The sequence below is a fragment of the Syzygium oleosum genome, unplaced genomic scaffold (assembly GCF_021117445.2).
Source record: "Syzygium oleosum isolate NSW1041296 unplaced genomic scaffold, Sole_v2.1 Sole_v2.07, whole genome shotgun sequence".
In the NCBI taxonomy this organism is placed as follows: domain Eukaryota; kingdom Viridiplantae; phylum Streptophyta; class Magnoliopsida; order Myrtales; family Myrtaceae; genus Syzygium; species Syzygium oleosum.
Window position 1 is genome coordinate 206,534 of NW_026607491.1, and position 71,457 is coordinate 277,990.

The window sequence follows — 71,457 nt, forward strand, 5'->3', positions numbered from 1 at the left end:
AGCTTGACAGAGCCAGTTTTGACATAGTATGTGTCAAAAGATGTAGATGCCTTCAAATCTTGGGATGATGTCGCTTATGCATTTGCTAAGCAGTACTAATTCAACCTCGACGTCACATTTTCTCGTGATGACCTTAAACGTGCTGAGAAAAAGAAGATTGAATTGTTCAAAAAATCTAAAAGAAAAATGTATGTCGTATTCCTTAACAAATTTTAGAAATGACACTCTATCCCTTTTCTTTTGCAGATGACAAACTGAGGAGCATACTAGACTCTGACGTGCTAGCGAGCCGGATAGAACACAAATGTTGAGACTTCTCGAACAAAACACAATGGAATACTAAAAGGATGTATCTCGTTCCTTGTCTTAGCCCAAATCCGTGCAAACAACTAATATGTTTCTTTCTTAATGTACAGAATGCACTTAATTTGGAAAGTAGACCAAGGGGCATGGAATGACGGAATTCCCCAATCCAGCAAAAAGGATGTATTCCATTCCAAAAGTTCATCCACTTTAGCATGAAAATGACATGTCCTTTTCTTTTGTATAGGGCGAAAGGTCCAGCACAAGTGTGTAGGGGCAACATGCATCAAAATCATTCGACTAAACGCAAAGTGCATTTGGTTTAGGCAACACTTAGCCAAGAAAGCACATGAGGACCAAGTCATCAAATTCACCGTGAAAGGGTGTATACCGTTCCTAAGTTGAGTCCAATTGAAATTAGGAATAAAATGTTTCATCTCCTTTCCGCAGATGAGGAGCGATGTAGGTCACCAAAGGAAGAGTGACCATCACCTATAAAATATGATGATGCGTAATCTCACGATTTGCGAGAGAGTTAGTACGGTCTAGCAAATGCCGTAGAAGCCGACAACAACAATTCTGACAATTCCAGTAACGATTCTACTGAAATCTGAACAAATTAGGTAGCAAACATCATTGCAGAAATTAGTAAAAGGCCAAGTGATTGCTGATATACTAGCTAAATGCCCTAGGGAAACACATGAAAATAATCTCCTAGACGATCGCATTTCATCAGTAGAAGAACACACGTGGACCATGTTCTTCGATGGAGTAGTAAACTTGTCTGGCTCTGGCACAGGGGCAGTCTTGATATCTCTAGATGGATAGCATTATCCTATAGCCGCGAAATTGGTATTTCTCTGTGCCAACAATATAGCCAAGCATGAAGTGTGTATTCTCGGTCTGCAAGTAGCCATCGACATGAAAATCACCAAACTAAAAGTGTTTGGTGATTCTGCCCCGATCATTCTCCATACTGTGAGCGAATGGAAGACTGGGAATGCTAAGCTAGTACCCTATCATGACTATCTGAAAGAATTGGTTACAGAATTCAACGAGATCTCATTTGACTACTTACCTAGATCTCATAACCAATTCGCCGATGCACTGGCAACACTATCATATATGTTCCAAGTCACCAATGGATTGTAAATAGAACCTCTGAAGATCGAAGTCTGACAAGACCAGCCCATTGCATAGCCGTGATCGAGGAACCCGATGGTAAACCATGATATTACATTATCATTAATCACATCAAGAATCAGCAGTTCCCTGAAGGGAGTACCCCTATAAATAGGAGGTACCTAATGAAGATGGCGATAAAGTTTTTCATTAGTGGTAGGGACCTGTACAAGAGGTCCTATGATTCTATCCTACTGAGATGCGTTGACACGATTGAAGCAACCCAAATTATGTAAGAATTGCATGAAGGAGTATGTGATCCATATATGAATGGACATATGTTGGCCAGGAAAATAACAAGATTGAGTTATTACTGGCTTCCCCTAGAAAGCGATTACATTCGACACGTTCAAAATTGTCACCGTTGTCAGATCTATGGAGACAGGATAAATGTTCCTCCAACTGAATTACATCAGTTGTCTAAGCCATAGCCGTTTTCAATGTGGAGCATTGATGTGATCGGCCTGATTAATCCGAAGGCATCAAATGGGCATCGGTTTATCTTGATTGCGATTGATTATTTCTCCAAGTGGATCGAAATCACATCATATACCAATGTCACCGCTCGGAATGTAGTGAAATTCATCAGGCGTGACATAATCGCCAGCTATGGCGTCCCCGAGGCCATTGTTATAGATAACGAGATGAATTTGTTGACGATTTATTTAATAAATTCAAGATCCGTCATCTGAATTCGCCTCCTTACCATCCCCAAATGAACGGAACCGTCGAGGCGGCCAACAAAAACATCAAGAAGATCTTAGCCAAAACTGTTGAGAGCTACCGAGATTGACACGAAAGATTGGTTTTCGCGTTGATGGCATATCGAACATCAATTCGGACTTCTATTGGGGCAAACCCTTTTTCCTTGGTGTACAACATAGAAGCAGTCCTCCCTATTGAGATAGAAATCCCCTCGTTGCGAGTTTTGTCCCAAGTAAAACTGTCTGATGTAGAGTGGAAGCAGCAAAGACTAGAGTAGTTGAGTATGATCAACGAACAACGGCTGAATGTTCTTTGTCGTGATCAATGCTATCAACATAGGATAGCGAGGTCATTCGATCGAAAAGTACGCCAAAGACACTTCGAAGCAGGCGATCTTGTCCTGAGGAAGGCACTACCACTATTCCCCGAGCTTGGAGGTAAGTTCGCTCCAAATTACAAGGGTCTCTATGTCGTGAAAAAGACACTCCTCAGAGGGGGTTTGATTCTGACCGAGATGGATGTACATCAATTCTCCAACCCAGTCAACTCTGATGTCGTGAAGAAGTATTACCCTTAAAATAACTTTTATATCCCCGTTGATAACAAAGGAATTAGCAGAAAAGTTATTAATAAGGGTACCCCCGGTAGCAAGTTTTACTGGAAAGGACTTTGCATATGACAAAATGGCGTCAAGTCCGATCCTGACAACCATGGAAGCCTCAATGGTAGTCACGCTCATATCCGTCAAAGACATTTAAAGTAGAAATTAGCTTTGCTGTGAAGATCCTTATGCAAGTAATTGCACATGCCCTGTGCAGTTAGGAATTAGAGAGTTCCTAAGAAGCTCCTCAACGTGTCGAGACCGCATTGACACAGCATGTACCAAGAATAGGACCGTCTAGTTAGGAGCACCCTTAATTATAGAGGATTTCATTCAAGCTTCAAGGCCAACCATGAAAGGAGTTTTGAAAGAAAAGACTTTACTAACTTTGAATGCAAAATGGAAAAAAATGGTAATTTGTATCGTTTTCAATTTATCCTCAGTCATCTTATTACTAACATGAGCTCATGTTATTCTCAATAGAAATTGTTGACATTCAAGAAAGCTTAAGAAATTACCAGATTAAACTCAAGTAAAGGGAGACATGAAGGGTAATGTTGTATCGTTCCCAATTTCTGTCCCTTAAAGAACCGTTCATTAACATGATCTCTTATTGCTTTGCAGGTTTGCCTCACCATTGCTATAGCATAGGTAAGTATCTTTTTCCCTAAAACTCTTTTCATAAGAATAGAAAGAAAAAAAGAAAGAGGAGTAATTTAAAGCAAATAGATGCTTAATCCTTCTCCAAATGCGTCGCATGTCTTTTGGAAATGGATTTTTGGCACGGTAATTTTTACTTGTTTAATTCACCAGCTCTATGTGAAAATTTTAATAATTCAACGAATGGTGTTGAACTGCTCGGGTATGCTGAACGAGATGTGTTAGGATGACGAAAGGCAATTCTTAGTCCATATACATCCCTAGCGAGACGAGTGAAAAAATTTCATGTTTGCAAGTTAAAGGAATTTCTCGCATAATGTACGATAGCCAAAATGACGAAAAGCAGTTCATTTCTCTGCCTCGTACACTATCGGCGATCCTTTGCTTAACCATGTGGAGCTCATACACTTGGAGGTTCCTTTTAAATTACCCCTATCAAGAACCACCCCACATTTGAGCAACTAGAGGTAAGTCAGCATCGCAAGGTGAGAAAAATGAATGGAAATTTTCTTGCTCTCACTTGCATCAATTTTTGAGTGTTATTATTACAATTAAACTCTCACGATAATTTAAGTACCTTAGGATGACGAAGTGCAGTTTTTCTTCTATCCCATACACTTATATCCTTTGCTGACCCAATTGAATCGGCGATTTCATTTCGTATGAACCCAGTTGGTGGTCATCCTCCACACTAGGGCAAGGTGAAGGTCATCACAGTTCGAACATCATGTTTCGGAGTGTCAATTGAAGTTGAAGCCCCCAAGAGCCTAATAATATTGTTTTGTTCAAAACTTGTCTAGGTTAGTTCCTAACAGCGCCAAAAGAATAGAAAAAAAATAATGAAATCAATTAATGAAAATTAAGGGCATGAAACAAAGAAGTGTGCCTGGTAAAAGCAAGACTAATGCCCATAGACAAAATCGAAAAAATGAATTCCGACTGTAAAGGAATTTGTATCTCCAAGCGAATTTGTAATTGTTAGACAAAAGTACAAGAAGCCAAAGAACCAAATCACCCTAGGGAATTTTCCAAGAGGATTTTGACGGTGGAGAAGAAGACTGGTGATAATACCAAGATAATCGCCAACTCTCACCCCCTATACACACATTTTTGAGTCTAATGATCCTTTCGTTTCTTAACCTGTGAACCGAGCCTACATTATGTCCTTCATAAAGTCTCTTTTAACTAAGGCGCTCGAATTAACGTAGAGTTTCAAATGTTTATGAACATCGCTCGAGAAAGTGCGAGAAAGACTACTTCTGTCTCATTTTGCAGAGTTCTTGACTTGTAAACCCGGAGATGATTATAGAGTATTTTTTTTCATGGCCTTGACTCGGACAGTCTCCTTTGATGAGCCATTGACCAAGCATGCATTACGATCCTGATAAAGACCTCTCATATTGATACGATCGTACCGCTTGCAAGAAAACTTAGACCCTTGTTAAAATGACGACGGTCAGATTGAGTGTTTTCAATATTCCCGCATTAATGGTCGGGACCAAACAACCCTTTTCAATGAGAGCGAGTGGAAAGTCCTTTCCGACTGAAAATCCCTCGTTCGGCATCCTAAGAAGTTCACATTGCAAGCGAAAATCATCTCAATTGATAATTACCCTCAGTGGATATTTGGTGATGCAAATATGGAAAAATCATCATGCATGAGCTTTCAAAATGCACATTCTGGAATAGCTTAGTTTGTCTGTATCCTTGATGAATGCATGCATATTTGCGCTAATTGTCTTTGACAGATAAAATGTCCTCAAAGACTCAAAGAGTGCCTGACCTTTGGAGTGTCTCCAAAGATGTCCCAAAAACTCTTAAATGTTCTCCCCAGCAGAACGAACAAGGCATGCCCTGGCAACTTGGAGTCCCCTTTTCCTGGACAACAAGGCTTGCCCCTATAGCCTGTAGTCCCCCTTTTCATGGACACTGCTTCTGCAACTTAAAGTCCCCTCAACAAGATCGACACAACGTCTTTCCGTAGCCGAAGTCCCCTCATTGATCCGACATCCTTTAATGACTCAAAGTCCCTTCTTATTCTCCAGCGGTGTAACAAAAAAAGAAGTTCAGATACCAAACTGATACACCTGTTCCTCCAGTGAAGCTGACATGACATGCTTTTGCATACCGGAGTCCCTTTCAAGACCTATCGGCGAGGACCCACCAGACAAACCATCAAATCCTCGGGCGAGGACCCTCAGGTGCTCATTGTTTGAGTTTTTTCAAGACCTGCTGGTGAGGACCCATCAGGCAAACCATCAAATCCTCGGGTGAAGACCCCCAGGTGTTTATTATTTGAGTCTCTTCAAGACCTGCTAGGGAGAACCCACTAGGCAAAGCATCAAACCTTTGGATAAGAAACACTAGGAGACATGCCCTTAAGAGGTTGGAACATGCCCAGGAAAGTATTTTATACCCATGCCCGTTTCCAAAAATCCAGGTACATACGATTATTATGGTACCCCCGAACATTGGACTGACTTTTTATTCACCAGGTACCTATAATTGTTATGGTACTCCCGAACATTGGACCGACTCTCTGTTCTTCAATTGAACATTGGATCGACCCTCTGTTCATCAGATACCTACAATTATTATGGTACCCCTCGAATATTAGACCGACTCTCTATTCACCAATCGAACATTGGACCGACCCTCTGTTCACCAATCAAACATTGGACCAATCCTCTGTTCACCAGGTACCTATGATTGTTATGGTACCCTCGAATATTGGATTAACCTCCTCTGTTCACCAAGTACCTATGATTGTTATGGTACTCCTCGAATATAGGATTGACCTCTTCTGTTCACATCAAGCCTTTTCAGGTACCTCTGACAAGATGCAGGTACTTTGACAAAGCAAAACCTCGTCAAGGCGATCGAAGATAGGTTCGGATTCTAGACAAACAAAATCCCGTTGAGACAACCGAAGATAGATTGGGGTCCTGGACAAATAATTTCCCCCGTCAAGATGACCGAAGATAGGTTCGGGTCTTAGACATACAATATCAACTATTTGAAATTACTCTATACTCCTAGCAAGGTAAGTAACCTCAGGTATGTTATTATTTGCTTTTGCATGCATCGTCTTATATCTCATCATTAAAAAATGGGATCCATGGTCTTGCCAAAATTGCATCCATCGTACATGCATGGGTCAAAATCAGGTGCCATTTTATCTTTGAATACAACCTCTACGAGCTTACCTTCAAAAAAGGGTAGTTGTTGACACCTATTTTTAATTGCCAAAAATTAATTATACAAAATTTAGGAGTTAATGTCCTTAATTCCTCAATAAAAAATAATTATTTAGTTTCAATTGTATTGCATATAGACATAGGTGCATTTTGCATTATTAGAATATATTTTTCTTTTCCTCTCTCAATTTTTTTTAAAAAGTTAGTTAAAAAAAATCCGAGTCGGGTCGGGTCGACCTGGCCCTTTCCTTTTTCCCCCTGCGTGGGCCTTGCCCGCTTCCCTTTCTTGTCCTTTTCCTCCGCACGAGCTGGGCCTAGCCCAGCTCGCTTTCTTTCGCCTCCACTAGCCAAGCTTCTCTCCTTCTCTCCTCCTTCTCCCCTGCCCCGAGCCGACCACCACTAGATAATGCGGAGTACCCGCTTGATCACGCAACCACGGCTACCAAAGTTGTAGAGCGGGTAGGCCGGTGTAGAGCACTTAATGAAGAGGACTTTTGTGGCAGAGCAGGTGGTCGTTGGCCACTATAAAAGGCGGAGAGTGAGGAGAGAGAGGGGTTGGCCAAAACAGAGTAAAAGGAGAGACCGAGAGATTAGGAGAGATTCGAAGAGAAATTGAGAGCATGAGGGAGAGTTTTGGTTTTTGCAGGTTCTGAAGAGAAGCTAGCCAGCCTCGCCGTCGCCAGCAAGCCGATTGGCGACCCCTCCAAAGCGGCCCCGACCGGTAAGCTCTCATGGGGTTCTGTTTTCCCTGTTTTTACTCGTTGGTCGGCTGGGACTCGCGCCGGCCATATGACGCGAATCTCAGCCCATACCATTCTTATTTCCGATCCATATTCACCATTGGAGACGAGCTGTGGCCGTCGAAACCAATCGAAAGCTTGGAACAGGTCTAAATCCCCTGTTTTCCACCATGAACATCAAGTGTTGGACGTAATGCCTTAGAGAGGCCGAATGGTTTTTGGTCGCCAGCCGGCGAGCAGGGGGAGCTGGACGGCGAGCTAGGTGGCTGAGGAGGTTCGATGTTGGTCCCTAGTGGTGGTTGTAGACCGGAGCCAATCTGGGTCGGCCGGCGAGAGGCCAAATCCCGCTTGGCCGACGTCCCCGACCCGGTTCCCAACCCGGGTCAACGCTTTGGGTTGGATCCATTGACCCGGGTCGAATTTGACTCAACCCGGGTCCGCCGATCCGACCCGATTTATTATTATATTAATATTTTATTATTTTTAATTAAATATATTATTTTAAAAAAATAAAAAAAAAATCTTTTTATATTTTTCTTTTAAAATTAGGGAAATAATTTAGAAATTAGTATTTTTCATTATTTTTCTAAATTATGTGAATTATTTGATTAATAATCATGTTTAAATTGGATTAGCTTATAGGGCTATACGGTAGTATTTTGCATGTTATTTTTTACATATTGTTGTATTATTATTATGCATGTTTTTAATTATGATATTATTGCATAAATTGTCGTGTTTTAAATGTTGTCGCCTTAGTTAGGGTTAGAACCCCAGGCTGCATATCTAGTTTGACTGCTAATTGTTAATAATTATGTACTCGCTTGATCACCTTACATGTTAGGAGAAAGGTTCTAAAATCAATCCAAACTGCCTGATGAAATATTTTCTGGAATGAACAGGGTAAAAAGATATCAAAAGGGCACTAGTCACCCAACTAGTGTAACTAAGTCCCCGAACTCATTTAATCTTTGATTCGTAGGAGTAGGGTGATTCTGTTTCTAATCGACCCACCCCAAACCGATTAATGACGACTTCTAGATAAAAATCACTTACAGGTTAAAAACCTAAACTCTAAGTCGCGATATGGTATGAGCTTGGGAGAGTCTAAGTTAAGTCCCGTTCCTAGACTTAGCGCGTACCAGGCGAGACCCATTTTTTACGATAAAAAAATCGGAAGTCGGTCGCGACACTTTTGATGAGTCACTGAAAAGCCCCAGCTCAGCTAGATATTTCAGGATCTCGTTAGTATTTGACATCCCTCGAATGACATTCTTAGGGTTTGATGAACCCACTTCCATCGCCCGGTTCCTGACAAAACATGTGCCTTTAGTGTCCGCTTTACAGATTAAAGTCCTCACCTAACTATGTATATTATAGTTTGAGGATAATATTGCTGTATAGTTTAACTAATACCGATCTATGAATCGATATATTAAATCATACGGTAGACTGCAAATGGGCTCTTAAACAGATGAGCCATACTCGATATACTCAACAATAATCAAGTGTGGAGTCCATGTTTGAAATTCAGCATTCGATGCTCCTTGACAAAATAATGAGCATACCGTCCATGTTGAAGAACACGAATGGTAACCTAAAGGGACAAAGGCCATTAATGGTTACTATTTGCCATCAGAACCTTGGAGAAGAAAAGTGAGAGTTGGTCTTCAACTTTTGTTCAAGGATTTCATCTGCACATGTTGCTTGTGTAGCCGTAGGAGGAGCAGTGTTTGGTCACCGCTTGAGCAGTAGATGTTAGCCTATAACAAATAAGGCATTTAGTGAAGCATTCGAGTGCAACCCACAAAGCCAAAGCGGGAGCTTCTCTTGAAAGCCAGCGAGATTCCGAGTATGAGTTAGTTTTCTCTGAGTGTTTTGTGTGCGGTGTGAGAAAATAAATTGTCATAGTGAGGTGCGGTCTTTTGCTATTCACATGTGTGTAATAAATTATTAGTTAAGAGTTATACTCATGCCGTGTTTTGGTATAAGCGTATTTCTAGTTGCCTATCACAATTTTCTTGTAATACCACCACCACACTTCTTCATCCAATAAGTGGTACCAGAGCCACACATCTGTACTCAACGGTCCATATGACTTAGCATCTCGATTTTGCGAATGAATTTTTTAGTACCCAGCATTATTCATGCTTACACTTGTATCGGTAATAATGTCGAGAAAATATGTCCCATGGTAATAATCTTTGAGTACCCAGCACTTATACGAACACTTCACCACCCAGGCGTCGCACTTCACCAACAATGCAGCACACGTACACCACTTTTTTAAACGGTGTCCAATTTTTTCTATATAAAAAAGAAAAAAAAGTCGCTGGCCATTTTACTATATAGTCTAGAAGATTGTATCTTGAGCTACATTTTTGTTTTAAGATAAATTCAATTATTATTGTTCGACTTAATTCAATCCGGAATTGGAGTTTCATTTACCGGCAGTGGATAAAATATATAACAAAGAATGATTGTTATTTCGATGTGCGTCATTAAATACATTAAATGGTTAATTAGTTATTTCATGATGTAAGTGTGGACACCTCGCTGGAGACGATAGTTTGAGCTCATATTGTGCTCGATCTCCAGCTCGAAACTGATGGGGTTATATTCGAAATTGAATTAGAACAATCACACAGATAATAGAAAAGATTGACACACAAGTTTACCCACATTCACCCCAGAATAGGGCTACGTTCTGCAAAGGAATTTCACTATAATATTTAGGTTTTCAACCACAGCGACTCGTTACAATGATCTCTCATACGAGTATAATATATATATGACTTAAAATAGGCCCAAAGCCCAAGCCTATCCAAATCCCTTTGATCCCACAATAAACGGGTCAGCAAATCCGATATTATTTCGGGGGCGCTGCCCCCGAGCTCCCGCTCGCTCACCGGCGAGCGGGGCCGCCGTCCGCTCACTGGGGAGCGGAACCCCCGCCCGCTGTCTGGTCAGTGGGACCCCCGTGTCGGGGGCGCTGCACCTGAACCCCCGCATTCCGTGCGTAGAAGTCACATATCGTTGGATCATACTTCGATTTTCTTAAGCTCATATGGGCGTACCCGATATGAAAAATAAGAGTCCCCGAAGTATTCGCCAACTCCAACAGAAACTGCATATAGAGTTTGCGACACACGAGAAAAATGAAGACCTTGTGGGATTATGTATGTTTGCTATGCTTGCCAACCAATTAATTGCAAAAAACATGATTGCTTTGTTGGGCTGGCAAATCACTTGGATCATGGTAGTTCACAAGTTCGAGCTATTCAAATTTGAGTTTGGCTCGATTCAACCATAACCACAATAACCCCACACCACCCCCCCCCCCTTCTTTATTTGTCCAAAGGTGAAATTTATCAACTGACGTGTAAGATGGAGTTGACCAGAATTTGGAGATTTGAATGACGTGTAGAGAACTTCATTTCGTCGACAAAAAACTTTGGGCGGTCGACAAGCGAATTCGTGGTTTGGTTTGTGTGCACTGTCATGCCCCAGCTATAGCCAGTGCTGGCTTATGAACTAATGTGCATTAGAAGAAATGGAAAATAATAAAAAAAGGGCAGGGAGACAAGACAAGATAAAAGAAGCACGCACACACGCATATTGGAATCATCATAGGACAATGGGTACCAAGTCGATTATATGACTGAAGAGTACAAATTCATCATTTTTCTTTTTCTTGCGAATGAGAAAAATGAAAAGCATTGCGCATGCCGAGGTGCATGTGATGATAAGAAATATTAATATCGATCGTGTTGGCATCGTGGCTTCCATACGAAAGTGGAACCCTCTTTTCTATTGTCGTTAAAGCTAATGCATTTTGATAAATTTGCATTCTTCTTTGGTTATGATGTGATGTTGGAGCTCATCTTCGTCGTCCCACTCGGTTCTTCAGTGCTCAATCTAAGGCGCCCACCGTAGCACACCAATTACGGTTCCACCAACCCTCCCAATTCGAGAAGGTTTTGATACTTTTTTATTGTTGATATTTAGAGTGAGAGAGAAAATAACGACAAAATATTTATGGTGACTCAATCTCATTTGGGGTATTATATATATTTATATGAGTGACCAATTACAATTAGGATACAGATAGAAACATATTTAAAGAAAGACTTATAATACATATAAATTATACATTAATACTCCCCATCAATCCAAAGTAGGTGTAACAACTGAAAGATTGTATCTCAATAGCAGGTGACGTGGACTTAATGGTCCCTTGGTGAAGATGTTTGGCAGCTAATTTACTATAGGCACATAGCGAACATGTATATCGCTCTAAAAAAAAAGTGAAAAGCCAACTCAATATGTTTGGCGAGAGCATGAAATATGGGGTTGAGAGTAAGATATATGACAGAGATGTTGTCACAATAAATGGTAAGAAAATTAAAAAGAGGGACTCCGACCTCACAAAGTAAATGACGATTCCAAATAGTCTCAGTAACACAGTGAGCGACGACGCGATACTCAGCCTCTGTACTAGAACGGGTTATGGTGGGTTGTTTCTTGGCACTCCATGAAACAAGATTGGCGCCTAGAAAAATTCAAAACTAGGGGTGGAATGTCGAGTATCGAAACACCTAGCCCAGTCTGCATCTGCATAAGCAGTCAATGAAGTGAAAGAACACCGCTCAATGAGAAATCCGTGGGTGCATGTGGATACTAAATACTGATATATAAATTTGACGGCTGGGAGATGAAGTAATTTGGGTTGATGCATGAATTGGCTAACCAAGTTCACAACAAAACTAATATTAGGTCTAGTCATGGACATATACCTTATAGCACCAACCATCCGTCGATACAATGTCAGAGAAGCGAGAAGCACACCATGGTTAGTAGATAACAAAGTCTTCGAGGCCAAAGGAGTACATACAGGCTTAACCTTAACAAGGTCAAACTTGCGCTAAAGGCCATCAACATACTTAGCTTGAGTTAAAGAGAATTGTTAGAGTGGTGATTAGCTTGAATGCCAAGGAAATAGTGAAGTGGTCCAAGATCCTTCATAGCAAATTTCAATGTGAGTCGAGTAATTAGAAATTGTAATAAATGAGGAGTATCATCAGATACAAACGATTCCGAGAGGAAGCACAGACGAATAACGATAGGTCAGTTGTACTTGCCATGAAGCCCAAAGATAATAAAAAATTGCTGAAGTGAAGAAACCATGCACGTGAAGCTTGCTTTAAACCATAAACGGCTTTCTGGAGACAATACATGTGATTCGGGAACTCAATATGAGAGAAACTGGGAGGTTGGTGCACGTAAACTTTTTTACTAAGGATACCATGTAAGAAAGCATTCTTAACATGAAGTTGACGTATGGCTTATACCAATGAAATCACAATAGAAAGAACAACCTGAATTGCATTGGGTTTAACGACCGGGCTAAAGTCTTGTCATAGTCTAGTCCATCTTGTTGCTTAAATCACGGTGCAATGAGGCGAGCTTTGAAGCATTCGATAGTTCCATCGGATTTTTCCTTAATCTTAAAAACCCAATTATAGCCAATTAAATTCTTAGAAGGATCATGTGGTACAAGATCCCACGTGTGATTAGTGACCAATCCATTAAATTCATCTGCCATAACCGCTTTCCAACATGGGTCAAGAATGGCCTTGAAGTTGCAAATCGATGTCTCTTTGTGAAAAGAGTGAGAAAGATTAAAAAAAATATGGGTTTAGAAATTCTAGATTTGGTACCAGTATGCATAGAATGAATGGGAAGAGAAGAAATAGAAGCGGAGGAGCTGGATAGAGATGTAGAAAGGATTTGCGGGTTTGTCGTGGAAGGAATTTGGTCGGGAGAGGAGTCAGGTTTGGACACAGTGAATTGGTTAGGAGGGAGTGCCGGTAGAGGCGAAAAAGAATTGGAAGCAGGTTGGGTAGGTCCGAGAGGTGGGTTCGGAGGTTAGTCAAGAGAAGTGGGGAGAGACTGATGAAAGGCTTGAGGGCCAAAGGAGGTACAAGGAAAAATAGATTGACCAGAGGAAACAAAAAGTGAAGGGGTTGAACTGGAACGGTGGGTTACGGGACAAAGAGTTGAAAAAAAAATTAAAAATGGAAAATTATCCTCATCAAATAATGATTAACAAAAACACAACCACTTGATTGGTCAAGGCAACAAGCCTTTGTGATTCGATGAATACCCAAGAAATACACATGGCAAATAATGAGGTGCCAGCTAATGGGAGACACGAGATGGAAGAAAATGACAACAAGTAGACCCAAAAATCAAAAGAAAGAGTAATCAAATCGGAACCCAAATAAATGGTGAAAAGGAGAAATATTAGACACAACAGGAATAAAAGCCAATTAATAGTGTAAACACTAGCAAGAAGAGCATCAACCGATATGAACGAGGCATATAAGCATGGATTAACAAGGTTCAAGACATTTCGACTAAATGTTTGATTTTGCGTTATGACAAATCCTTTTGAGATGGGGTGTCTAGACAAGTGAAGCGTTGAATGATACCATTTTCACGTTAGTATAGTCGGAATGAATTACTGGTATATTCACCACCCTCATTAGTTTGTAAAAATTTAATTTTGGCATTACATACTTCATATTTATTTTTATGGGAAAAACCCAAGTGAACTGAGAATACTCATCATAGAATAATACAGAATTTTTGAAACTAGGACTAGATAAATTTGATCTTGTCCATACATCAAAATGAATTACGACTAAATGAAAAGATGCACAATGACTAACAGACTCAAAAGGCAATCGATGAGATTTGCCCACAAAATAGGACTCACAAGCGACCGACTTAGAACTAGAATTGCAAACACAACTCAAAACTTATTTATTAGGATGGCCAAGTCGAGCATGCCAACGAGTGAGTGAAGAAAAAGAAGCCACGATAGGATGTAAGTGAGATGACACCAATAAGTTGGAAATCGGATTAGGATCATGAGAAGAATTGGGTCGGAGGAGAGCTTTATTGATTCACTGGTCCTTTAAAGAAAAGGATGAACCATTAAAATCAAGGGTTAATGCCACGAAAAATCCTAACTTGTATACATGTGACAAATTTAGCCTCAATTAATTTGCTAACAAAGAAAAACCCCAAACTGGTACACATGTGACAAATTTACCCAAAACTAATTTTTTGACGACAAAAAAACCCAAATTGATATACTTGTGATAAATTTACCCTTCATTAAATTGGATTAATATAATGAAAAACTATAAATTGGTAAATCTGTGACAAACAGAGGGGTAAAATGCTAAACTGGCACACCTATCAACTGCCACATATCACTCAACTCAGCAATTAGATGGTAAAATTTAACGGAAATTAATGGAGGGTAAATTTGTTACAGGTGTACCAGTTTGGGATTTTCGGTGGTCAAAAAATTAGTTTTAGATAAATTTATCATAAGTGTACTAGTCTGAGATTTTTTATAGTATTAACTAGGGGTGAGCAAGATGGACTGCCTGAACTGGGACCGGATCGGACTGATTGGTTTGGTCCTGTTATCGGGAATATCGATCTGGTTCTCAGTTCCTAAAAGTGGAACCGGTTTTTGGGCAGCCCGGTTCTTGGTTCTAAGGTGGGAAAAGGACTGGACTGAACCAGACCAATAAATATATATTTTTTCTAATTTTTTCATATAATATATATATGAAAAATATTTAATATTGGTCCTATTGGAACCGATTGTTCAATTTTTTCATATATTATATATATTTTTCTAATTTTTTCCATGGCCTTATGGGATCACATTAGAACTACAAAGGAAATAACAGGACAATCGATTCCCAATTCACAAATAATAGTTAATATTGGTCCCATTGGAACTAGACTGGACTGATGGTCCGATCCACGGTCCCAAGACTAGCTGGTTTGATCCCCAATCCTAGAAATTGGGAATCGGTCTTCCCGGTCATGTTCTTGATTCTTGGGTTGGATCGGGCCGGACTGGGAACCGCTCACCCCTAGTATTAACCCTAAAATCAATAGCACAAGAATTTGTACAACAAAATTGAGTAATTGAGAGGAGATTGCGAGCAAGGTTAGGGACATGATAGACAAGAGATAACACTAAAGATTGAGAACCAGTATGTAAAAAGGTGTTAGCAACTTGCTTAATAGGCAATAAACAACCATCACCAACCGAAACTTTTGTCAAAATGTAAATGGGTCTAGGATTTAGGATTTTATCAATGTCACTAGTCATGTGTGCCAACACTCCATTGTCAAGTATCACATTGGATTAAAGGTTTCATCAATTGAGAGAGCTGAGAAGAAGTACAATAGATTAGTGGTAGTGAAGGCATGGTTGAATCGTTGTCGACATTGTAGCACGATGTGCCTAGCTCCATTACAGATCTGACAAGTAAGATGATGTTGGGAAGAGCAAGAGAGAGTGAGGTTGAGAGCACGACCATAATTTGAGTAGCAGCATAGAAAATGGAAGAGGAGGTGAAAGTGGGCGCAGTGTTGTCGAGAGGTGATGACAAATTGCTATTAACAAAAAGAGAAGATAATGGGTTAAAAGTAGTAGAGAAGAAGAAAAGTTTGGAGATGCATTGGACATTGTTGAGATAATAATTGGAGCAAAGGAAGTGTTGATTTAGGGTAAAGATGTTGAAGAATTTGATACGCTTTTCTACTATGATATCATGTTAATATTTACGGTCAGATTAAAAGTAATGACAAAGAATTTATGGTGGCGCAACCCCAATTAGGGTTGTGTGATATATCTTTGTAGGAGTGATGAATTATAGTAAGTATACAGATAAAAACATAAATGCAGAAAGACCCATAATACATATAAAGTACACATTAATATCTATGTACTCGTGGTACCTCCGTATACCCCCAAGTTTCTGTCTTAATGTCAGCACAATGGCAATTCTAATCTTTGATAAGCAAGATGTTCCTTAATTTACATGTAAATCCAATAGAACTTCGGGGCCCGCAGCCTCGAACACACATTTAGAAACATGGAAATGGAATGAAGGTGGATATGTGGTCCCACTAATTAATTCGTCATGGAAAAATTTCATTCAGGATTTCTTAATTGTTAACGAAGATCTAGGGATTTTACACAGGAAACAAACCCTGTAGAGGTTAATGCTATTACTTTACAATAACTTAAGTTATCTCCGAATGCGAGCATCAACATCCATCTTTTAGGTCCGTCCACCTTCTCTATTAGCTCTTGTTGCAGATGCACTAATTTCTGAATATGTTTTATAATTTTGATAACCTGATTCACAAACCAAACAAAAGACAAAAAGAATGTGTCGTGATATCTTCTAGTGGCTATCACCCACTACTGTTGTCCTTGCTCTATTTTGTTTTTTATTCCATTCTACTTTAGATTTCAAAACTGAATATGCCTCTTGTGGACTTCCAAGCAGTTAATAATTTATCAGCATCTCTGACGCCAGGAGAAAATATGAAACGGAGTTTTGTTTAGTCGTATTCTTGCGTTTCCATTTTGCGACCGTACTATTTTATCATCACTAAAGCCAAAGACACTCGTAGCTTTTACCAATTAAGTGATGGAGTAATGCTAGACATACTAAAAAAATCTTACGAAAACTCTCTTACTAAATCGCGTGGCAATCTCTATTGGGTGCTGTCACATCACTAGTAAGAGACTTTAAGCTTCTTATACTAAGTGTAATATTTTCCTAAGTGGTGTGGCCTAACCTCATTAGATCCATGAACAAATCAACTGCCCTTTATGCAGGTAACACCATCGAACAATCATTATCGAGACATTTCCACCGAGAAGTTATTGCATGGTCTATAAATCATGTGAACCGTACCATTTCAATTATTAATCGTGCAGGTCCCATCTTGGGATACATCCAAAATATTTATAGTAATACAACCCCAGGTGATGCTTATCAAATGAAAACACTCAAGCCGGGTGCAATGAAAGTGTGGACTGATTATCCATGTTTGCCTCTTGGTTAAGTTCCTTCGGCCTTGAAACCCAAAAGGTCAAAGTTCATCAAATAAAACTATACAACGTGCATATATAGAGATTTTTTTTTTGGTTAATTCCACTTTAACTTTTAACTCACTTTCAGACTTTTGCCCTGCCTCTTACAGGGCATGGGATTCGAAACCTACATCTGAAATTACACATTCCCACCCCTAGCCTCTCATGAGAAAGTGGGGATTCGAACTCCCTACCTCCCTCTTTCTAAATAAGAAGGGTGGCCACTGGGGCAAATCCCAATAGTTACATAGATAGAGATTACTTGCAAAAGTTAGGTCATGAAGACAAGCATACATTGATAGGGTATTGGGTTTCCAACGTGGTCTCCAATTTGGAAAGTTGCAAGCAACACACCAAAGCACTTGAACTAATGCATGGGATAAAAGTGGATGACCACACTATGAGTTTCATAACTTAATTGCATTGCACGTGGGGTCGTGCTGACGCATCCAAATTTTCATGCATTCAAATATTGGAAGTAGGATCATTTTTTCGATGCATTTTTTTATATTGTTGGAGGTCGAGAATCTCTTCTTGCCCTTTTCCTTTCACATTTTTTAGAATTCTTACATTGACAGAAGTAAAAATTGATATTAAATTAGTGCAATAGTTGATGCTTTAGTGTCAATTTAGTAAAGAGAGAAATACTAAACGTTCTTAGAAAATTTATTGAATTAATATTGAAAACCAATGCTGCGCAAAGTCTTTAACAATAAGCGCGAGTCGATATGGCCAGCATAAGATGGCATGTATAACCACTATGTTGACATGTTAATAGTCTGCTTGCGGCTCCATAACAAGAATGAAAAAATAGTTAGGCAAGTAAAGTGCGAATTAGAGAGGGTAGAGGATGAGCAATTACACACTTTTGGTCTTCCCATTGCATATATCAATTTGGATTTATATTACATGTACCGTCAGTGTAAATGCCTTTTTCACACAAATAATCTCGGAATGGAAATAGTGACCTATTTTGTGGAATAAAGCTACATGCTAAAAATAAGAACCGTATGTGTACCATTCTCTAAAACCCACTTACGTGAAAGAAACTTCTAATGCCGCTAGTGTGCAGAATAAAAGTAGTATAATGGGATAATGACACAAATAGTCCATGAACTTTGGCTCAATATGCAATTTGGTCCCTGAACTTTTAATTTGTTCAATGTAATCCCTCGACTTTAGCTCAATGTTCAATGTGATCCCTGAACTTCTAATTTATTCAATGTGGTCTTTAAACTTTTGATACATATTCAATTTAGTCCCTGAACTTGAATTAATGAAAAGACTACATTGAATATTTTTACAAAGTTCATGGACTATATTGAACATGTACCAAAAGTTCAGAACCATATTGCACAAATTGAAAGTTCATGGACCACATTGAACATTGAGTTAAAGTTCAGGGACCACATTAAACAAATTAAAAGTTCGGGGATCAAATTGCATATTGAGTCAAACTTCAGGGACTGTTTGTGTCATTTTCCCTATTATAATTTATAATTTGTTTCAAGCAGTGAGGATGATGGACACACTTTAAAAGGGGAAGAGCAGGCAAAGGGTTTCTGCATGTGAGCCCGAAAGGAGTCGGTGGAAAGAACCTTATGTTCTCTCAACATCTCACACACACTCAAGAAAGATAATCAAAAAGGTTTGCGGGTTCTCTTTTTTTTTTTTTTTTTGGTTCACTTGCATATGTCAAGTGAAGAGTGTGTTTTCTTCAAAATGATTAGCTCGCTTCACTAACTTCAAGTACATGGCAGATGCACATTTCATTTTTCTAAGCTTCCAAGGTTGCATTCTCTGCTTCTGAGAGGATTAATCCTAACCCAGATCCTCCACTTCGTACCTTTAGTTCATCCTGTTTATTTTGCATGTTGTTTGTACATGTGCACTCTTTGCACTGAGCTGTGAGATCCGATGTTGCACTTAGTTCATATATGAAACAAAGACAAGGGACGGTTAATTAATCTGAGTGTTTATAATAACTCGAAGGAGACGGCAATGCTCAATTGAATCGTGTCTAATGGGTGTGTATGGTGTTGGTATTGTATGAAGCCAAGGAGAATGATGTTGGTGCATTTGGATTTCTTTGCTTTATTTTTTTTTCTGTTGTTTGTACAGAGGAGGGACTGAGCAGTGAGGTCCTCCAGATGTCTAGTTTCTTTTGCCGCATTTGTTTACGAGACCCAACATAATTTCCCCTCCGATTAGCTTGAGCAATGGGCACGAGGATGACCAGAGCAGTTATCTTGGGCATGTTATGGAGGAGCTCTGTTTCCGATGGAAGCATCTCTGTCTGTCCCTGTCTCAGTCTCTCTGCATGTTAGGTTGTTATCAGGGGAAGTTGGAACTAGGGAAGGTCCCATGTCCTGTCTTAGTAACACAAGTCTTAGGCCCCGACATCCGCCGTCTCAGCTACTCCCCCTAGTATGTTCATTTGGACACGTTGACATGCAAATGTGTTCACATGGTATTTCATTACTCAATTAATCATTGTTCTTCCAATGCTATATTTTGGTCTACATCATCCCGAGTTGTTAAATCTCAGTTGCAACTTAAAGGCGCAGCTAGTTGTATAGACACTGAATACGGTCAATCACCGTGCCCGAATTTTGATGCATGCTTTATGCAAGCCTTTACAATATATAAGTTTGATAGCCACATTATATGCAACACCCAGTATGTGGCAATTGTTTCATTGGTCACATCCATGAAAGCAGCTTTTTATGTACTTCTTTTTTGGTGCCTTTTTCAGCCGAACGGAACTAGAATTCTAGATGCACTGGATGTTTCCATACGAGGGTTGGCAATACTTAAAGGCATCTTGAAGATAGAATAAATATATTTCCTTTCATCCGCCATCATTTTGGAGGAGTGAGGATGTTTACACTCTAATAAATAAGGCTCAAGTTTTATTGCCTTTGATTCCATTGTGCATGCTATCCAGCTCTTCTTGTTTCTTCCTTCATTACACATTCCACTGCAATATCCTACCAGAGAGGTTGGTATCAAGTGCTGTTTATTTTCTTCTACATGTGACTCTAAAGTTCTATGGTGGTTCCTCAGCCATTGCTGTTTAACTTACTATCCTTTGCTCCATCTAGTTGGACTATTTTTTCTTAGAAAACTTCCATACTTCGTATGCTTCGTCAATCTTCATATTGATCCGATGGCTGTAGCATGGTCATCATGAACTTTGCATATGATGCAGAGCAATGTTGGTGAAAACTTGATGATAATTGATTTTCTGCAGTTGCCAAAAGGCTGTTAGGTCCCCTGCTTTAGGACCGGCCAAGGACAAATTGCTTCTCATTTTGCATTTACTGTAATATGTCTGGGCCAAGTGACTTGAATTCACTGGAAAAGATGCCAGAAGACAGTGCTCAGCATTTATCTAAGAGCAAGTGGAACATGCCCTTCATTGTTTTCTTCAGAGATATAAGGTACAGTATGATGCCTCTCCACATTCTTTTGGTTCCAACAATTCACTTCTGGTGTTGAACCTTTGGAGGCAGTTCTGACGTTCATCATCATTACCAAATACATATCTTGCTTACTATATGATCATCTCCTTTTGCTCCTTCGAGCTGCAGCCTATTCTTTTTATGGAGCACATGCTATAGCAAATATGGATAGTGGAAAAGCATTATCTGTTTCATTTGGAAAACTAATGCTCATAGCAAATTTAATTTCAGGCTTGTTTTCAAGATGGATGCGCTTGGCTTAGAGATACTAAGGATTGCATTTCCCGCAGCCTTGGCTTTAGCTGCCGATCCTGTTGCTTCCCTAATTGACACTGCATTTATTGGCCGCTTAGGTCTGATTATTGAACTCTATCTTCACGGTTGAAGCAAATCTGTAGGATTCCATCACAGATAGTCCTTTTCTTTTCTCAATAAATGAATGATTGTGACAATCACTTGTGATACATAACAGACCATGCACCAAAAACCACTTTTGCATTTTTGTATATTGAAATAGTGTGTTGCTTAATGTATTGCAATATATCAAAAAGATGCATAAACCACACCAGCAACAGTTTGTTGGTCTCGATTAGATTTGTTTACAAAAGAAAGATAAATTTCGTTGATGAATCCTTAAATTTATTCCAGTAAAGCAAAAGCTAGCTGCCTTTACTCCTATCATTGCATTATGTGATCCTATTTTGCACTACCGATAGGACTACATGAGATCGAATGGATCCGCTCTTTTCTGATTCAGACCGGAAAAAGGTTATTGATGAACATGAGTATGGATATGCATTCCAATGATTTTTTATATCGCTTATGAACATTTTTCCAAATTCACTATAGGGTAAAGGACTTCGACATGTTTCATAGGATGGGTCTGTTATAATTTAGTACTTACTTACTGGCCGAATTGCTTGTTGGTTACATGCGACATTCTTACTAGTCATTCGTAGCACTTGCTCAGGAATGTTTTTTCACCAGTTTGTATACTATGCTGGATGCTTGTGATATTTCCCAGAAGGTAAATTGTGATTTTTCTGGCAGGTAGTTAAGGAGGGAAACATTGTAAACCTACAAAAAAGACAGCTCATTGCGAATTGATTTTTTTATATTATGAATGAATTGCTTTTCTGATTAACATGGATTTCATGCTGAGACCATGTTGTACGTAGGTCCGGTGGAAATTGCTGCTGTTGGAGTTTCAATCGCTATTTTTAATCAAGCTTCACGGATTACTATATTTCCCCTGGTCAGTATAACAACATCTTTTGTTGCCGAGGAGGAAACTGTTGGAAGAGTTAATAATGAATCCGCAACAAGCGAGAAACCAGAAAAAGGTTCTATCAAAAACAGTGAAATGAAAGAAGTGATTGCAGACGATGTTGCGCTTGAGAACCTTGAAAAAGGTTCAGCAACAAAGATTGAAAATAAAGAGCTTATGCAAGATAATGGTACTCTCTCTCTCTCTCTCTCTCTCTCTCTCTCTCTCTCATATTTTTAGGGGAAAATCAAACTTCACATCAGTTAGGCTCTAGATGTCAAGTGAAAGTGTAGATTCTGTTCTGTTTGAGTCGTGGTCAGTTGGCATTGCCTTAAGTCATATATGAGCGGATTCATCCATCACACTGCTTTCAAAAGTTTGTTAGTTACTATTTTGCAATATATTTATTGAAAATTTCGTTGTTGGTCGCCAGATATGATCCCAAGTACTTGTAACTCTCCATCTGGCACTGACAGCAATGCGGACACATTCAAATCGTGCAAGGAGAGGAGAAATATTCCTTCTGCTTCAACAGCATTAGTTATTGGTGGTATTCTCGGTCTTTTGCAAACTTTGTTCCTTGTATTGGGAGCAAAAACTCTCCTGAATATCATGGGTGTCAAATCTGTAAGTTCCTTTGCAGTCTAAAAATGAACAATAATAGCATTTTGCTAACTGCTGTGCTATGTGCATAATTCCGGTCAATTCGATTGCTTGATCATATGAATGCCTGACATTTCTTTTTTAATAAAGACTATCAATCTTTAAGATTTATATTGGTGACATTAATCATGAGATAACAAAATGCTCCTTCCTAGTAAAGGAGCTGTCTTAGTTACTTGTGTCTTTGAGATGAATCCGGGTTTGGAGATTTTCATTTTCAGCTCGTCCCCTTTCTTAACTGGTTTCGTGATTTCAAAAAGGCAAAGCTGAAGCCAATTCTCACAAACTTGTAGCTAAGAGGATGAAGAAAAGGTTATCGGCTTTGGGTTTTTTACAAGTTCCTCATAGCATGAAACTTGAAGTGAAATACTATCTCTACACTGAAAGCACTCAATTAGAAAATTGTTGGTGGAATTGCATCTTTCTTTCACTTATTTTTGTTTACTAACATCAACAAATGCACAAAAAATGAGTTAAAATTGATATTTCTGTCCTGTTTGTCCATGTTGTCTCATTGCTCAACTTAAGAAAATTTGAGTCTGGTCTAAATATTGCTTTGGGCATCACCTGACTAGAGTTCGCTGATTCAAGATCATTGCTGTTGTTTGTAAGATCACATTGCATGTCCAATACAAATGATAATTTTGAATAACTTACATGAGATTCATCATCTTCACATGTTCGACAATAAGGCGATTCTCTTTGTCGGTCTAAAGAACTTCTATCTAGCACTAGCAAATATATCTCCTGCATATGTAAATAGTCTCTTATTGTACCTTTCTTCCAGAATTCTCCCATGATGGCTCCCGCACAAAAGTACCTGACATTAAGATCACTTGGTGCTCCAGCAGTTCTTCTCTCTTTGGCCATGCAAGGGGTCTTTCGAGGATTTAAGGATACTAAAACTCCTCTTTATGCCACAGGTCAGAAAGATGTTCTCTATTCTTCTTGTTCTTCTTGTTTTTGTTTTTTTTTTTTTTTTTGCAATGCTATTCCTTTGGAGTGGCATGACTGCATAGGTTCTGGGTAAAATGTTCTAAATTTATGTTCTTTTTATGGTTGAGACCACGAATATTTCTGTTAAGGTACAGAAGCACATTAGAAAGCCTGGAAGATGACTTCCAGATGTAATTGCATGCTAGAACAGACATTAGTAAAGCATGCAAAGCGGCCAAAGGGTGTTGGGTGAGATGGATGTCTTTCAAGCCGTATGACCCTCCAACCACTCACCTAAGACTGATTCTTAATGACTTCTTTATTACTTGGTTTACAGAAGCATCATAGCTGTCTAGCCTGTCTCTCAGTCATAGTTTTGCTCCTCAAGTGCTTAAATAAGTTTGGCATTCACGAGAAGAGCCACAACTAGTTAATTGAAGGACATGGACAGCAAAGCCAATAATTGTTAGAAAGTCTCACTATCTAATATCTTTTGTGTACAGCTTTGGTTAATGGTTACGAATCAAACGAAAGAAGCAAATTTTATATCTTTTAAAAAGACATTGCGTTGACTTAAGGTCTTGGTAAAATCCTTGAAATAGTAAATTCTGTAAGTGCTTCAATCTAAATTGTTGCCTCTGATTGCCTTGAGAGGAAGATGATACTTGTTATTCCTGATGAATTGCAATAACTGCATCTACATACAGTTTGCATCTGTAAACCGCGCTTCTTGATTTTGTGGAGTGGGATTAACTCCCTTGTCAATGTATCAAGGAAGAAAAAGAAATTTATTTCTTGAGATTCATAGACCTTCCACTTGATTTCATTGTTTATTGGTTCAAAACAGTTTTAGGAGATGCTGCAAATATCATTTTGGATCCCATACTTATCTTTGCCTGCCACTTGGGAGTTAGTGGTGCAGCCATAGCACATGTTCTTTCTCAGTGAGTAAAATTTTCCACCTTTTACTTCTCTACTTGTTTGGACCATTTGGATTGATGCATTATGGCAAGTGATCCTTTCAGGTACTTGATATCACTGATTCTCTTGTTGAGGCTTATGAAACAAGTTGATCTCTTACCTCCCAGCATCAAAGAGTTGCAATTTCGTCGATTCTTGAAAAATGGTAGGTGGTTGATTTCTAACATCGATATATTGCTTGTGATTACGTTTTCCAAATCAAGAAGTTTCAGTTCAGACTGTTTGTCCACCCGACAAAAAGTTGAGATGTGGAAAAATGGTATCGGTAATGCACTTCCAGTAACAAACTTTGCAAGACATGCTGACCATTCTGCAAATGTAGTGTTTATGCCATTAAAACCTGGAACATTAACCTGGATTTTGCTTCCTCTGTAGTTCTAGATTAATCTGAAATATCTACTTGTACCTTTTATCCATATCGGTTTATGTTTACTTTCTGCTCGCTGGTGCCTGTAGGTGTTCTATTGTTGGCTAGAGTGATAGCTGTTACATTCTGTGTTACATTAGCCGCATCATTGGCGGCAAGGCTCGGTTCAACACCCATGGCTGCATTCCAGATATGTCTTCAGGTGTGGATGACATCATCACTCCTGGCTGATGGTTTGGCTGTTGCTGGACAGGTAAATGCTTCTTTTTCTTTCTTAAACTTGAGGCAGTGAGTTTTTGTACAGTTATATACCTGTCACAAAAGATTGAAACCTCGTATCAAAGAGTATACAGAGGCAGCACAAAAGTTGGCATTTGCCAATTCTAGATAAAACGTACTTTTCTAGAATTGAATGTTCATCAACTTCTGGTCTAATCTCTTGAAAGAATAGCCCATATTTTCACTTCATAAAAACCCAGTCAAACCTCAGCAGAACCTACAAACATGAACTGGAAAATAGGGGTAATTAGAGTATACTCTAGATCCATTTTCCTTTGGTCATGCGTTGGTCTACAAGGAATGTTTATAATGTTGCTGATGTCAATGGGGAATTTTCCATTCGGATTTATCTAATCAGTGCTTATGTTTTTTGACTGATATATGATAGATAATTTCCTTTTCTAACAAATTGTAGGCAATATTAGCCAGTGCATTTGCTGAGAAAGATTATGGCAAGGCAACAGCTGCTGCATCCAGGGTATTACAGGTACGCCGGTTACATTGAACATCAGATTGTTGGAAGTGATCTACTTCTTTCTTTGGTTTTCTCTTACGGTATCATCAACATGGGATTCTGACACTTTCGTTTGACGTGTATGTCAATACGAGAGAAGCAGTCTGGCTGTCCCTGAGTCATTCATGTTAAATACTTTAAATAACTATCAAGGAATGATTTGTCGCGTGGATAACAGCATCCTCTGCGTGTGTGAGCACCTAAACTGATAAGAAATTTTTTGTTCTGCAGATGGGTTTTGTCCTAGGCCTTGTGCTTGCTGTTCTTGTGGGGGTTGGTCTGCGATTTGGATCGGGTGTATTTACAAAAGATGTCAATGTTCAACAAATAATTTTTGTTGGCCTTCCGGTACGTCCCCGCTAATCAGCAGCGTGCTATTCTAATTAAGAATGTTGTACATACAAACTTAATGTTCCTTCCTATGCCAATCAGTTTATTGCAGCTACCCAGCCAATCAACTCGTTAGCTTTTGTTTTTGATGGTGTTAATTTTGGAGCTTCGGATTTTGCTTACTCTGCATACTCCATGGCAAGTGCTGAAAACTTTATTATGTCATGACTTTGGTTTAGCCGAGATTCCTTTCTAATATTATTGCTCTCTTTTCTTATCTTCCAGGTTCTGGTGTCTATTGTTAGCATTGCTTCCTTGTTCCTTCTCTCTAGGAGCAACGGCTTTGTAGGAATCTGGGTTGCTTTAACAATTTATATGGGTCTTCGTACATTTGCTGGTGTCTGGAGGTAATTTTAGCCTTAACTGAGTCATGTGCAAGAATCTGACTTAATGTGATCTCCAACTCAAGTATTATAGTCGAAAGGCCTGACAAAATCTGATTGACTGGCAAGTTGACTTCTTGGTCTTGTTCAATCAGGCCAATTTTATCTTTAATTTTTCGAAATGACCATAGTGTCACCCATAAATTGGGCTTCTCTTCCTCCTCTCTGCTCATTTACCCTTCCTTCATTTCTTGAACAATGTTCACCACCATCATTCCTAAAATTGACTGAAGTGGTTATTGCATCTGCAGGATGGGAACTGGAACTGGTCCTTGGAGGTTTCTTAGGGGTCAACGTACACCGCAGGCTTCATAATTCTAGCATATGTAATCTGGCAGCATACCTCTTGTTACTAGTTTTTCATATCTGTCTCATATATGTTTCATGCGTATATCATGGTTGACCTGCTCAATAAATCTGTTCAAATGCTGCTGTACATGTATGTCAGAGGGTATATAAGACTAAGACTCTCTCTCTCTCTCTCTCTTTCTCTCTCTCTCTCTCTCTCTCTTTCTCTCTCTCTCTCTCTCTCTCTCTCTCTCTGTGTTGTTGGTGCACGCATCTTCGTGGATGCACCTATCGTAGAAGGTTGTAATACCAGAAGAGAAGTTCCTCTCCAGGAACAGATATCAAGCACTAAAACTTAGTTCCTGTTAATAACCTGGCTGTGTTTCCATGGACCACTTTGTTGGTCCGTTACAATTCATGCCCTCTCTACCGAAGATGTTTGCACATTTGAGGCCCTTGACAATGCCTCATTGAAGCGAATCTCCTTTAGCTTTCCTTCAAGTTTAAGATAGCAGAACGCCAATTATCAACATAACGGCTAGCGACACTGCCCATATCCCAGATTTACCTTGGAAACATTCCTCCATTTCTTGAGGGCGTGTGACTGGCTTTTATACCTCCAAGCATACAGTATTCTCAGTTGATTGTGGTCTCAATTTATTGCTCTCCCTAATTGGAGGGTTAGTAAATGTCGAAAACGATAAAAGATGCATGCTTAGATATTGAATGGAAGATGGGCGCTTTAAATTCCTATGGAGTAGCAAAGATTTTCACTTTTGCATATTTGGAAATCAGAATAACAGTTGATTGTTGTAATTAGATTGCTTCATTATAGTTTTTAATTCATGATTTTTGCGCAAAAATCTTTTCAAGTCACTGCATTAGTGTGACCTAATTGAGAGAACAAAGAAGGTATAAATACGAGTATTCGAATATTAAAGATATTGAATTGCTTGTGAACATTCTTTTTGCTGAATGAAGTGCTTATGAACTTGGTACAAAAGTAGAGCGAGTTCATATCTTTATAATCTTCTATACACGTATATCACAGAGAAAAGCAACATACTGGACATTGTCCAGTGGACAAGTAGCTACTCTCGTTACTTGAAAGGAAGCAAAGAATCAAGCTTACATCCAACGGCACATCTCTCCTCTATCAACCGAACCAGACATTCTTTATAACCTTCTATACACGTATATCACAGAGAAAAGCAACATACTGGACAAGTAGGTACTGGTAACTACAGAACTCGGCAAGTTTCAGGATAGTGTGGTCTAAGGTGACCGAAACTCCGATTGGACTTTCTGCATCTCATCAGCAGTTGATTCCACATTGTTCAACATCTGGCCCAGTGACTCTCGTTGTAAATGGATCAATCCTCACCCACAACAAAGAGAAAATGGAAGCAAGAAGGATTGACCAGACAACAACGATAGTGGGAGTGCGGTTCTGGCGTCCCATGAGACCTTTGAGGAAGGGATAGAGATGGATGATCACCCAAAAAGCAAAGAACAGCTTACCAAATAGAGGCCCCCACGACTGATATCCGCTGTTGATAGCATAGGAAATCCCCGCAACAACCCCCACCAAGTTAATGATGAGGAGCGTTGTGGGTGGAATGAGCAGAGTTGTCCATTTGAACATGTAGAGCTCGGTGAAATCCCCTTCTTCATCTGATGCTTTGGAGGTGACAGTAAAGTTGGTGTCTATTCCAGCAAGCACTTTGAGTAGACCTTGGAAAACAGCAAAGAGATGGGACGAAACACCACCAATGACCCAAAACTGCTCATTTCTCCACCACTCATCAATTCCAACACCACTCCACCTCATTTCCAGTATTCCAGTAGCAAAAATTGAAAGGAAAAGAGAGATGAACCATATACTTGCAATATTACTTATCTGCACAAGAAAAACCACAGCTACTCAGTATATCCTAAAACTGCAGTACAGCATACAAATCGAATCAACTCGGTATATCCTACAAATGCAGCGTAGTAGGCATGATAAGAATGGAAGTTTTTGAAATAACTTGATGCCAGGAGCCTCTTCTGTATTTTTAGCAAAAACAACTTAAGCATATAGGGCATACTCAATTTTTATTAACTTTATCAAGGAAACAAGGGATCCCAAATTTTTTCCTGTTTATTTTCCTACACAATTAAGTTCTGTTTGGTTGGTGGACTAAGATCGCAAAGTTGAGAAAGACTGTCCATTGTTTGTTTTGCCCACACTTTCCATGTCTGGCCGTTTGGAGATATATACTCAATTGAAGACATACTGCAGTTTCATTCATATCCTTCTGCAGAAAATGCATGCTTCATGTTCGCAAGGAGATGCATCCCAAAATCTCCAAATAGAGAACAAACTCACACATAATGCTGTTCACTTTTTATTGTTACTAACGAGCACAAACAAATGAAAAGAGGGAAAAGAAGACCACATTCTAAACGAGTTCCCCTACAGGGATAAGCCAATGGACTGTTTCGAATAAATCACCAGAAGCACAAAGAAACATGATATTGCAATGAAAGATTATTTCTATCCAATAAACGTGCATAAATTTTAGGAGCATATAACAAACCTGTGGAATAATAAACTTGTTTGTAAGTAGACAGACAGCTGGCAAGGTACAGTACATCAAGAGAGGGATGGCGGTGACTGGATAAATTGTTGTGTTAACATATGCAAATCTCTCAAGCCACTTCAACCTACCACCATAGCCATACCATATGGGGCAGTGCCGACTAAAAAGAATTTCCACAGAACCTAGGGCCCATCGAAGCACTTGGTTCAGTCGATCTGAAAGATTAATAGGGGCAGAACCCTTAAAGGCAGCGCGTTTTGGCATGCAATAGATCGACCGCCAACCACGGGCATGCATTTTGAATCCCGTCAGAATATCTTCTGTAACAGAACCATAGATCCATCCAATCTACAAAAGATAGCCAATTCACACTGTTATAATTTAGCACAAAGACGTCAATATATGCAAAAGAGCATGAGAGGATAAATACCTTAATACCACATGAATACGCAGACACAAATTCTAAGATGTTCAGGATTCAGTGAAATATAACACTACCCACGATAAACCAATCCTCAGGCTATAATTTTGTAAGTGCCTTACTCAAAAACTACATGTCATTTTTTATTATTAATTAAGCCTTTTAGCGACTGATCTTGAAGACACATTAGTATCTTAAAGCAAAATAAACAAAGTTGGCATAGAACAATATGTTGGCCTACAACAAAGTTAGAAAGCCTCGAAATTCATATGCTTACCTCACTGCCCCATTCTGTTTTATCCTCATACCCACAGCTGATAACATGAATAGCCTCTTTAAGAAGGGTTTCTGGCGTTGCAGATTGAGGAACGCCGCCATTTTCCATGAGAGTTGAGGCTACAAAAACAGCAGACTGACCAAACCTCTTCTCAAGGCTCATTTGGGACATCAATAAAGATTTCTCATCATCAAATCCAGCACCTTACAGGAGAAAATTCGCGCTTCAGGATCAAACCAAGAAGGCAAGCCCAATGCTACTATTTGAGAGGCATGATAACAGCAAGCAGAAACGACACGCAAAACTCGCAGATTAACAGTAAATAATAGAACTCGATGACATTGTCATTTTAAAGGACCCCAGATAGAACCCAATGTTGAACACATGCAATAAAACAATAAGATTCTAATTCAAAGATGAGCAACTGAACATGATGGCTGCAATTGACAGGTCCAAATCAAGTTTCAATTGGACATCTTGTGAGTACTTCTGGAAACAAGTACAGTAAGATTACCTTCAACCCCCTCTTCTATATCCTCCAAGCTGAAAACAGGGACAGTAGTATCCCCATGGTTCCCAGATCTCTTCCTGTCTGAGCTCTTTTTACTCGACTTTGAACTATTCTTTCTCGATCCCCCACATAGTGAGGACAGCACTCCTGGCTTCTTATGTTTTGGTTTTAGAGGAGGTTCATAACCATATAAAGCTGTTCTATTAAAGACGCACCCAGTTCCCACGTAAACAGGACCTTGGATACCATCTAAACCTCTCAAGTTTATCTGGAGAACACATAAAAATTTAACAAAATTATATGATTAAAACCTTTCATTCCGTGAAATACTTGCAAACTTTGCTCCACAAACAAAGGCATCCTTTCAACCGAAAAAAAAAAAAAACAAATACATGCTTTACTAAGCACTCCTCTATGAACAAATTAAGTGCCTCCATAAATCTAAAATAAGGACTAGCAGTACATCAATCCATGATGTAATACACAACTTACATCGAAGAACACGGTGTTCCGGTTTGCGTATCGGTCATTCCTATCAATACCATCAAATCTCTGGGGAAACTGAACGTAGCAAACATGTTTGCCGAGGTTAGGATCCATAAGAAAACACATTGCTTCTCTCAAGGCCTTACTGTTGTTTATGTAGTGATCACAGTCAAGATTCAACATGAAAGGTCCATTAGTAAGCACGGCAGATACACGGACCTGCAAGGGATCCATATCAGCTGAGTACGCCCAAACCCAAATTTTGATTATTAACTTTGCAGAATAAGACTTGCACAAAACATTAAGTTGATATCTGATGATATTTATCGAACTCACCAGAGCATTCATAGCACCAGCTTTCTTATGATGTTGGAAGCCAGGACGCTTCTCACGAGAAACATAAACCAATCGTGGCAGCTCATTACCCTCAGCATCAAGCCCTCCACTTTGCCCAAGGAACACCTGCAATCAACAAACAAAAGATTATTACATTTTTAAGGAGTACAAACACTAAATGCGAAACTGACAGCCCAACATATCATACTCATATCAAATGGATATAAAACAGGATATAATACTTCCATTGAGACAAAAGGCACAATGGACAATCTTAACAAACTTATAGCCTGCAAATTTTAATGCAAAACCATGCTTAAAGAAAACTAAACCAAAGACGTATAGAAAAGTGTCATTTCTATCAATGATAGGTGAAAAGACAGACTCTCAGTAACCTTGTCAAAGACATACAAAAGTGATATGAATGATACAAGGCTATGCAGCAAAGAGAAAGGCACAGATGAGTACACCCACCATGCTTCACATGGCTGTGCAACCTAAGTAACTAACAGCCCTTGTTAGAACTTCCCTCCTAGAGAATTTATGACGAATGATGAATAGTTAATTCACCTGGATCATTCCTGGATGATCTCTGGTGTTGTTTCCTGGCCATGGGGTGCCATCCTGCATAATCCATCCTTCTTCAGGAACTTTCTGTGCTTTAGCAACAAGCCCATTGATGCGGACTTTGAATTCTTCATATTCTCTCTACAGACATGCAAAGAGAACAGCATAAAAAACACAATTCTGAAGAGAAAACAAGAGAACCAAGTAAATGAAAGAAGATGGGGGCTTGCCTTCATAGCTCTGCGATATTTGACAAATGATGGTTGAACTTTATCCTTCAAATAATCAATTTTTTGGGTGAAGTACCATTCTGGAGCCCGTGGCTCAATGTCATACTTCTTGCAGAACGGAACCCATTTCCTAGCAAACTCTGCAGTTTCAGAGAGTGCTTCAAATGTCAACATGGCAGCTCCATCATCAGATACGTAGCAAGAGACCTTGTCAATTGGGTAGTCAACTGCAAGAATGGATAGCACGGTGTTGGCTGTAACAAGAGGAGGTTCTTTCAGCGGGTCAACAGTACTGACAAATATATCAACAGCTGCCAATTGTGATGGTTCTCCTTCTCTGTCATATCTGTTCCAGATGAAAACACAATCACTGTCATGAACATTGCAATTACTAGAAAAGAGAACTGATATCTGTCTCACAGGTCTAACCAGACAAAATCAACCCAACTTATGACTTACAAGTTGACCTACCTGAGGGCAAGCCTGTCAAGATATGTCTCGCGATTTACAGGAAACCATTTGGGGAACTGATCCAATATCCATGATATTGCAAACCATACCTCACATATCACAGATATTAACCAAAGTGCAAATGCATTAGGCACAGGATTTGTTATACGGTAGTGCAAGAAAATGGAGAGAATAACCAGCCGCAGCATAATGACCATCCTGTATGGATTTATTCTGGAGGATGGAATAGAGACCTTCCTTGAAAGAGGCTGCCTAGCTTCATCATTCCTGAGCAGAGAAAAGAATACAAGAATGAAGAAATAGCATCTTTATAGCAAACTCTCCTGTTTCATTAATGAGCTACATTTTGGCCAATAGAAAAACAAATGCTGAGAAAATAAATGTAATTCGCTGCCATTATGGAGATAACCCATTACTTAGAGCAGGGTTTATCCCCAGGAAAAGAAAAGGAAGATTGACAGAGCTCAGGAACCTATAAGGTAATAACTCACAATAAAGAGTCATCAACAAGCACATCAGTGCTAGCATCTATATCTCCAGCTCCCCGCTCAGAGGTTGCCTGGCCAGTGCTCATTGGTCCAACATTCTTCTCCTGTTTCATCTTCCAGCCATCAACTCTCTCCTTCCAAGCAACATTGCCAATTCCAGGTGAACCAAATTCCCTCGCTGGATCCACAACTCTTATGTTAGCTGTGAAGACGAGAAATCTTTATCAATATCCATGAGGGCATGCCTAACCCAGATAGTAGAGACATAATCAATTAGAAGCTTAAATATGACCTTAAATGGGGCACCACGCACGCGGGAGAGAGAGAGAGAGAGAGAGAGAGAGAGAGAGAGAGAGAGAGAGAGAGAGAGAGAGAGATACGTGATTGAGTAACATCAGATGCATAAGAAAGTGGACGAACGCGATTCCCTCCACCAACTGCAGGAGATGCCATAGAAAGTCGTTCAGGAGAAGCAGCAGATAACTCTCCAGAAACCTGAGAATTTTAGAACGGCACATCTGCAAGTTCAGTGACACAGTCAACCAGTAGAGAAAAGTAGCTTTCCAAAAGTTCTTTTAGAGTACCTCTTGTGTACTAGTAAGCAGAGGAATATGGTTATGAGAAACCTCTCCATCATAGTTGGCCGAAGCAACATTTTCCCCTCGTCCATATGTCATATGCCAGCTCAACATGCGTTCTGCAATTTTCTCCTTTTCAGTTTGATCTTCAGAAGAGTACTTGTATTCATCGCCAGCATCTCCATCCTCTTCATGGTCACCAATAATGGCAGGACTTCCTGCAAGCAAGAAGCGTGTAATAAGGTATGTCGAACTAAGGTAATTTCATAAGAAGTAGAATTGACAAATTGAAACCCCAGGACTGTTCGGGTTGGCACTTGGAACTAGGGATTCCAATAAACATTGTGGAAATGACACACATGGACAGTCCCCCGTGAAGCTCTGGGGTCTGACTTTAAGATAGACATATGGGCAGTTATAAATTATAGGAAGAATTCCAAACATGGAAGCTTTAAATACCAATCTAAATGCAAATAAAAGCACATTGCAACAATATTGGAAAAAAGGAAAAGCAGTCAACTTTAAAAGTAGCACTGAAGTTATTTTGCTTCTATATACCTTTGTGCCTCTTGTATCTGGTCTTGCATTGAGGGCACGACTGATTTCCATCCTTCCTCTCATATTCGTAGCAAGGCCGACAGACAGGAAATGCACAGACATCACAAGCAATGAAGGGCTCCCCATCGAAAGTTTTGCCGACCTTCTCACCACATATCTGGCAGACTTGGCTGCCCAGATTTTTCAAGGGCTTTCCCTGTGCAAAAGCAACAAAATTCGCACCAATGAGTCAATCTCTTTTGCACCCACCCTCCTACCATAATATCTGCAACCCGAGTAAGATCACCAACTCAAATGATAATGCTGTCAGCGTGTTATAGATCAGTGTAGCAGAAGCAAACAGGGGACGCCCCAAGATGACTCAAGTAGTCAGATTAATTGAAAGATGCAATTCGGCAAGTATCCGATTAATATTTCTGGATCTGGAGCAACTAATGATGCAGCTTGACACTCTGTGAGATAAATAGATTGCTGCAGTTCTACTCATCTTAGAAAAAACCTGCAATAACTAGAGATAGGTTGACACACTGATGGTAATTACCAAAAAGAAGTTGTTAAGTGGAAAGGAAGTCTCACCCCAGCTTCAGCTTCGGATTCCATCGCTGGAGCACCTTTTTGCCGAGATGTCGAGAGAAAACCACAAAACTGACTCAGCGACGACAAGATCTGTGCATACTTAGAGGCTTACATGCGCCTTCGAACGTGCTAAAAGGCAAGTGGAATCTGTTTTATCTGAGCCCTTCCACTTCCAAAAGCAGCTTCTATATTTCTGCAAAAGCCTGTTCCAAAGACTATGAACTAGTGGGAACATAGTTCATGGAATAACTTGGACTCCTCCAGTAAGCAAAAAACTATCTAGTCACAACTACCACACAAAGTGCAAAAAAAAAAAAAAAAAACAAAACGAGGAAGCTTTTTCATCCATCGACCGATGCTCGAGGAAGGGAAGGAAAACACGTTTCCTCTGTTTCGCTCGCCAACAAACGCACATGTACCGAAGCGAAGGAGTGGTGCGAAAATTGCTTTGCCAGAAGGATAGAATCAATTTGCACAGACCCATCTCCAAATTCAACAAGGAAGGAACAGGGGACGCGAATCTCACCTTGAAATCAAAGAGGGAAAGGGAGCGAGGGACAGCGACAATGGCGATCAAAGCGAGCGACTGATGTCTCTCCCTCCCGTTCCAAAGCCACTCTCGATAGCTGGAAATGACATGAAGCGTGCACTTGAATTCAACAAAGAGAAGAAGATGTGGATAATTGCACGAATGACGACGACACAAAGGAAACGAAAGCGACAGCGCAACCTCAACACCACCGACACTCACCAGCGTCAGCAGTCGAGAGAGAGAAAGAGAGGGAGGGAGCAAACTGTCGGAGATCAGACATACTCCTGCAACCGAGATGTTACTAAAGTTCAAGCCGACACTTTTTTTGTTTTGTCTTCTCGGGGAGTTCATCCATGGACTTCTTCCCGCTTCGAATGTCGGCCCAATCAGTACAGCCCGGCCCAAACGAAACGTGAATCGGATTGATTCACTTGGGCTCGGCCCATTGAATGGTAACCCTACTACTTCTTGACTCTCTTCTTCTTCCTCCTCCTCCTAATGTTGCCTGTACCACTCCCAACGTCCTGCGTCTCTCAGTCTCAGCTGGCCAGAGCTGGACTCTTCCCACTGTTCGAAGCTTTCCGTTCAGTATTCATCACTCTTGTAGTAGTGGTGGTGGTGGTGGTGGGTGGTGGTGGTCTGAAGGAATCCCGATGATGAAGTATTTAGTAATCTGAAGGATGCGCGTGAAGAATGAATCGGTGGTTCATGGTGCTCCCTCTCTGTAGAGGTCGAGGTTACCATCGTCCATTTCGTTTTCACGCCATTGCCAGGTGGATACCAGGCTCTCTCTGAGGGATTCCCTTCTTCCTTGGGTGGTCCCATCCCATCATCGTTATCACAACCCAAAAGGGTCTGCTCATGTTCAGTCTTAGACTCCAACGTATGCGACTGGGTTCTGCCGATTATGAATATGGGCGAGTCTTGAGAGAAGGGTCGTCAGGCTACCGTTGGCTGGCTGTTAGATTAGAGCATGTTGGGGGTGGTGATTCTGATGGAGCACATGTTATTGCAGAATTCACGCAGAAGCAGATGCATCTGTCTGTGCATTGTCCGCACTCAGGGATGCCTCGTCCTGTATATTGGTCATGATCACATTAACATAACCAGATGCACCTCTTCTGGGTGAGAAACTGTTTTCCAATTCGAAACTCACGAATTCAAATGTTCTCGCGCATGTGGGACAGAGACATCAAGTAGACCTGTCTCTCCTGATACAAAAACTGTTTGCGGGTGGAGTTCTCTTGAATACTAGCCCCTGTTTTCACAAGATCAACAAGGAATACCCCGGTTTACATAGGCACACCCTGGCCTAATACCCTTAAAAAAAATGCCTCAATTCGATCCTAAATTTTTTTGTCCCATAAAAAGTCCCAAAATTTAGGTCTTGTCTTAATTTTACTCTAAAATTTTTGTAGTCTCATAAAAAATCACCAATTTTGACTTTGAGTTACAAATTTTCCCTCATTAATGCTCCGTTCAAAATCTCTCCTAAGCGGAAGCTCTCCGACCGCAAAAGATAGAACACTACCGAGCACGATAAATTGGAAACCGAGCACAAAATCAAAGATTTCCAAGCAAGATGAAAGGAAGGCTATATTAAGAGTAAGAATAATTGAAGAAACACAACCCTAATTGCTCTAATTTTTACCCAAATTTCATATCCAAGAAGGCGTTTGGAATGAATTCATGTCCAAAAAATGTCTTCTTGGATTTGAAATTTGGCAAAAAAAAACTAGATAAATTACATGGAAATGCCACGTAAGATTACTAAGGGCGATTTTGGATGGAGGCACAATAGGAACTTGACCGTAAAAGTTGATGATTTTTTATGATGCAAAAAAAATTAAGGTAAAATTGGAACTTGACCTAAAGCTAAAAGAAGTTTAAAGTAGAATTAGGATTGGAAAATTTGAGGGTTTTTATGAGACCAAAAAAGTTTAGGATAGAATTGAGATATGACCTAAATTTGGGGGTTTTTACAAGACAAAAAAAATTATGATAGAATTGAGATTATTGCTAAAATTTAGGATTTTTTAGGGTATTAGGCTTAGTTATGCTATGATATATGAAATATTCGCGTGTAATTTACCCATTTTTGCCCCCCTTAAGTGAGGATGTCGTGACTTTCTAATCTAAATTTTGTTCGCCATCGCTCGACGCTCACATCGCAATCAATGTCTAGAAACTAGAAAGGTGGCAGGACTTACAAATTCGATCATTCCTAGCTCTGCAAATGTAATGGAAAGAAGGCCTGGCGAGGCTATGCATTGAAAACAGAGTCTTTCCTTTGCAGATCATTCCGATGCGTCAAGCCAAGAACCAATTTTTCTTCATTTTGCTCAAAAGTACAGAGTTGAGAGAGAACGTGCAGACACTTGCAAGAACCCATCGAAAAGTACTATCATATCGAATTGGTTTCTTTAGCTACACACGGTTGTGCAGACAATTAAGTTCCACGTTGTATAGATGTGTACTTGGTAGATAGTGTTGTGATATAATGCGGAAAAATTCTAACGGATCTTGCAATTAAACCAATGTGAAAATCACCAGAAAAATAAATGAAGAACAATAAAGAACACCGGATATATACGTGGTTGGGTCCGAATATCGGTACCTATTCCATGGGGAGATGATCTATCAGCAAATAATTTATTAATCAACCAGAGAATTACAGAGTTGTAAGCATTCATATGCTTGAGTATATTCCACACCTAAATTACAGCCAAACCCACCCGCGGTGTTTAGTCTTGCGTAATTGCTCTCGAAAATAGATCACAAGAATTACATTACGCCTTGAATACTCACGTCTCCACGAAGAAAACGCCTCAATTGGATGTGAACTCTCTAAGCACAGGTGCGTGTGTTTCCCGCTCCTATTCACGATCAGAACAAGAGCCCCCTACTATTCGGCCACACACACACAACTCACTGAGTTTTTCTGTTCTCTGACTCGTGCTGCTCGCCACTCTTCCAAAAACTAAATATAATATTTAAGTCAAGAAAGTGAGCCCCCAAGTCTGCAGAAAATTTGGCCGAACCAAAAGAAAAGAAGGAAACTACTACCCTCTCGTGTCAAACCATAATGATTTCAATCGGCTGCAATGGGAAGTTTATTTCCTATTTCTTCATGCACCAAAGATAACGGCAACAAAAGTGGACTTACCTCATTAATAGCTTAAACTCGATACATGTTCTCAACAATCTCCATCTTGACTCAACGTTTGAGCCAAGTCACAATGCTCTTTATCCATCTTGGCTCTTCCAATGCCTCGACAGGCGCTCAACCATCACAAACGTTCTTGAACGTGTTCAAAGGAATGAACTCCATCCACATGTGGCAAGATTCTTTGCCACAAGAAACTTCTTCATGGTCACATCCTCTCCTGACTTGCTATGGGAAGTTTATTTCCTTTCGTGTCAATCTCTAATGATTTCAATTGGCTGCAATGGGTAGTTTATTTCCCATTTCTTCATGCACCAAAGATAACGGCAACAAAAGTGGACTTTCCTCATTAATAGCTTAAACTCGAGATATGTTCTCAACAATCTCCACCTTGACTTGATGTCTGAGCCAAGTCACAATGCTCTTTATCCATCTTGGCTCTTCCAACGCCTCCACAGGCGCTCAACCATCATAAACATTTATCAAGCCCATGCTAAGCTTGAACTTGTTCAAAGGAATGAACTCCGTCCACATGTCGCAAGATTCTTTGCCACAAGAAACTTCTTCATGGTCACATCCTCTCCTGACATGCTATATGTGATAGAAATTTCGGCCACCAATGAACTCAATTCTCTAGTGATATCTCTAATTTCTACCGAACACCACATCAACCGGATGTCACATGCCAACATCACTAATCAAGTCATTAGATCACACCACCTCTTCAACTCCTTTTATAGTCACCATGTCTCTCAATGACATTTTTCAAAACACAGCACCACTAATAGAAGCAAAGACATAACTGCTTAGAAATATGCCATCTTTCAAGTTCCCTACATGACCCGGATTCATATATCCAATTACCGCCATACTACGTGAACTACATCCTCTGAAACATACCCCAACGTCCTTCATTCCTAACAGAACTAGGAGGATCCACTTTTCAGCATAATAATGTATACCTGTATTAACCATATACATTATCTTGACTGCACGTAAATGATCAAACCTAGTACTATCCATGGCATAACTTAGATCAATAGTACTAACATGTGAAGTATGGGACAAGTGCTTCATCTCCATCCAAGTACACAATGACAGACTAGACAACTTATAATATGCAGCAAGCGGGGGACTTATTGAACTTCTAAACTAAGTGTTGAAACGCCTCGACGCTTTCCTAATGTAACTTTTTTTAGTCACTTACAACATTTCAATAGTTTCTCTTTGCATCTCCATATCTGAAGTTGTCTTTACTATATCCAAATTATCTATTTCAATAATTGTGGCTCTATCTCATCTACCTTCACTGACCCCCTCAAAATTTCATCTACTGTGATCGCAAAGCAATTGTTAGTACTATGGAATCTAGCGACTTTGCAGATGCTGTTACATCTTGCACACTTTGAACATCTCTCGGTTCTCCTTGAAGCTCCACCCGTTTTTGAACACCGATAGATCTTTCTCCACAATTGATCTCTAGCTCCTATTTTGAAAAAGAGTAGATTCGTTAAATGTATCATCTTTACTGAACATAAAACCAGGTGAATCTTCTTTAGTGCACTATAGTCTGTATTTCTTCATCATATATGCATAGTCTAGGAATATGCACTTCCTGACCCCCCAACTCCAGCGCACCATCACTTACACGAGCATAAGCAGGGCAACTAAACACTCTCGACGTAATCAACATATTTACCTGACCATGTTTCGTTTGGAATTGTAAATCAATTGTTGGTGATGTTGATCTATACACTAACAAATAAGCGTTATTCACTAATTCAACCCATAAATCTTCATCTAATTTAGCATTGAAAAGTAAAGAGTGAGGTCTATCTAATATAATTATGTTCATCAGTTCTGCAACTCTGTTTAACTGTGGTGTGTTAGCAACAATGCGATGTTTTATTTTGCCTTTCTCTATGCAAGACTGGCCAAGCTCCTTAAAACATAATTACATTCATTTATCATTTCTCAGGTGTCCTATCTGTTTTTCGATCATCGCCTTCCATGACTTAAACTGACCAAGCACCTTGCTCTTGTGATTTAGAAGACATATCCAGACTTTCCTCGATAGGCCATCAACAAAGGACAACATATACCTGGCACCACCCTTATATGGAACTTGAGAGGGTCCTCATGAGTTTGAGTATATGCAACCTACAATCTTCAAGGTCGAGTGAACTATCGTACTAAATTTCACTCTTCGCTAACTACCCATGTTGTAATATTCACAAAAATTCAGCTTCTCAATTCGATGATCTCCTAATAGACCCCTCCGACTCAAAATAATCATCTCCCTCTCACCCATGTGTCAGAGTCTCATGACTAGAAGCATCAAAGAATCTAGCATATGAGTCAATCATTGTCATTCCCGGAGGAGAAAGAACCCGCAATCTATCTTCCCCCGCATCACAGTAAGCACACCTCGATAAACCTTTAAAGCTCCACCTTCAGCAGAGATTCGGTATTCGAACCTGTCAAGAGCACTCAACGAGATAAAATTCTTTCTCAGCCACGATACATCCCTTATGTTAGTTAACGTTCTCACCATTCCAACGTGCATCTTAATCTGAACTTTTCCGATCCGTATCACTTCATAAGGAGAATCATTTCCCATGAGCACCTTACTACCCTCCATGCACTAATAGGTAGTAAACCAGTGTTTATGATAAGTCACATGATAAGAACATCCAAAGTCAATAACCCAATCATCACCTAATAAAATCGTGGTGATTGTTAACGCAACATTAGCATCAGTAGAACTATTACCTTCCATGGTAATAATATTACATTGCCTGCAGACTTCATCCTAACTCCTTTGTCCTTATATTCGGACAATCTCTCCTGTAGTACCCTACCTCATTGCAGTGATAACTTCAATGGTTGCTAATGTTAGACCTCGATTTAAAACGGCACTTTCATCTGCTATCTCCAAACTCTCTTCGTTCGTTTCTACCTCAGATGACCAAGCCATGCGCTATATTTGCAATAAGTTATCTTCTCATAACTTCTTTTTGTCACTCCTTAGAAAATAAGGCAGACTTTACCTCTTCCAAGGTAATCGTAGTGTGTCTTTATAGTAGTGAATCCATAAAGAGCTCAAAAGAATTCGATAAGGACGCCAACAACATCATACCATGTTTCTCATCAGGCAAGACCTCATTAACATTTTTCAAGTTCATCATGAGTTTATTAAACTCATCTAAGTGAGCTCTGATGGATGTGCCTTCAACCATCCAGAACTGAAATATTCCTTTTAGCATATACAAGCGATTGTTCAAATCCTTTATCAAATAAAGTGACTAAGGTTTTGCCCACAATGCCGTGACATCCTTCTCTTTGGCCACTTTACTCAATACCTCATCCGACAGATTCAATAGGATTATGCTTTTTGCTTCTCCATCAACTTTACCTTATGGGCATCTTTCATCGTTTATGGCAGTTTATTTTTGCCATCCAAAGCTTTCGCCAAACCTTGGTTTGTTAATGAGGCATGCATATTAATGCTCTACCATCCAAAGTTGTTCCTTCTGTTGAACTTCACATCTCAAATTTCTCTAGACATAATTGTTACAACATAATTTTCAATCAGCGATTAGACAAGCAAAAGTCCCAAATCAACTCTAGAAACCCTAACCTTAGTTTTGATACTAATTTTTGTAATATAATGCAGAAACACTGACGGATCTTGCAATTAAATCAAAGCGAAAATCACCGGAGAAATAAATGAGGAATAATAACGAACACTAGATATTTACGTGATTCGGTCTGAATATTGGTACTTACTCTACGGGAAAAGCTAACAGCAAATAATCTATTAATCAATCGGAGAATTATAAAGTTATAATCACTCACATGATCGAGTGTTTTATTTTCGCGTCTAGACTACACTCAAACCCACAGTGTTTAGCCTCGCGTAATTGCTCTCTAAAATAGACCACGAGAATTATCTCACGGCTTGAACACTCATGTCTCCACGAAGAAAACGCCTCGATTGGATGCGAACTCTCCGAGCAAAAGTCCGTGTGTTCCCCGCTCCTATTCACAATCAGAACAAGAGCCCCCACTGTTCGGTTACACACACAAAACTCGCTGAGTTTTCGGTTCTCTATCCTTCCACAAACTCAATATAATATTTTAAGTTAAGAAAGTGAGACCCCAAGTCTGCAGAAAATTTGACTGAACCAAAAGAAAGAAGGAAACTTCCCTTTCGGGTTAAAGCCCGAAGATTTCAAGCGGCTGCAGTGGGAAGTTTATTTCCTGTTTTCTTCATGCACCAAAGATATATTCTCAACGGACAGAACCAATTACATGTGTTGCGAAAATTGCGCGAATCGGTCTCTCTTCCCTTTTATGCAAAATTCAAAGTTTAGGTTCTTCTTGAGCTGTAGATGACATGTGAGTGACATCATCATTTTGCATTGGATAAAGGCGGCCAAGTTAAACTCTCAACGTGTACGAGTGAAATCCATATGTCCAAAATGATGGTCATGCAAACGTCATCCAACTGAAATTTTCCTGAAAAGAAACAAAAGAGCAGCGTTAACGTTAACGAACCCAAGTTGCCAAGGAAACGACTCAAACTCCCACTCCGCTCTCCCCTTCAAGAAGTCTTAACTAATCGCAGACACGGCAACCCTTGTCATGATGTCTGCAGATGGATTTCTTCACTTCCCTCTCATTTCCCTAACTTGAATGACTCGTCATTTACCCATGCCTCGTCAATGAACTCGCCAACTTCTCTGATTCATTCTCCTCTTTGCACCCCATGTTTCTTGCTTCTTGCCCCACACAAATGATGGTCCATCCATGCAATTTCTTGGCACGTCATCAAGGATGGTCAACCAAACCCTTTTGACTTTTATAGCTGTACATATTCTTCCCTGGTGCATGATGCGTTTGATCTTCCGGAAACATGGCAGTTCTAATACCAATCAGGAGCTAATCACGGGAGTTACCTATCGTCTTTCATATTTTTTCCTTACTGTTTCCATTAGGAATGGGAACGAAATTACGGAGCTAATCTGAAAAGCAAAGAGAAGCAGAAGATTTCAAACTCATTGGCAATTATTTTTCACAGAACTGTCAGCAGAGAAGAAGGAAAAATTATGAATTCAAGCGAGAATAATGCATCGCTACCTTAAATTTCGATGCGTCCCACTTGAGACTTATGTGATTCAAAGACTTCGGTGCATTAACTCCCAAGAACCGACGTTGATTGGCCCATGCTTTGTGTGTTTCAACTTTGGGCTCATAGTCATGGCGGACTAGAATCACTGCAAAATGCTGGGTCAAAAGACATCGGAACTAAGACAAAAACGTGGTGTTTAACTTGGCATCCGCCTAGATTTCAGCTTGATTAACCCAAAAACGTCAAACCATATTGAACGCCATATGTCAACAGCTCAATTTCCACGGCCGCAGATTATAGGTGGTTATGTACCGAATGCCCATTACTATATTATAATCCCAGGAAATGAAAAATGTTTACCAAATGATACCTAACACACTGCCCCAGAAGTAAGTTTCGTACTTCCTTGGACAAAACGGAAAATTGATATGTACCTAAACTAAATATATATGTGTATGTAGTGAGCATGAACCGATGCATCCAGTTCAAACCTAGAACTGCAGCATACTAAATTTGAATCCCATGTACTTTTGTGAAGCAAGAAGCTATACCCACAGAAGTTTTTAGGTGACTCTATTCTCATATTCCATGTTGTGCACACTTAGTGGTGGATTCGGGACATATCCCGTTGTGTACATGGAATGACTGGGAGGGCCTACATAATACGTCAGAACCATGAAATTTGTGCATCTTGGTAAACCAGCAAATGTAACTAACCAAAACTGCTTATATTTTCTTCAACTGCTGGAACTCCTAAAGTCAGCTCCACCTGCTCATTTTTCCTTCTTGTTTCTTCGGAGTCACTCTTCTAGTCCATACCTCATCTGTCTCGTTAGCTTGATAACTACATTCTCCAATTATATCTCCCCTATTGCTTCTTCTCTCTCTCTCTCTCTCTCTCTCTCTCTCTCTCTCTCTCTCTCTCTCTCTCTCTCTCCTGACAAGCACATCAACTCCATTTCTCTCTATATATATGTTGCATGACTTTGTTCTTACTTGCACAAACCCATTCGTTTCATAATCCATACCATTATCTACAGACTGGAGACTTTCTCTAGCCTTGCCTTAGACTCTTCTAACTCAGAAGCAAAATGTACTTGCAGAAGCTCCAGTTTTGCATCTCCATCATCTTAATCACCTCCTCATCGTTCTGCTTCAGCAGCCACAGAAATGACCTGCTCGATACCGATAATCCTTACCGTGAATACGACCCAATGGCCCGCCTCTCCTCGACTAGGACCATCCGCGGGGATCGAATTTCCTATTATGACTCTGACTTATGGAGGCAGCTCATGCTAAAACGGAGTCGAGCTGCCTCTTCATCAACTTCACTTAAGATGGTGAACGTAAATGACTATGGTGCTAAAGGAGATGGAAGTGACGATACTGAGGTATATAAATGCACAAATGTCCCCCTCATCTTAATATAGTTTTGTTGACTAAATATATTGTTTTTTCCTCTTCCGGTTCTTCTATCTGTATGATTTATGCTGAAACTCTTCGCGGGGAAGTAACAGTCAAGTGCTTTGGTTATGCATATAGGCATTCGGGGAAGCCTGGAAGGCTGCTTGTTCTGCTCAGAGAGCTGTTCTAGTAGTCCCTCAGAGCAAAACCTATCGTCTTAAGCCCATCACATTTTCAGGTCCTTGCAAATCTGACCTCACAGTAAAGGTAAGCTTTATGCGATGTGCACATCTCAATGTGCCATTTATGCTGGTATAGACTAACGAATCACAAAAAAATCAGGGAGTTGAATTCACGAGAAAATGTAAAGAACTCAATGTCTTTCAGTTGTTATGGTATCAATTGATGAATATACATCCAATGGATACGCTTATTTCTCTCGTCTTGTGTGAACACCTTTCTTCTTCATATCTATATACATGTTTCAGATTTATGGAACAATCGAGGCTTCTTCTGACCAATCAGACTACGAAAAAGATCCAACAGAATGGCTGAAGTTTGAAAACTTGGAAAACTTGAGAGTAGAAGGCGGTGGCTACATAAACGGCAATGGAGAAACTTGGTGGCAAAAATCCTGCAAAAGAAACCCAAAATTTGTGAGTCATTGTCGCTGGCGTCCTTTTCACTACATTTGTTAATTGACCTAGATTTCAGTATGCACTAACGCTAGCAATTCCTCTCTTCTTCCTGGAATGTTATGATGCAGCCTTGCAAGGATGCACCAACAGTAAGTTCTTCAATCTGCGCATGATCAAAGACATCTCTCAATCTAAATTCAAATGGAGAAGAAGTTTCATGTCGTCTGGATTTCCTAAGAAGAATTATCTTTGCAGGCGTTGACATTCCAAGAATGCAACAATCTGGGGGTAGCTGATTTATCCATTAAAAATGCACAACAAATGCATCTTGTATTCAAGAAGTGTGTGAATGTAAGAGCAGTGAACCTCCAGATAACTGCTCCGGAGGAAAGCCCAAATACTGATGGAATTCATGTCACGGAAACTCAAAATATCCTCATTGGACAGTGTGTCATTGGGACAGGTATAACAAACGGACACCAGTTTGGCATGCCCATATTCCGGCTCTGGCTCCAATATTTCTCTACCAACAAAATGTGAACAATATCCTCACTTCCACAAATCATCGTTTCCAGTTAAACTAAACCTTAGCTGATAATTTTAGTCCTAATGTTCTTGTTTCAGGGGATGATTGCATTTCTATAGTAAGTGGGTCGACAGATGTTCAAGCTACGGATATAACCTGTGGACCAGGCCATGGAATCAGGTTTCCTATTACCGTCCTTCTAACTAACATAAACGAAATATATATCTCCTACTTTAAAGAAATATATATATTCTACACCTCTTAACTGCTCGTCCTACTATGATGTACTCAAAGTTCATATCTTATCTATTTATATACAGCATTGGAAGCTTGGGAGCCGATCATTCAGCTGACTATGTTTCAGATGTCCTAATAAATAGAGCAAGACTTTCAGGAACCACAAACGGTGTGAGAATAAAGACTTGGCAGGTGAGATCAGGGCAATGGATCATCATTTGTATTTTTTTTGGCCAGGCTATTGACATGCTTGATCGTGCACTTTTTTCCTTGCGTGCTTCCACTAGCTATAGGGTTTAAATTATTAGATGGTACTTCGAGTATCTATTTCAATTATCCTGCTTTGCAAAACCGTAAAAGGGGAGACAAGGAAGGGATAATTTGTTTTTGATTCGAGGTAAATTTGGCATAACGGAATTGCTTTTTGACTTGGTGTGGGCTAACAAGTATTTGTTAACCAAACTCTTTGACTTGCGCTTAGAACAACTATAACAACTTCGTTAGTTGCATGGATGACTTTAGCATATTCATCCCGACTTCAAAGGGTTTAGAAAGTTTATGAGCGGCATAATCTCGATCTTGACCCATATCTCCATCCAGGGAGGATCAGGGTATGCGAAAAACATCAGATTTGAGAACATTGCAATGGACAACGTGGCCAATCCCATAATCATAGACCAGAACTATTGTGATAAAAAGAAGTCGTGTGGACAGCAGGTAATAGAACATCTGTGCACCTATCTTCTTCTAGCTTACTTGACTGATCATGATCAGCTACTCATTACCATGATTGACTGATCGCTTGATCGATCACTATCCGGTGGCATGGTAGGCCGCAGCCGTTCAAGTTACGAACGTGGCTTACAGGAATATCAGAGGAACCAGCTCTTCAGAAGAGGCCATAAAATTCGACTGCAGCAGGAACCATCCATGTCAAGGGATTTTCTTGCAAGACATCAACCTCAGAAGCGAATCTTCAGTTGCGAGCTCTGAAGCTTCTTGCTCAAATGTTAAACTTACCCAAACTGGAATAGTCTCCCCTCACTGTGCCTAAAGGACAAAGGGAAGGGACTGCTATCATCTGTCAGCCTTTACATAATTTGGCCTTGTAAATGTGTGTTTTATCAATTAGAATGGCAGAGTAACCTCGAGCTATTCATTAAATAAAAACGTTTTTCATGCAACTTTTTTTTTTTTCGGAATTACCTCTAAATTATGAAAGCTCTTTAGGTGAAGTGGGGATGAGAAGTGGATAGAGTAGGATACTTACCCCGAAGAAAGAAGAGCTCTTCCCACATAATTAGAGCACGAATCGATTCTATATCCAGAGGTGCAGTTATATTGAGGATGTCACCAACAAAAGCCAATTACTCCCAGACAGTGACACATTAACAGCACCAGCAGGGTTTCCCGTAGGTTTCTCAGTTGAGGCATGGTTTTGAATTTCAAGGTTCATTCCCATCAGAACACACGGCCTTTTGGAGAAAAATTGTCATTTTCTAAGGTACAGGACATCTTCAGACATGACTTAACACCCCCGTATGGCCGTGTTTTCTCCAATAATGAGCTCGTCGAATTCGAAAGGTAGACATTGCACAAGGCACTTTGTTAAAGCTGCTTGTAAACAGTTGATATATACTAACCACGTACATATATCTATAATCCATTCTTTTGAGAATATTGTCGAGCTTCCACGGCGGAGCACCCATCTATTTGAACATGAATTTGCTGGGGTCATCCCCAGTTAATAGCCAGGTTAGGTTGTTATGATCCTCACTTGTTAGGAATTCTGTCGAGGATTCCAATTCAGGCTTTGCCTAATTGGTCTTAAACAGCTTAAATTCTCATATGATCTCTCTGCCATCTGAGTAAGAATCAACCCTCAAGAAGTCCTCACATGGGTCAACCGGAGCTATTCAACCCAGTCGATTCCACAAAATTTCCTGGTCTTGTTCCACGTGATTTTAGGGTCTTGTAATAAGACCTCCTCTACATCCCCAACTAATCTGTAGGATTATCCTATGACATGTACCTCAAAAAATTTTCCTCCCACCACCCGAAGCTAATTTGCATAAACAGCAGAGCTGACGAACAAGAGCCTTTCCATGTAGTTGAAACATAATAGCTAAATGCAGTCGAAGCTACTGTAAAAACATATCTAGAGAATTAGCAATTGAAAGTTACAGTTTACCAAGAAAAACCTAATGAGAAGATGGGTAAGTTAGGTACAGCGAGATACGTATCCTGGAAGGCATGTATGTACATAAATATATCAACATTAACCTGATAAAAGCACCGTTATTCTCAAATAAGGCTGTCACCCGCTAGCACATCATGGCTGCTTGCCAAATTATCCTGCGGTTTCTCAGCATCCTTGTTGACAGGCGTCTCTAGCAAATGGCAATAGTCAAAATCAACCGTGAAACAACAGCTTGTTGCCTCGCCCAGCGACTCTGCATTGTCCACTACAATCAAGTCATCTTGCTCGCCATATGAATCACAGCTCTTGTCATCACAGGGAAGGCTAACATTTGATTCTGGCATTTCATCCCATAGAGCTTTAAGGAGATACTGTGAATCAGATTTATCTTGAGGTATGAATTTCACATCCAAAATTGGGGCCTTGAAGTCCAACGCACAAGCAGCCTGTGAAGATGTGAGAATGTCATGCAGAATGCCCCCCTCAGACTTTCCATTTGCAACTTCAAAAGCCCTGGTGCAATCAACAGAATCCACTTCCTTCACATGATGAGGACTACCATCAATCTGTACCTGAGGCATCTCATCTTTAACCTGAGTATCTTTACCAGCTAGGACACATCTCCCTTTGCTGCTGGCTTCTTCGGGTTCATTTATCTCCTCTCTCTCATGTTCATCACCTGTAACATGTACATAACCTTTTTCTTTATCACAAGGCAGCTGATAATCGCTTTCCTCACCAATTTTCTCAGAGCAACCATCATTTCTAGTAATAGTTCTATCAGTATTGCTCTCATCATCACCGGAAGGTAACTCAGAAGAAATTGAATCCATCGCACACTCCATCCCATCAGTCAAGCAGACAGAATTTTGTGCTCCATCATATGGTATTTCAGGTGAAGTTCTCTCATCAAAATTTTCCTCATCTTCATTTGAGAACTCGGGAGCCTTGACAGCCAGTGACTGTCTATAATTTGGAGGGCAAATCGTGATAGAAGACGCAAACCCAGCAAGGGCAGATGCTAAGGCATCATCTATTGACAATGCAGGTCTAGGTTTTTCCTTTGGAGAGTCAGCAACTTGCTGTAACAAATGGCTTTCCTCGTCATCCTCTCCCTGTGGAAAGTCTGGAGCCGAAATGGTAAGACTTGGAAGCAATTGGGAGGTACTCACAGTGTCACAGGTTTCATCAGGTGGAACAGATAACATATCTGAAGAATCCCTGTCAGAATGAGATTCTCCACGATTACTTTCATACAAGGAAGGGATATTTGACTCACTAAAGGAACATTCTGGGGCCGAAAATCTCTTGCAAGTTTGCAGTCCTGAACTCACCACTTTGTGGTTAATCACTTCAAGTTGCTCCTCTACCCGTTGCAGCCTCGCTTCGATGCTGCTAATTGGCTTAATCATATTTTCTTCAAATCTCAAGAAGAGACTTTCTATTCTGCTAACTCGAGAAACAAGCTGTTCTAGGACATTTTCAAAACGACTGAAAGAATCATCCTGCTGCCTATTAGTATCTGTTTCTCGTACAGTTTCCTGAGCTGGTTCAGAAATAACCCTATCCATATGCTGAGTATCAAAAATGCCAGTAGCATGTCCATCTCTATTTGCAACATCGGCCGTTACACTTACTTTCAAACTCAGATTGGGTTCTGTTGTCTCTGAACCAGCAGGTGGGCACTTCTGGATATCCCTCACATCAAGAGCATCCTTATCCTGTACTTGGCCAGCCATTCTCGTTTTAGATAACTGCAGGAGGCTAGGCACAAGCATAGCCATAAGCGAAGTTCCAGCTGTAGTTCCCAATTGCCTGTCCTCATCTTCAAAGTTAGATTCAACAGGTTCAGCAAACACATAGATTTCGTCTATATATACACAATCTCCACTTTGAACTGAGAGCAGACGAATCGTGAGAGATGTGCAGGGGTCTGCATCGGTAATCTCAGCTGTTGCCTCATAAAAATCCTGAACAGGATTTAACCAGCATCAGAAAAGAAGAGCAAAGGACAAAAATAAATTTGTGATTGTCTTCAACAGTGATATCTAAATTAGGCAAGTCGAGCCAACTCTTCCTTTGATATGCTGACAGCATTCCTTCAATTGTTTTATGTTCCTTTCCTTTTTCAAATTTAAAGCTGCATCCTATTTCCAAATTTGGATCCATTTACAATCTAATAAGCACCCCAAGCACCTTCAGGTCCTACCTATGTCTTGCCTGCCGTGCAATGTAACAACCGTGAATTACCTTGAGGTCTCGACAAATACGACACACTCATAGCTCAGAATCAACTATAGGATACGAGACGATAAAATAAGGAAAGGAAAGGAAGCTACATCTACATATGCAAGAGAGCGAGTCTATTACCATTTTGATAGAGGACTTCAAAGATGTAGCGACATTTGTATTAGTTTCAAATGAAGTACCGGGCGCCTTCACTTCAACCCAATCGTCTTCACCAGCATTCAAATTAATCTCATTTTTGGATCTTTCTTCGGCAAACTCATCCATAGAGTCCCCACAAGAAGCGAGATTAGCTGCTTGAGGAACATCCCCGCCAGAAACTTCGTCCCTAACGACAATGCCGCATCGAACCGTACAGAGATACTCATTGCCCGCCCGCTGCTTGGGGGCGTAGTATATCTCGTAAACTCGAGCAGTGCTTCGGACATAAACTTGGCGCACATCGTGTGGCTGAGCGAAACTAACTGCAGCAAACGAATTCTTTGTCACTCATAACCGCAACTAAGGCACTGAAACAATTCTTCTTCGAGGCTTAAGCAAGTAATGATCGGGCGGTTGAGGGGAAAAGGACACATAAACCACCACTACATCACATTAACACGAATCGTTCGAAAGCTACTGAAGCCGCTAATCGATGGTCTGACTCGTGTGCTTCAAATCAAGGACAAAAGAATATAATTCAAACGCAATAAAAGATGAAACTTGGAGAAACACCGCGACCGAGCGACTGCATCTCGCCTCGTAGTCGTGACTAATTACTAATTCACTACGCGAAAACGATAGAACCCACACACCAGCACTCGGGAAGCGATGAGTGAGCCGGAAAGGGCTTACCAGTGATCTCGCAGGGGCTGCGATCGGGCGAGGGAGGTCGCAGGAGGAGAGGAGCTCTCGGAGCTGAGCCGACCGCGCCGTCATCGATCGGAGAAAGAGGCGACTCGACGGTCACCGAGTCGGCGAGACGGCCGGCTGAGACGGTCCAGCTCGTCGCGACGCCGCTCCAATCGGTGTCTTCTCCTCCGGCGACGATCGAGCCCATGATTGATGGATTCTTCAAACTGGGAAGCTATGGAAATCGCTCGGCGGCGGTCGCGACTTCAATGGAAATCTGGACGGAAGGAGGCGAAGGCGGAGACTGAGGCGGAGGCAGAGGAGGATGGGAGCGTGCGATTGACGTCTAGCGATCTCAGATTTCTCAATGGGGCCCGTATATGAAAATCGGAAGATCTTATATATATATATATTATTTGGGCTGAAAAATTAATTTACTTTAAAAAAATTGAGATGGAAATATGAAAATCCGACACTTCAGCAAAAAAAAAAAGAAAAAAAGAGTCGTAATATCCCCTCGGGAAAATCTTCCATGAACCTCCTTTTTTATTTTTTACCATAGTTAATCCAGTAAGTTAATTTAAAATGTTCCTTTTCTCCTTTCAAACCAATTCAACAGATAACAATTTCAATTTCCATTTGCTCATCTTATCCATGAAATAGTGACAGGATACATTCAAATAATCCCTGCATCATTAATGAAACCCAATAAATTGCTCACATCGCCCCTTAAATCAACAAGAAAGTATGACCGTGAATGTGTAAAAGGTATTTTTACGATGGGCGTTAGACCTAACAATAATCGCTAGTATTTTTTTTAAGGAATTTCTAATTAATTTGCTCGATTAACTTTGGACAACAAAAATAGGTTAGATGGTAGAGATAAGCGGGTTTGCTTGTGAATGATATTCCAACGCTTAGTTATCTCAAAATCGCTACCGCTTTTCAATTTTAAGTATGAACTTTTCTTATTTTCGTCAAATTGAATCTTTCTTTTTTTTTAAAAAGGACACATCTATTTTTCTGAATTTATAGATTTTTTTTTCCTAGGGGCAAAGTGTGTGATCTTTTCCTTGCAGAAAGAAGATAAATGATTTTGCACAAGATGCATCTTATCTAATGAACCCGATTTGCCATGTTTTTCCCTGGTAAGTCTGTTTTTCCTTCATTTCTTCTATCTATGGAATGCAAGCGTGACTCCTATTTTGTAAATAATTCATGTGTGATGTCATAATCGTGCTATACTTCTAACGATAGTCGATCTCATCCCAATTTGAAAAGTGAAGGTGATTAGAGGATGTATGTTCATCCACCAGTTGCCTCCACATGTCTAGAAATTTCAATGGTAACTATTTCCGGTTCAAATCAAAATTATGCATTGGATCAAACAAACAAGTAGGCCGCCTTTCCACTTCTCTAATGAAAGGCAATAGATATCCTTCTTAGCTTCTCCCTATGGTCCATCTTTTATCTTTTGATTCTATTCGGACGCCCTACATCGTCTGTGATAGCGTGAAAAAAGAAAGGGAACGATATTGACCGGCTTCGTTGGCTGATCGCATTAGGTTAAGGCCCATCGGCTTATTCGATTGATAGCGTGATGAAGTTTGAAGTCGCCAATGACTTCTTTAGGATGATACTTCTTTTGTCTCTCTAACTAACCAAAAGAGAGTATGGTTTTTGGGAATTCAGTTGCCCTCACACAGCCTCTACTGAATAATATCTCCACGGCTAAACATAATCACAGCTGCTACGTTGACCTCCTTTTGGCAAGTGTGGGGAGCAGATGGGACTAATTGTCTCAAGAACCTCATCATTACTTTCAGAAACAACAAAACCAATTTGAAAATTGCAAACACCAGGTGATACAAACAAGATAACCATGACCGCTTGTCTGATTATACAGTAATTGATCACAAATGGGACAGCAGATGACAGTGAAGACAGACCACCTTCCAAAACAGTGGCAACAGATGACCTATCTAACTAATCTCTCTCTTTTTCCTATCGACTTTGGTATTAGAAGATATCTGAGGGAGCTGTTGCACAAACAAAGGAATGATGATTATGCATATAACGCCTCTTGTTCTCTTTCCTTGTATGGAGGAGGCAGCACATCTTTTTATGTTAGCGAAAGGGTTTTCTGAACCGGACGGAACCTCCGCAATAGGTGCATCCAGCACAGAGTCGGAAATTCCATCGTGCGTCTCCTCAAAGAAGGACTTCATCGTCTACAAGGTACCAAGACTGCATTAGAATTAATCAAATGGTCAGAATAAAGGACACAAAAGTTTGATATCATCTAAAGGAATAGCCTAATGTACATACGTACAGTGCAGTGCTGGAAAGCTGCATCAGCTTCCGCTTCCACAAACCATTTCCAGGCTCTGAATGGAAAAGACCAAGCAAAGGCCGCAACATGTTAACAATAGAATTATTGATAAAGCTTCGTCTTGGCCATATAAGAAACAGATGATCTATCACGCCCGGCAACATTCCAACAGCAGAGAAGCAGGAAATCTGCTTCCAAATGCTAATGATGGCTTTGCAGCAATAGATACTATACGCAAGAATTTAGTTTATCCGTGACAGATCCTCTCGGTGCTGGACTATTCTCGACAAGGTAACGCTCACATAAGTGACCCATACAATGCCCATAGCTGAAACATCAGCTATAAATGGCCTAGCCTAATGGATCTTAGATTTTTCCAACGGTGTTCTTCTACGCCTCCAATTCCAGGCTCGGCATCACGCGCACACAGTGTTCATCCTGATTTTTCAAATTTCTCTTTGTTGTTGATTAGGTTTAGTGCAGAAGGTTAGGGACTGGATTTGCATTGCATCGAATTTGTGCTTTGGTTTGGTATTCTGGTTGCTTGCTGTCTGAAGTTCTGAGCTAGTGTTCGATTTGCTTTGATGCGATTAATTTGCACATTTGTCGCGAAGGAATGAAGCTACTACATTGAGGTTGGATCATGTTCTGGACTGTACTAACTCTATCCATCGTGTGATGCTTTAAGATAATATGTTGTCCTTGTCTGAAGAGTAGTTCAGAGTTGGCGTTTGCTCTTATTGATCAGGAAAGAATAGAACCTGCAAGACAATGAAAAAGAGAGAAATGTGAATGAGGCTAAAGCTAAAATTGGAATCAAACAGCGTTAAAGCTTGAAGGCAAGAAGCACCAGAAATGTGAAATGTGTGATGACGATGCTTGAATGAGAAGAGAGGTTAAAGAGAAAAGAAGAAAGGCCAAAGTGTGATAAAGAATAGAACGTACATACATCCCTGACAATAGCCAATGCGCTATGGTTTTCATGCCTTTAATTTACATTCCACGAGTTTCTCGCCCACTCCTCCTGTTCCATACTGACATCAGCTTGAGTCCTGTTGCTTCTAACTCCTTTATAACTACGCATTGCTCGACACTCGTAGCGTGAAGCAAGACATCCATTCCTATCGGATCGTAAATAAATTTCAAGGTATTATCGACTCTGCCCTTAATAGTCACCTTTTTCTGTTATTATATTTTCTGGCTTGCATATCTATTCAATCATTGTTGCCTTATTGTTATACTCTAAATAGCATCGACACTGACACACGATACGTTGACACGTCATTTATCAAAAACTAAAGAATTCTGACATGTCGTGACTCGTTGTATATCAAATGTATATTTTTATAAATACATGATAAATTATGACTCTTATGGTTATTTCAAATTAATTAATTTGATTCAAATCCACAAATAAATCAATAATTAAAAAAAGAGCCCATAATGAATTAACATTTTGATCCCTAATTTATTGGAAATGTTTAAAATTGACCCGGGCGTGTCGGGATGCTAAACTTGCGTGTCGCTAGCGTGTCTGGAGCATTGACCACGTGTTGGATGTCTGACACATGTTGACCATGTGTCGGTTGCGCGTGGACGTGCGTCCGACACCGACACGAAGGCCTATGGAGAGTGTCCGTGCTTCCTAGGAGGTAATACTCATGCTGACTAAAAGATTTTATTCCATGATCTGGGGAGAGAGTGAGGATCTAATGGGAAACACGAAAATTCTTGCAGAGGCCAAGAATTTATGGATGAAACTCAATCTCCGAGGGGCGATCCTTACGAGCCTATCTCTGCAAGTCTTTCTCATCTTTTTTGCACCCATGCGAAAGAGGTGGTCAAACAGGTGGTTCGCGACTCCCATGTGGTCAGCTTACTTGGTTGCCGACTCAGTCGCTGTCTATGCCTTTGGACTCATTGCCAAAGTCCAAGTCGTTGGTGGTGGTACTTCAGACTCCGAGGCCAATCCATAGGGTGACCTTTTGGCATTTTGGGCTCCATTTCTGCTGCTACACCTCGGAGGACCCGACACCATAACCGCTTTCGCGCTCGAGGATAATGAGCTGTGGCGGAGGCACTTGCTTAATCTCTTATTCCAGCTAGGCACTGCATGCTATGTGTTTTACCAATACCTCCCCAGCAACAAGCTAACTGTCCCGACCGTCCTTGTGTTTATTGGAGGAACCATAAAATATATAGAGCGAACACGTGCTCTGTATCTTGCCAGCTTCAGTAAATTCCGTGGTTCCCTGCTTCCGTCTGTTGGTTTTGACCGGGATAGCCATGCTCCGATAGAGATGATGCAGGAGCCCAATATCGAATCCCGAGATGCTGGAGAGCAAAATAAAACCGATTTGGACGACAGAGAAGTGATAATAACCGCATTTTTTCACTTCACAACCTTCAAAGGCATCCTTGTGGAACTCCCCCTCCACTTGAGTCAAATGAACGAAAGCTTCGAATTTTTCGGGAGGATGATAACTGCAAAGGATGCTTTTCGGGTCATTGAGGCTGAGCTCAACTTCTTTTATGATGTTCTTTATACCAAGGCTGCCGTGGTTCAAAGTCCAACAGGGTACCTTTTCCGAGCTATCTCAATTGGTTCCGTCGTTACTGCTTTTGCACTTTTCTATGTCCTGAACAAGCATGGTTTTCACGAATATGATGTACGGATTACATACACCTTGCTCCTTGGAGCTGTGGGCCTGGAATTTGTAGCTCTTGGTAGGCTCATTTGCTCTGACTGGACAATAGAACTTCTAGGGAGATTTGAAAAACATCGTATAGGAAGCACCTTCATGAAGTTCCTCCTCAAATTCAAATCCGAAAGCTCACCATTCGCATTGCATATACTACATGCTAGGTGGTCTAGATCAATCTTCCAGTACAATTTGATAGATTCTCGGCTGAGAAGGTGGCCAAAATGGATTGAGAAACTCCTAGATTGCATCTCTCTCAGGGAATTGTTTGATGAGTTGAAGTCTGGACAACCAAAACCATACAGCGACGAATTAGGTGAACTGATTTTTAAGGAGCTGATCCGGAAGTTGACTTTAGATGATTCTGAAGACTTGAAGGATGGTGTTGAAGACTTGAAGGAGCTATGTGCTGCTCGAGGTCAATGGGCTCTGCAGCATTCCGAAACAGAGCAAGATTACACAAACTTGCTTCCATTCGTCCGTGATGTCAATTATGATGAGAGCCTTTTAATGTGGCACGTTGCCACCGAGCTCTGTTACAATACGGACACTGATGAAAGTACCAACTTAAACACTGATTGTGTAAACAGTAAGGTCTTGTCAGATTATATGCTTCATCTTATGATCAAACAACCTGATATGATGTCTGCAGTGGGTGGGGATTGCGAAATAAGGTTCCGGTACACTTGTGATGAGATGGACAAGTTCATCAGCAAAAATCTCTCTGATGGGAGCAAAACGAAGATATCGAAGGAAAGTGCGTGCCAAAGTCTCCTCTCTACTTATCCAGTTGTGAGGGCACCTTCAACGAATGACGACACGATCACATCTGTGCTTGCTGATGCGTGTGCTCTCGCTGGGGTATTGCGGAATATTGAGAAGGAAAAGAGGTGGAAGATCATGAGTGAAGTGTGGGTGGAATTGCTGGGGTATGCTGCGATCCATTGCCGACCTTACGATTATGCTCAACAACTGAGTAAAGGAGGAGAACTTGTCACCTTGGTTTGGCTATTGATGGCACAGTTTGGCTTCTATCGACATTTTCGATTCGCCAAGCCTCCAGAGGAAGACCGATTGATTGGAAATAATTGAGGGTAAAGTTGCCGAGCCAGCAAAGGATGAGGGCTCCTACAAGCAAATTCCACTGAAAAATCTAATGCTCTGGGGGAACTCACCTCGCCTTTTTTACACTTCTGTGAAACAAATGATAGAACCTCGCACAAATTACATCCGAGTGCTCTGATTTAAAATTCGGATAGCAAGTTTAATGTTGTACAGTTAATATAAAGTAACATTTTTAAGTAAAAATTTATTGAATGTCGGTCACCTCGTCTAATAAAGACATATTACGACTAAGCTGAATTTACTATAGGAGCAAGATGTGTCGAAAAACACGATATCGAACAATAAAATAAACACAAAAAGGAAATAAATCGGACGTTGAATTTACGCTATTCGGTTGACGCAGCCTACTCCACGAAAAGATTAGCACAGAATTCCACTATAAATCAAGCGATACGATAGAAATTATAATTACCATCGAGTCAACCCAAACACTTTCAGTATTTCCCAAGCCCCCAACTTTACCCAATAGCTTGTACGATATTTGGCTGTCACAATTACTTGCAAAATAATCTCTCTCAATCTAACAAAGTAGTACACAAAATCTTACCCCTTCAACGCCCTCGAATTCTTTCAGGGTGTAATTCACGCATAAGCGTACCTTTAGGACTCAACTATTGCGCACGCAAGGCACACCACTATGTACCAGCGACGTGAAGACCAAAGCCCAAGATTGAATATAAAAAAATATTTCCAACTAAATTAGGAAATCTTGTGGCTGACTTCTAAATTAAACGAGGAAAGTGGTTTTCTTGTTTTGTTAGGAATAGTCTTGGACTCTTTTAGTATGTCACGTACGAGAGCAGCACATCAGGTCGTATTTTCGCACACTATTAGATCAGCTTTCATTCAATGGCTCAAATTCAATATATATTTTAATAATCTCTACATTGGCTCAATATTTAAGTCAAGTTATAATCGCTTTGCTAGAACCTAATAAGTGCTACTCTCCCACAGCCCCTCATGGGCTCAACTGCCATAGAGATCTTCCAAGTTCAAGATACAATTGAATTTTACTGTAACCGTAGATTTTATTTAACAACTTCAAGCCCTTATTTGAGAGAATAAGCGCATTTCAGGTTCTTATTTGGAATTTCCCCAAAGAATGAATATGCATATAAGACCTCTTGTTCTCTTTCCTTTTATGGAGGAGTCAGGACATCTTGTATATTAGCGAAAGGGTTTTCTGAACCGGACGGAAACTTCACAATAGGTGCGTCTAACGCAGAGTCAAGAATTGCATCGAGCCTCTTCTCAAAGAAAGACTTCATCTTCTACAAGTTAGAAAGACCGCCTTAAAGTTAATCAAATGGTCAGACTATAAAACACGATATAACCGAAACGAACAGCCTAATATACGAACAGAAAGCTGCATCAGCTTTTCGCTTCCACAAACCATTTCCAGGCTCAGAATGGAAAAGACCAAGCAAAGGCTGCAACATGTTCAAAATAAAATTTATGGAAAAAAGCATCATATTGGCCAAACAAGAAACAGATGATCTATCACACCCGGCAACATTCCGAAAGCAGAGAAGCAGGAAATCTGCTTCCAAATGCTAATAATGAGAGATTTTGAAGATATCCATTGCAGATCCTCTCGGTGCTGGACTACTCTCCGCCAAGGTCACGCTAAGATAAGTGACCTTTACAATGCCCATAGCTGAAACATCAAGCTACAAACGGCCTAGACTAATGGATCTTACATTTTTCCTAACAGTCGCACAGTAAAGCAAAGGCCGCTAAAATCCATCCCCAGAACACTACAAAAGAAGAGACCATCTAGTTAAACCATTTCTTCCCATCCATACCTTCGCCACATCACGCACAGTTGGTTTCTTTCCATATATTCCAAGAACAGCATCTCCATAAACTTCATCCTCTTTTAAGGACCTGAGAATTGGATAATTGCGTGGAGGGGACTACTCGAAGCAAACAGGAGGCAGGGACTATGCAAATAATAATATCCATCCACATGTACAACTATACTTGACGGCGTGTGACACCACTGCTTGGAACACCATAAACAGCGCTATCTACGTACGCCAAAGTCTGCCATGGGCTGTTAAAATTTACAACCAATTTCAAATCTCTGAACAAATTTTGCAACCATAAAGCGGGCACCGCTCGACTTAGCTAAAGTTCTAATCGAGTTTGATCTACATCGTTGCATTTTATATCATAAAAGAAAATAATACCTTTCTTCAATACCATCAACATTCCCTTGGATTATTCATCCTGTTGCCGTATGGCCCTCAAATTTCAAAGATAGATGGCGAAACTAACAGAAGCAATTAATGCAGAACTGGAAGCACCAATACATAAGAATTTGATAAAGCCGTAGCTGCTAACTATGTGGAGGCATGGATGTACCTATAAAAGTTACAGGCAGCAGCGCGTCCAGCAATTACACCGTGAGCTCCTTCCAGCAATGCCGCCTTCACCTGTATACACAAATATCCATGAAAAATTGGTGAGTCACGAATGTTATTTCAAATAATGGTGCTAAAAAGTTTTACAAATCAGATGATTACACAAACTCCAGACAAAATGGCAGTTTCCCCAGCCAAAGTATCACCAAATCAAGATCTCAATCTCTCCATGAGCTAAAGGACACCTTAATTAGTTCAATTTCGATTAAGTTTGAACTGCTAGATAATTATGTTGAGTCAGCTTGAGTTCAATTTTTGAACTCAAGTAGCTCTTGAGCCTAATTTCGTAATTAATCTTTTGTTTTGATTTCATCGCAAGACGTTTAAACATAACAAATTCTCAATTATATTGCATTTATAAAACTTTAGTTTGAGCTCAAGCTCGTGTTGTCACGCCCCGAACCCTATCGAGCTCGTGACATCCGCCACTGGTCGATTAAAGCGACATCCCAGGGTTATCGCCGACCTCAAATAACCATCAGAGATTTAAATCCACAGCGGAAACTACGATTAACCCGGACAATTTAAAAACTGGGGAAAACAATCAGGGAGAATATACATATTCTTTTCTCATTCGAACTTATACCATAATATTCACAGTTTTACAAACCTTAATATACATGTGCACACCGTATTAAAACCGTTGAAATCCAAATAGGACTGGTGACCTGGCATCCTACCCTCAAAAATGGTACTCGCCAAAAGCCTAATTTCTGAGCCCCTACACTATCCCTTGCGCCCTTTACTCGGAGTCCATTCTGAATCTGACTCCTTGTCTTCTGATTCCGAACTCCCCTGATAGGTCTGTTGCTCTAAGGATTCCGGCTCTGCATTAATCTCAATCGGGTGATTGATGTCGCCCGATTCAGCTGGAACTGCATTCTGATACTCCTCAGCCAGAAAATCAAAGAAGTTGTACTCGGGCACGAAATTGGGATCCATATACTGCTCAAAAGGGAGTATATATTCCGGGTCTCCTACAGGCTCTTCCGACTCCTCGGACTCATCAGGCACATTCTCGGGTTCTGCCTCGGCCTCTAACCCCTATGGTTCCTCCTCGGGAATTGGTTCTAGGTCTATATCCATCGGGTCGTCCTCAGCCTGAGATGCTTCAGGTTCTGGTTCATGCTTAGCCCCTGACGATACTTGCGCGGCCGACGCCGGATGCATTCTTGACTGGGCTAGACTAGTCTCTACGCTGGTCAACTCACCGTCAATAGGGAGTATTGTAGACGGGTCCCAATCACCAACTAAATCAAACGGAACATCAAAACCCCTGACGGGTCCGAACTCATCCCCGTCTGCATCCCGGAAGAACCAGGCCGTATATACATGGGTTTCCCACAAAGGTAGTCCTACCTCTACAAATACGGTCGTAGTATACCTAATTCAGGTCACGTTATCTAGCATAGGGAATTCTGCAACATTGTTCTCGGTGTGCACTGGTACCCCAAAACGCACTGGTGGGGGTGGCGAAGGATTCATGAGTCCTGTCGGAGTTCTGAAATTGTTGGTTGAAACAACCGTGAGAACACTTCTCAGTAAGTTCACACATAAACCCCACCTAGGCTATCACGTACCTCCAGACAACTATACAAGCACCAATCACACACAAACGCCAAACCATCACATAGAAGGTACATCAATTAGTTTACCTGGGCTTATCCTGCTTGCACCCTGCACGTTAGTCGCAATCACATTATAAGCAATCACATGCATGATTAATTCTCATTCTCGCGCGTTTCCGTTTGCCTCATCACATTCCTTTCCGTGCCACTCGCCAGTGACCCGCATTACAGTACACGCCTCAGGTCCACTGCGACTATCTCATCACAACACTCCAAGGCCGCGTTACAGTACACGCCTCAGGCCATGTTTCTTGCCCGCGTAAACGTACACGCCTCAGGCTCAACATCTACCACCTACTGCGCAACCCGCATTGCAGTACACGCCTCAGGCTGGCAGTCTTCCGGTAATACCGGGCATCGTCCCGCGTTAAAGTACACGCCTTAGGACGGCACAATTCCCACAATCTCATATACCGTACCACGCACTATTTCTCGTTCTTTCACACTTGCAACAATCATTTGCCACTTAACTGGTCAATCACACGTGACCCGTGCACGCAACAATTATACACCAACCATGCTCACTCAACAGTCGACACGGCCAATTTTAATAATTAAAACAATCTGGCCCAAGCGTGCACCCAACAGACATAATTAAATCGACCAATTGCACAATCACACATTCAATTTCACCACCACAACCTAATTATATTTCAAACGCCCGTAAAACACAGAAATTGTTATTTTTCTCTAACCAAATGGCCTCAAATCGACTCAGGTCCTTCACGAGACTTTCTCGCCATTAATTCTCGGTTCTAAAAATCTAACTTGCGTCCCGATCGGCCCATCACAGCCCCATGAACAGTAGTCCACATCTCACTGTTGTCCTCCAATTTACAATAAAAATTGTCCGAATTAAATCCTAAGGCCCGCCACATAATTCCACTCCTAAATCATGAAATTCCGCACTTAACTTATACCCGATTTCACCCAAAAATCGCCCGTCGATACCCGAAGTCCTAAGTTGGGTTTAGAGCGCGACTTACCCGCGTTCTAGACTATCGCAGCTAGAACGGAAAGCGGCGGCACTTAATCGGGAACGGCGGCGACGGCGTACGGCTCCCGGCGGGCGGCGATCGGCTTGGGTGGCGACGGCGCGGCTTGGGCGGTGGGGCTCACGGCCAAGGGGAGACCAAGAGGGAGGGGGACGGCAGCGGCGGCGTGGGGCTAGCGGTGGTGTGCCGGCGAGGACGGCGTGGCACGGCGGCGGTCCGGCGGCGATCGGCGAGGGAAGGAGAGAGAGATCGGAGGAGGGGGAGGCTCACGGTGGGGGGGGGGATTCACGGTGGAGAGGGAGGAAGAAGAGAGAGAGAGGAGAGAGAGAAAGGGGTCAAAGGCTAAATATCCAATTTTGACCACCTTTTTGGTAATTTACCAAAATACCCCTCTCTAATCTTGTTAATCCGACGGCCGAGATTCGATCTAATCTTAAAACCGACGGCCCAGATCGAATCTTACCAAAAATATCCAAGGGTATACTTGTAATTTCTCAAAAAGTCCAAGGGCAAAATTGTCTTTTCCAACTTTTAGGGAAAAATTACCAAAATGCCCTTGCCCTTTAAAACTAACCTTTTAATAAATTCCAAGGGTAAAATGGTCAGTTTCTCCGTTTCTCGCCGAAATCGAGCTTTTCTGAAAAATCCGAAGAAATCCAGAGATGCACGTTCCAATTACAACGTCGTCCAAAGGTCCTGCCGTGACTTTCCGAATTTTCTGATGCTCGGTTTGGTCTCTAATCAGTATTTAAATTATATATACATAACGTAACTCGAGCGTTTCTCAGATTAACGGGCGGCTTTTGGGAAATTCGTCTATACGACCCGTGATTGATACTAAATCGAGTCACGTGCAATTTATTCAGACCGTACTGACTTCGGTTGCCAATAAAATCGCGAGGATTGATCACTAGGTCCGATGAGTACGATCGTTCGGAATAAGTTCGGGTTCGTTCGTCAATTCATTTCGTGGTCCGGCGGAATCACCCGCGATCCACTACTACGACAGTGGCGAACTGACCCTTCGTTATCCTTGGATCGGCCTACAATGGCTCAAAATGTTACCTCGGCGATTTTATGATCGAAAGTCAATTTACGATCGAATTTTTACTTAGTCGCACGAATTTTAAATTCCCAGTTAGCCTTTCCCTAACGGTTAGTATCCCAGGAATGATCAGTTCCGGGTGAGAACTAACTACGAGCACATTCGCAAAATAATTCATTTCATAAATCCCAAATGAGCAAAATTCCGGAATGTCACACGTGTTTTAGCTTGACTGAGCGGAGACTCATCTTTCATAAGATAATTGATTGAGTCTCTATTATTCAATACGAGTTGAATTAAATTAATAGTATGTGTCAACTCAACTCAGCTCCACTACGCCTTAGATACAGACGTGCATAGAAACACAATTGCAAATCAAACTTTCCATTGGGAATGTGAAGTACGTAAACCAATTTCCACGTTCATAACAGATTGTGTAGCAGTTGCATTATATGATAAGCTGAACATACTGTACTGTTTCCCAAGCACCATAATTAAACCATTTAAGAAAATTCACGGAACGAAAAATAACAAACAACATTAAAAAAAGAAGAAGAAAGAAACAAGAAAACAAAGAACTTTGGCATCCGACGATTGTTAGCAGGGCTGATGCCATCGAGTAGTGCCTTACGAGAATGTTTAATGAAATGTCTCGTTGGTGAGAGAGAAGAAACCTCATAAACAAAACCAGCTGTAGAGTAATCAAGCACCATAAAGTTAGACATAAAGGCATCAGGACAGCTCACTTAAAGGTTATGATTTTACTGAAATCTATAGTGCAAAGAACTTTGGGGTTGTAATGTGGCCAAATGGCAAAATCAGACTTTATGAAACTTATACAGCAGTTAGTCATCTTTGGTGAAATGCCCTTGAAAACAAGTGAACCGTTTCCAAAAAGAAGGCAAACAATTGTAGTCGAGAAACTGTAAATAATTAAATATTTGTGCAATTAATATTGCTTTTTGGTCCGTAAAAAGCATCCCTTTTGCAATAGTTCACACTCGTATTGGATAAAGCCATCGATCATAGCCCCAGCCTAGCAAAGCTAGTGCTTCGTAGTGGCGCTCCCTCAACTTTAACTCTAATCCTATAAGGAAGGCTCGATGCAAAGCAGTCGTAATTCAAATTAAACATCGAATTTCCTCTACGTGACCTATACAATGCCCATAGCTGAAACATCAGCGATAAATGGCCTACACGTATGGATATGCCTCCAATTCCAGGCCAAGTGTAATGCGTGAACAGTGTTCGTTGTGATTTTTCAAATTTCTGTTTGTTGTTGATCAGGTTTAGTGCAGAAGGTCGGGGACCGGATTTGCATTGCATCGAATTTGTGCTGTGGTTGGTATCCTGGTTGCTCGCTGTCTGAAGTTCCGAACTAGTGTTCGATTTTCTTTCATGCGATTAATTTGCACATTTGTTGCGAAGGAATGAAGCTACTCTACCCACCGTGTGATGCTTTAAGATAATATGTTGTCCTTGCCTAAAAGTAGTTGTGAGGCCTCTTGTTAGTTGGAAGACTTGGCTTTTGCTCTTATTGATCAGGAAAGAATAGAACCTGCAAGACAATGAAAAAGAGAGAAATGTGAATCAGGCTAAAGCTAAAATTGGAATCAAACAGCGTTAAAGCATGAAGGCAAGAAGCACTAGATGACAAAAGAACTCTCCCTCTGTCTCGATCTCGACTTCAAAATGGTAGATCATCAGGGATGCTAGACGGTGACGGGTGCGACGACAATGCTTGAATGAGAAGAAAGGTTAAAGATAAAGAAGAAAGGCCAAAGTGTGATAATTAAAGAATAGAACGTACATACATCCCTGACAACAGCCAAAGTGCTCGAGTTTTCATGCCTTTAATTTACAAATTTCTATTTGTTGTTGATCAGGTTTAGTGCAGAAGGTTAGGGATCGGATTTGCATTGCATTGAATTTGTGCTTTGGTTTGGTATCCTGGTTGGTCGCCTGTCTGAAGTTTTGAACTAGTGTTCGATTTTCTTTCATGCAACTAATTTGTGTAATAATATGGGTTACATTAATTGATATTGTAATTTACTGTTTTACGGAGTTGGTCTAATAAGGTAAGATATAAAGTTTCTTAAATAATCTAATATGGGACTGGCTAGTGTGAGCTGAGCCCGGCTTATGACGAGAGGACCTGGCAACATTCCTTCCTTTGTTTTGTGCTCATTTCCAGTTTCAAATTTAAAGCCGCATCCTATTTCCAAATTTGGATCCATTTACAATCTAATAAGCACCCCAAGCACCTTCAGGTCCTACCTATGTCTTGCCTGCCTTGCAATGTAACAACCGTGAATTACCTTGAGGTCTCGACAAATACGACACACTCATAGCTCAGAATCAACTATAGGATACGAGACGATAAAATAAGGAAAGGAAAGGAAGCTAAATCTACATACGCAAGAGAGCGAGTCTATTACCATTTTGATAGAGGACTTCAAAGATGTAGCGACATTTGTATTAGTTTCAAATGAAGTACTGGGCGCCTTCACTTCAACCCAATCGTCTTCACCAGCATTCAAATTAATCTCATTTTTGGATCTTTCTTCGGCAAACTCATCCATAGAGTCCCCACGAGAAGCGAGATTAGCTGCTTGAGGAACATCCCCGTCAGAAACTTCGTCCCTAACGACAATGCCGCATCGAACCGTACAGAGATACTCATTGCCCGCCCGCTGCTTGGGGGCGTAGTATATCTCGTAAACTCGAGCAGTGCTTCGGACATAAACTTGGCGCACATCCTGTGGCTGAGCGAAACTAACTGCAGCAGACGAATTCTTTGTCACTCATAACCGCAACTAAGGCACTGAAACAATTCTTCTTCGAGGCTTAAGCAAGTAATGATCGGGCGGTTGAGGTGAAAAGGACACATAAACCACCACTACATCACATTAACACGAATCGTTCGAAAGCTACTGAAGCCACTAGCTAATCGATGGTCTGACTCGTGTGCTTCAAATCAAGGACAAAAGAATATAATTCAAACGCAATAAAAGATGAAACTTGGAGAAACACCGCGACCGAGCGACTGCATCTCGTCTCATAGTCGTGACTATTATGACTAATTACTAATTCACTACGCGAAAACGATAGAACCCATACACCAGCACTCGGGAAGCTAAGAGTGAGCCGGAAAGAGCTTACCAGTGATCTCGCAGGGGCTGCGATCGGACGAGGGAGGGCGCAGGAGGAGAGGAGCTCTCGGAGCTGAGCTGACCGCGCCGTCGTCGATCGGAGAAAGAGACGACTCGACGGTCACTGAGTCGGCAAGACTGCTGGCTGAGACGGTCCAGCTCGTCGCGACGCCGCTCCAGTCGGTGTCGTCTTCTCCGGCGACGATCGAGCCCATGATGGATGGATTCTTCAAACTGGGAAGCGATGGGAAATCGCTCGGCGGAGGAGGAGGAGGGGAGCGTGCGATCGACGTCTAGTGATCTCAGATTTCTCAATGGTCCCCCATATACGAAAATCGGGAAGATCTTATATAGATTATTTTGGCTGAAAAACTAATTTACTTTACAAAATTACGATGGAAATATGAAAATCTGACACTTTAGGAAAAAAAAAGTTAATCGTAATATCCCCTCGGGAAAATCTTCCATGAACCTCCTTTTTTTTTTTTTTACCATAGTTAATCCAGTAAATTAATAAAAAATTTCCTTTTCCTTTCGAATCAATTCGACAAATAACAATTTCAATTTCTAGTTGCTAATCTCATTTATGAAACGATAAGACAGACACGTTCTAATAATCCATGCTCCATTGATGAAACCCAATAAATCCCTCACATTCCCCTTCTGAATCGACAAGAAAGTACGACGGTAAATGTGTAAAAGTATTTTTATGATGGCGATAAACCTAACAATAATCACAAGTGTTTTTTAAGGAATTTCTAATTAATTTGCTAGATTAACTCTGGTAAAACAAAAAAAGGTTAGATAGTGGAGATAAGTGGGTTTGCTTGTGAATAATATTCATCGGTGCATGAAATATCTTAGTTTATCTCAAATTGCTAGCGCTTTTCAATCGTAAGTATGAACTTTTCTTATTCTCATCAAATTGAATTTTTCTTATTTTACAAAAAAATTAAGTAGACCCAATTTCTTTTTTTTAAAGAAAAAGGACACATCTATTTCAGAATTTGTAGAATTTTTTTTCCTACGGGAAAAGTGTGTGATCTTTTCCTTGCAGAAAGAAGACAATTGATTTTCCACAAGATTTATCTAATGAACCCGATTTGCTACGTTTTCCCTTGTAAGTGATAACACCTCTGTTTTTCCTTTATTTTTTTTTCTATTTATGTAATGCAAGCGTGACTCCTATTTTTGTATATAATGCATGTTTGATGTCATAATCATGCTATACTTCTAAACGATAGTCGATCTCATCCCATTTGAAAAGTTAAGGTGATAAAGGATGTATATGTTCATCCACCAATACCCACCATATGTTTAGAAAGTTTAAAGATAACTATTTTCGGCTCAAATCAAAATTACACATTGAATCAGACAAACAAGTAGATGGCCTTTCCACTTCTCTAATGAAAGACAATAGATATCCTTCTTAGCTTCTCGCTATGGTCCATCTTTTTATCTTTTGATTTTATTCCGACACCCTCGTCGGGTCTGCAATAGCGCGAAAAAAGAAGGGGAACGATATCGACCAGCTTCGTCAGCTGATTGCATTAGGTTAAGGCCCATCAGCTTATTCGCTCGGAAATACGCGATTGCGCGATGAAGTTTGAAGTCGCTCATGACTTCTTTAGGATGATACTTCTTTTGTCTCGCGAATCAACCAAAAGAGAGGATGGTTCTTGCGAATTCGGTAGCCCTCACACAGACTCTACTGAATCATATCTCCACGGCTAAACATAATCACAGCTGCTGCGTTGACCTACTTTTGGCAAGTGTGGGGAGAAGATGAGACTAATTGTCTTAAGAACCTCATCATTACTTTCAGAAACAACAAAACCAATGTGAAAATTGCAAACACCAGGTGATACAGACAAGATAGCCATGACCATTTGTCTGATTATACAGTAATCGATCACAAATGGGACAGCAGATGACAGTGCAGACAGACCACCTTCCAAAACAGTGGCAACAGATGAACTATCTAACTAATCTCTCTCCTTTTTCTGTCGACTTTGGTATTAGAATGATGATTATGCATATAACGCCTCTTGTTCTCTTTCCTTGTATGAAGGAGGCAGCACATCTTTTCATCTTAGTGAAAGGGCTTTCTGAACCGGACGGAGCCTCCGCAATCAGTGCATCCAACATAGTCGGGAATTGCATCGAGAATCTCCTCAAAGAAAGACTTCATCTTGTACAAGTTAGAAAGACCGCCTTAAAGTTAATCAAATGGTCAGATTATAAAACACGATATAATCGAAACGAGCAGACTAATATACAAACAGAAAGCTGCATCAGCTTTCCACTTCCACAAACCAATTCCAGGCTCTGAATGGAAAAGACCAAGCAAAGGCCGCAACATGTTAACAATAGAATTATTGATAAAGCTTTGTCTTGGCCATACAAGAAACAGATGATCTAACACGCCGGGCAACATTACAACAGCAGAGAAGCGAGAAATCTTCTTCCCAATGCTAATGATGGCTTTGCAGCAATAAACACTATATGCCAGATTTTAAGTTTATCCATGACAGATCTTCTCGGTGCTGGACTACTCTCGACAAGGTAACGCTCACATAAGTGACCCGTACAATGCCCATAGCAGAAACATCAGCTACAAATGGCCTAGCCTAATGGATCTTAGATTTTTCCAACGGTGTTCTTCAATGCCTCCAATTCCATGCTCGGTGTCACGCGCAAACAGTGTTCATTGTGATTTTTCAAATTTCTCTTTGTTGTTGATCAGGTTTAGTGCAGAAGGTTAGGGACAGGATTTGCATTGCATCGAATTTGTGATTTGGTTTGGTATTCTGGTTGCTCGCTGTCTGAAGTTCTGAGCTTGTGTCCGATTTGCTTTGATGCGATTAATTTGCACATTTGTCGCAAAGGAATGAAGCTACTACATTGAGGTTGGATGATGTTCTGAACTGTAATAACTCTGTCCATCGGGTGATGCTTTAAGCTAATGTGTTGTCCATGTCTGAAGAGTAGTTGTGAGGCCTCTTGTTTGTCGTAAGACTTGGCTTTAGCTCTTTTTCGTCAGGAAAGAATAGAACCTGCAAGACAATGAAAAAGAGAGAAATGTGAATGAGGCTAAAGCTAAAATTGGAAACAAACAGCTTTAAAGCTCGAAACAAGAAGCCCCAGATGACAAAAGACGACTCTCTCTCTGTCTAACTTCAAACTGGTAGATCATCTCCTGAGGGATGCTGGACAGTGATGGGTGCAATGACGATGCTTGAATGAGAAGAGAAGTTAAAGATAAAAGAAGAAATGCCAAAGTGTGATAAAGAATAGTATGTACGTCACTAACAAGGGCCAAAGCGCACTGGTTTTCATGCTCTTAGTATGCGTTCTCCACAAGTTTCTCGCCGAGTCCTCTTGCTCCATACTGACCTCAGCTTGAGTCCTGTCGCTTCTAACTCCTTTATAACTACGCATTGCTCGACACTCGTAGCGTGAAGCAAGACATCCATTCCTATCGGATCGTAAATAAATTTCAAGGTATTATCGACTCTGCCCTTAATAGTCACCTTTTCTTTTATTATATCCTCCGGCTTGCATATCTATTCAATCATTGTTGCCTTATTGTAATACTCTAAGTAGCACCGACACCACGACACGACACGACACGTTGACACGTCATTTATCAATAAAATAGAGAATTCCGACACGTCGGGACACGTTGTATATCAAATGTACATTTTTATATATACATGATAAATTATCACTTTTATGGTTATTTCAATTAAATTAATTTGATTCGAATCCACAAATAAATCAATAATTAAAAAAAAGAGCCCATGATGAATTTACATTTTGATCCCTAATTTATTGGAAATGTTTAAAATTGACCCGGGTGTGTCGGGATGCTAGACTCGCGTGTCGCTGGCTTGTCCAGAGCATTGACCACGTGTCGGTTGCATGTGGACGCACGTCCGATACCGACATGAAGGCCCACGGAGAGTGTTCGTGCTTCCTAGGTAATAATACTCACTCATGCTAACTAAAAGATTTCCTTCCAGGATCTGGGGAGAAAGTGAGGATCAAATGGGAAGTACGAACATTCTCGCAGAAGTCCAGAAGTTATGGATGAAACTCAATCTCCGAGGGGCAATCCTTACGAGCCTATCTCTGCAAGTCTT

General features: G+C 40.6%; 5 protein-coding genes and 1 pseudogene across 10 annotated transcripts in view; 4 read left to right on the top strand and 2 right to left on the bottom strand.

The window, feature by feature from the left end:
- The first annotated feature begins 18,932 nt into the window (after positions 1–18,932).
- LOC115693452 (protein DETOXIFICATION 43) lies at positions 18,933–27,107 on the top strand. 3 transcript variants are annotated; one of them, XM_030620445.2, is made up of 14 exons: positions 18,933–19,024; positions 20,630–20,819; positions 21,072–21,193; positions 22,019–22,297; positions 22,541–22,734; positions 23,558–23,693; positions 24,554–24,650; positions 24,732–24,832; positions 25,144–25,307; positions 25,749–25,820; positions 26,079–26,195; positions 26,280–26,375; positions 26,463–26,584; positions 26,872–27,107. In XM_030620445.2, the coding sequence occupies exons 2-14, from the start codon at positions 20,707–20,709 to the stop codon at positions 26,933–26,935; spliced, it is 1,677 nt and encodes a 558-aa protein (XP_030476305.1). In that variant the 5' UTR covers positions 18,933–19,024; positions 20,630–20,706; the 3' UTR covers positions 26,936–27,107. The 3 variants fall into 3 exon arrangements, with proteins under 3 accessions (XP_030476305.1, XP_056169316.1, XP_056169315.1); XM_056313341.1 differs by lacking the exon at positions 18,933–19,024 and adding an exon at positions 19,039–19,166; XM_056313340.1 differs by lacking the exon at positions 18,933–19,024 and adding an exon at positions 19,402–19,803.
- A 793-nt stretch (positions 27,108–27,900) lies between these two features.
- On the bottom strand, positions 27,901–35,807 carry LOC115693451 (cellulose synthase A catalytic subunit 3 [UDP-forming]-like). 4 transcript variants are annotated; one of them, XM_056313003.1, is made up of 16 exons: positions 35,744–35,807; positions 35,519–35,618; positions 34,993–35,195; positions 34,417–34,612; positions 33,865–34,076; positions 33,661–33,775; positions 33,284–33,482; positions 32,793–33,059; positions 32,322–32,667; positions 32,095–32,232; positions 31,525–31,650; positions 31,195–31,407; positions 30,706–30,970; positions 30,192–30,394; positions 29,491–29,841; positions 27,901–28,808 (listed from the first exon to the last, which is right to left on the bottom strand). In XM_056313003.1, exons 3-16 carry the CDS (start codon positions 35,014–35,016, stop codon positions 28,224–28,226), a joined length of 3,240 nt encoding a protein of 1,079 aa, XP_056168978.1. In that variant the 5' UTR covers positions 35,017–35,195; positions 35,519–35,618; positions 35,744–35,807; the 3' UTR covers positions 27,901–28,223. The 4 variants fall into 4 exon arrangements, with proteins under 4 accessions (XP_056168978.1, XP_056168979.1, XP_030476303.1 ...); XM_056313004.1 differs by having other exon boundaries at positions 34,993–35,207; XM_030620443.2 differs by lacking the exon at positions 35,744–35,807 and having other exon boundaries at positions 35,519–35,696.
- Positions 35,808–44,813: 9,006 nt separating this feature from the next.
- LOC115693460 (polygalacturonase-like) lies at positions 44,814–47,823 on the top strand. Its single transcript, XM_030620457.2, has 9 exons — positions 44,814–45,215; positions 45,367–45,495; positions 45,717–45,884; positions 45,995–46,015; positions 46,122–46,329; positions 46,491–46,572; positions 46,713–46,821; positions 47,230–47,346; positions 47,462–47,823. The coding sequence occupies exons 1-9, from the start codon at positions 44,916–44,918 to the stop codon at positions 47,681–47,683; spliced, it is 1,356 nt and encodes a 451-aa protein (XP_030476317.1). The 5' UTR covers positions 44,814–44,915; the 3' UTR covers positions 47,684–47,823.
- Positions 47,824–48,771: 948 nt separating this feature from the next.
- Positions 48,772–52,186, bottom strand: LOC115693459 (uncharacterized). The gene is made up of 3 exons (XM_056313176.1): positions 51,911–52,186; positions 51,200–51,540; positions 48,772–50,799 (listed from the first exon to the last, which is right to left on the bottom strand). The coding sequence occupies exons 1-3, from the start codon at positions 52,113–52,115 to the stop codon at positions 48,934–48,936; spliced, it is 2,412 nt and encodes an 803-aa protein (XP_056169151.1). The 5' UTR covers positions 52,116–52,186; the 3' UTR covers positions 48,772–48,933.
- A 3,765-nt stretch (positions 52,187–55,951) lies between these two features.
- LOC115666146 (uncharacterized) lies at positions 55,952–58,033 on the top strand (annotated as a pseudogene).
- A 13,329-nt stretch (positions 58,034–71,362) lies between these two features.
- LOC130138588 (uncharacterized) overlaps positions 71,363–71,457 on the top strand; it is a 2,061-nt gene continuing 1,966 nt past the window's right edge. Inside the window, exon 1 of the mRNA XM_056313052.1 lies at positions 71,363–71,457. This exon is cut by the window's right edge and continues 1,966 nt beyond it. Coding sequence (XP_056169027.1) covers positions 71,363–71,457 — 95 coding nt within the window.

Coding starts and splice junctions, on each gene's coding strand:
- LOC115693451 (XM_056313003.1), bottom strand. CDS start 35,016: ATGGAATCCGAAGCTGAAGCTGGG. Junction 34,613..34,992: donor AATCCGAAGCTGAAGCTGGG/GTGAGACTTCCT, acceptor GCTTTTGCACAG/GGAAAGCCCTTGAAAAATCT. Junction 33,060..33,283: donor CTTGTTGATGACTCTTTATT/GTGAGTTATTAC, acceptor TTCTCTGCTCAG/GAATGATGAAGCTAGGCAGC.
- LOC115693452 (XM_030620445.2), top strand. CDS start 20,707: ATGTCTGGGCCAAGTGACTTGAATTCACTGGAAAAGATGCCAGAAGAC. Junction 22,735..23,557: donor ATATCATGGGTGTCAAATCT/GTAAGTTCCTTT, acceptor CCTTTCTTCCAG/AATTCTCCCATGATGGCTCC. Junction 24,833..25,143: donor TCGTCGATTCTTGAAAAATG/GTAGGTGGTTGA, acceptor TGGTGCCTGTAG/GTGTTCTATTGTTGGCTAGA.
- LOC115693460 (XM_030620457.2), top strand. CDS start 44,916: ATGTACTTGCAGAAGCTCCAGTTTTGCATCTCCATCATCTTAATCACC. Junction 45,496..45,716: donor AATCTGACCTCACAGTAAAG/GTAAGCTTTATG, acceptor TACATGTTTCAG/ATTTATGGAACAATCGAGGC. Junction 47,347..47,461: donor AGAAGTCGTGTGGACAGCAG/GTAATAGAACAT, acceptor GTGGCATGGTAG/GCCGCAGCCGTTCAAGTTAC.
- LOC115693459 (XM_056313176.1), bottom strand. CDS start 52,115: ATGGGCTCGATCGTCGCCGGAGGAGAAGACACCGATTGGAGCGGCGTC. Junction 51,541..51,910: donor CAGCCCCTGCGAGATCACTG/GTAAGCCCTTTC, acceptor CGTTTGCTGCAG/TTAGTTTCGCTCAGCCACAC. Junction 50,800..51,199: donor TGAAGTCCTCTATCAAAATG/GTAATAGACTCG, acceptor AATCCTGTTCAG/GATTTTTATGAGGCAACAGC.